Below are 71,301 nucleotides of genomic sequence, written 5' to 3'. Positions count from 1 at the left end.
ATCCTGTTTCCATTGGTACTAATAGCAAAACGCCTACTGACACCATTGACACAGAGTATAGAGGAGAGAAAAATGTAGGAGCTGCCTTTCTCATGGATTGTACCAATTTAATATAGGAGGTATGTGTATGAACCTCATTTCCTTTCATGTTTTGATCATTGCTGCAATGTTTGTATCATGATACGTGAACATTATCTCATTTTGCCAGGGATGTCCAATTATGCAGTCCTTTGAGCAGAGGCTTGTAACAGAGCTCAGTTCAAAAAGTGCTTGTTCCTTTATGGAGCAGTCTTAAATGTGATTAGGTTTGTCATGTGAGGCCTTTCCATGCCTCTGACAGGAAAAGAAGGCTGCATGGGAATCTGTACATCCTTTCTCTTTTCCCTTTGTTTTCAGGAACAATTACTTTATATTCAGCCAATGGAGGCACGGATGCAATATGAACCATGCTGCTGAAGTGCAAACCTTTCTTTCTAAAATGTATAAGCACACATATGTATGTAAGTGCACTTAGAAGTGTAGGAAGTGAATCTTTAATAATCACTCCTGGGTGTACGTTGATTAGCTAAACTCACTGACACTTAGTTTTTCTAACCAAAGTTTTACAGTTTGAAGGAACTGGGCTTGTTTAGCTTGGAGAAGAGAAGGTTGTGGGGAGACTTCATTGTGGCCTTTCAATACTTGAAGGGAGCTTATGAACAGGAGGGGAATGGCTGTTTATGAGGGTGGATAGCGATAGGACAAAGGGGGAATAGTTTTAAACTGAGACAGAGAGGTTTAGGTTAGATATTAGGAGGAAGTTTTTCACTCAGAGGGTGGTGACGCACTGGAACAGGTTTCCCAAGGAGGCTGTGGATGCCCCATCCCTGGAGGCATTCAAGGCCAGGCTGGATGTGGCTCTGGGCAGCCTGGTCTGCTGGTTGGTGACCCTGCACATAGCAGGGGGTTGAAAGTGGATGAGCATTGTGGTCTTTTTCAACCCAGGCCATTCTGTGATTCTATGACCCAACTCTTAAAGCCTGGAATACTTTCATTTTGAACTGGAGAGTTCTCTCAAAATACACTCTGAAAAGGCAGAAATCGGCTGATTAAAAATTATTTGTGGATTTGATATGAGGTCATTGTTATCTCAGCCTTTTTTCTGAGCTATAATCACAAATGTGACTATTGTGTTGTACTTCCTATGCTGGCAATGTCCATTTTATCCTGATTCTCAGTGCTTCAGAACCCAAATAAAATATAAGAAACTCACATTTCAGGACCTCCTCTGCCAGGAAGGTTTGAACTCTCATCCTCTTCTCCCAAGGAAGCTGCAGGTATGCATGCTCAGGGGATATAACATCCATGCCTGTCAGCAATGTTCACCTTTATTTATAAGGAAATACTTAAGTACTTTTTGGAGTTCATGTGCCTGTGTCATACCTCCCAGGTAGCTGTCCTGGCCAGCAGGCTTGAGAGTCATTTCTCTGCGTGGTTTAGAATTAAAGTCTTAAGTATTAAAAAACAAACAGCTTCAGGAGAGAATGAAGAACCTTCTGTTTCAGAGTACCCCATTGCCTGCTGGTTAGCACACACTCAGGAGAGGTAGACCTGAGACAAGCCAACTTGTTTCTGTGCTCCTGTATCCCTTGATTCATGTGTGCAGAATGATCCCAGACACTTCAAGGCAGGATTTGCTATTTAAGCAAAAAGTTTGCAGAAGGCTACCTGCTGTGTGAAAGTTCTCTTATTCCAGTGACTGCTTTTGCAATAAACAGAACGTTTGCAAATAAATGCAGCACCAGTGCACAGGATAAACTTCTTGTTGGTATTGTGGTTATTTAATGACTCGCTACGTAGGTAGAATTCTTTTCAAATGTTGTTTAAATGTAACTGTATTTGTCTATGAGAAACAGCTGTTCTTTCAGCCAGACTCCGCTGTTGCGTGTGTGGCATAATTCCCCCTGGTCTCACTTAGAATCCAATGGAGAGTTTGAGGTGTGTCCTCAGATTGCAAAGATGTTCTGGTTTGACCCACCCCTTCCATGAGAACAGCAGCACTCCCACTGACTTCAAACCCAGCCTTTGCTGTAATTCTCAGATGCTGGCTAGTTAGCAGCTCTGAAAAGCGGTGCATGAGGAATGGCTGCACTCTGACAGGAGGAAGGAAGAGCTCACACGATGTTGTGGAATCAGACTGCAATGTGTTTTGGTCTCTTCGGTAGAAATACTGCTGCAAAATGACTACTTTTGATCTTTGTGCATTTCCATTGTTTTTGCTACAGCAAGAGGGTCCAAGATAAGGAGGATTTTTTTCTCCACTGAGACTCTATTTATAGGCCACAAGGCCAGCAGAGAATGTGGCCATCCAGCATGACCTCTTGGGTGACAGATGCTGTAGGATTTCCCTTAGTTAATTGGTGTTTGAACTAGAGCTCCTCTTTTAGGAACAACAAGAGATCTTGATTTCTGGGAAATTCCACCACAACTCTTGGAACATTTTCCCAGTGACTGTTACCTGTTGTAAAAAATGTTTTCAGTATACACAAGCAGAGTTTGTTTAGCTTTGTCTTCCAGCCACCGTACCTTATATGTAATAAATCTTCTATTATGGGTGTGTTCCCTTCATGCCAGGAGTCTTGGAATGAAAGTCTTAAATCATTTGGAGCCCTTCTACCTGCTGCATTTTCCTTTTTTTTCTGCTTTTCCCGAATTTTTCCGTGATTATCTGATAGCCACCTTCAGTTGTGAACATCAGAACTCAATGAAGAGAAAGCTATTTGCAAAAGTACCAATTGCAGATGCAATCCGTGTCTTTCTCCATAGTTGCCCATTTTTCATACTCCCAGCCCCTGCACATCTGTGCTATCCCATGTGCTTGAGCCCATGTTCCTGCTCAGTTCTCTCCCCACCCATACAAATGTGAACATTACTCAGCCTGCAGGCTTCTGCTGGGCTCTCATTCCCATGGGGATCTTAAGGAGAAGGAAGAGTGGGATTTGAGATGGGATACGGAATTTTAAGGGAGCTACACCGAAACATGCACTGCTTGCTAAAGCTCAGCATACTCAGGGATCCCGAAGGCTCAGCGGCAGGTCACTCACTACCTAACTTAGAGAAGGCTCCAGGGAGACCTCATTGTGGCCTTCCAATACCAGATGGGAGCTTATGAACAGGAGGAAGAATGACTGTTTACAAAGGTGAACAGGACAGGACATGGGAGAATGGTCTTAAACTGAGACAGGGGAGGTTTAGGTTAGATATTAGGAGGAAGTTTTTCACACAGAGGGTGGTGATGCACTGGAACAGGTTGCCCAAGGAGGCTGTGGATGCCCCATCCCTGGAGGCATTCAAGGCCAGGCTGGATGTGGCTCTGGGCAGCCTGGTCTGCTGGTTCGTGACCCTGCACATAGCAGGGGGTTGAAACTGGATGAGCATTGTGGTCCTTTTCAACCCAGGCCATTCTGTGATTCTATGATACCTGTCATCAGTATTACTCTCCCAATGCACGTTATCTGAAAACTTGAGTAAAGATGATGTCTTTTTCCTGAGACTCTTGTAGGTTTCTGGAAAAAGTTTGAAATTGCCAAAGCCTGGTCCATGCTTAGATTTTTAGGTAAATACATCTTGTATGAAGATGATCCATTAAAATGACATTTTGAGACAAGTTAGTCAATATTTAATCCTTTTAATGCATGCTGAGCTAATTCTGCAGAAATTTCCTCTGTAGAAATGTCAAGCCAAACCTTCAATGAAAATGCAAGCATAATTATATCCCAATACTCCAATACTGCTACCTTTGTTCACCAAACGCGTAATTTTATATAAGATGCCACCAATCTTTGTCAATTGGCATTGGCAGTGGTACTCCCCTTTTTTTACTTATCAGTTTTCCCATCGCTATGCCTGGACTCCACATAAGGCTGGCAGGTTTGGATCAACCTGCTGGGCTGCTGTAATGCCTAAAACACAAATCAATACAACCCTGCATGTGAGAATTCTTCCAGTGATCTGAAACTCCCCAACCGATTGATTGGAAAACCCTGGTTACCATTCGCTGGCTGCAAGTTTCTCCAGACCCGATTTTAAATTGATGTAACTTGAGCTGCTCTTCTGTTATGTTCTTGAGCCTGCATTGGAACAGAAAGTATTTGGCTGCAGTGCTGCAATATGGCTCTATCATCTGTTCTCCCCTCACAACGGAACAGTAGTATTTACTAAACATCTGTATTCCTTCTGCATTCCAATCCACAAGTCAAATGTTCACATAGTGGGATAGTTACCATTCTTTCCTTTGACTTATATATTAACATGAGAAAAATCTCTCTCAACATTGCTGACCGGGGTTCTCCTGTCCTTTTAAGTTCTTTATCAGTTTATCAGAGTTATCATTTCCAAAGGGATACACTTCAGTTTCTCACTGCTTCCTGCCTTCTGATGCTTCCCCCTAACCCATCAAATATTTACATTGCAGCTTCAGACCTCCTTTGCTCACGTCAGATTACTTGCTTGTACCTAAGCCAGCACTATTTGGGGTTTTACAGTTAGCTCTTCTCTGTCGGCGCGGATCTGGGCAGATCTGTCTTGCTTGTGTGGTTCACTTCCTCAGTTAGGATATTATTAGAGCTTGAGGTCGTTTTAACATCCACAACAGGAACCTTTCAGTCCATTTGCTGAGACAGAAGTCACACACACCATGTTGCATCACTGCCCTGCACATAGTGAGAGGTAAAGTGGTAGCCAGCCATGCTGCTCACCACTCAGCCGGTCTGCAGTCCATATGCGCTAACACACGATGTTGCTTTTATGCCAAGAAAAGAAGTACGTTTTCTTCTCAGCTGAACTGAGGGAAAGCCACAAGCAGCTCAGCAGCCTGTGTCTGCGGAAACCACCAGCACAGCCAAGCTGGTGCTGCCTATCATCTGACACCTATAATTCAGTTCAGGCAGAACCAGGTTGATCTGTTCCAGCCGACATGCCTGATCTGGCCTAACCCCTGTGCCACTCCATGCCTGCGGCCAGTGCCTCCTGCATGGGCAGCAGTGCTCAGCCCACGACTGGAATCTGCCTTGGCACACAGCAGGACAGCTGCCTGCAGCCTCCACCACTGCCTGCAGTTACACATGCATGCAAACATTTGTTTTACAACTGGGAAACAGGTAATTCTGTTTATACAGACCAGGATCCTGTGCCAGGATCCATTCCCCTGCCTGACCTTCCTGTGAGGACCGTCCCAAACACTGGCACCAGGCAGACCCCACCAGCTCACAGCTCAGCTGCCATCACTTTGCCTTCCCCAGTTGCTTATTATGCTGGCTGCCAGCACTACAGACAAGCAATTAAGGGTCATTTTCTGTTTGTACTCTTCAGTGTCTACGATAATTTTGTTCCCAACATCGCAGTTCTGGGCTGAATGAGTGCTCATTTGTTCCCTCTTCCTCCTGTCCCTTCTGTTATTAGTTTCTCGCTCTCCAAGGAAACCAAGTTGAGTGGCAAGGAAAGACGCATTTCTACCTGCTGTTAACCAGACGTGTTGTAATGAAAAATGTGATCTTGATGAAATTTGGACGGCACATAAACAAAGACAGATCTCAGTCCCTGGCATCACAGCAGGTGTGCTAAGTGCAAACATAATCCTGTATGCTTCAAAAGGTTTAATAATGCAGCCGGTGTATTTATCCTGTGCTCATCCTTCTGCTCTCTGGCTTCGTTACAATTTCTATCATGTAATCAAACTGACACTCTGTGTTTTTTAATCATTATTTTTTGGACTGCACTCCCTTTTGGAAATGCTGATGCAAAGGGGAGATGGGTCTGAAGCAGCCATGAAGAGTCTTAGAGTCCAAAGGGGACTCTAAGAAGTAAGGGGACACTCTTTAACAGCATCTGTTGTGATGGGACAAGGGGAAATGGTACCTATCACACTAAAAGAAGGGAAATATACATCAGATGTAAGGAAGAAGTTTTTTACAATAAGGCTGGTGAAGCAGTGGCACAGGTTGCCCATAAAGTGGTGGACGCCCCATCCCTGCAGACACCCAAGGTCAGTGGATGGTCTGGATGGGGCTCTGAGCACCTGATGGAGCTGTAGGTGTCCCTGCTCCCTGCAGGGCAGTTGGACCAGATGGCCTTCAGGGGTCCCTTCCAACCCAAACGATTCTGTGATTCTATGAACACAGCCACCTGAGCTGCAGTCTTCATTTTGTTTCTGGCTTTACAATCTGAATATAACCTCAGTTTACTCCGGCATAAAGATGAAGACAAAGCTTTTTTCATCAGGAGTGAGAAACAAAAAGACCAAAGATCACAAATAACTTGTAAAATACTTGAAAGCTGTTGGATCAAAGGCAGTATAGTAAGTGCAAAATACTCAGGTATGAGGAAAGCATATCACCACGTTTCAGGCTCTTTCCTGTTTAGTGAATTTATTTACTCCTCTGCATTACATTACAACATTACAAGAGGAAATACATTTTTTCTCAGTGATTAAATTTTTTAAAATTGTGTTTCTAAAGGAAAAAAGCATGGCAGACCACTCACCAATGTAAGTTTGTCAGATGTTAAACATAGGCAGTAAGTGAGACTTGAGTTTCAGTCCTGGGCACTCGGTAGAACTTTCAGTGCATTGCAAACACTCTTCCCCATCACCAACAATCTCTTTGTAGTATTATTTTATTAACAAACATGATTTATTAACAATTTCCTTCACCAAATCCACATCTATGACACATCCACTCGTTAGCCGGCACCCAAAATGGTCAGCACACAATGAGCTTCTGGCACGTCCACATATCTGTGCACAAGTTCCTCCATAGTGGTGCTGCTTGGAGCTGAACTCCTGTGGCCAGGCTGCTTGCATACACTGGGAGCTGCTCAGCATTCAAAGCAAGGGCTGAGTGACGTCACAGAATCACAGAACCATTAAGGTTGGAAAGATCACTGAGTTCATGCAGTCCAACTGCCAACCCATCCCCACCATGCCCACTAACCATGTGCCTCAGTGCCAAACCTACACGGTTCTTGAACACCTCCAGGAACGGTGATTCCACCACCTCCCTGGGCAGCCTGTGCCAATGCCTCACTGCTCTTTGTGAGAATGTTTTTTTTCCCAATATCCAACCTAAACTTCTTCAGATGCAACTTAAGACCATTGCCTCTTGCCCCATGTCATCACAGGAACCCATCAGGGTGAGGCCCTGGCACAGCTGCCCAGAGAAGCTGTAGGTTCCCCATCCCTGAAGGCAGTCGAAGCCAGGTTGGATGGGGCCTTGGGCAGTCTGAACTACTGGCTAGCACTGCCCATGGCAGGGGAAGCCATGGATTTTAAGGTCCCTCCAAACTCAAGCCATTCTGTGATCCTATCATTCTATGATTCCATGACACAGCACAGATTGCACAGCCACATCTTCCATGGTGTCCTAATGGTGACAAGCTGTGATCATTCTTAGACACACGCACATGCATACTTCTTCTCTGTATGTTGTGTTACAAGCTCCTCAGCAGGCATCTACCTTACTTCCCTGAACCTTCCCAGCAGCACTCCAGGTGGCACTCTGCCTTTGGAGCTTTCACACCATGCACCATAGCCGGTGTATGGGAGAGTAACCCGGCACGTGTGGATTCAAACAGGGCCACAGTGGGAATGGCAGTGGCATGGGGCTGCAGCCTGCTCCTTGGCCTTGGTCTGTGCTGCATGGAAGGCTTATTTTCATGGTCACACAGATGGTAACTAGGAACAGTGCTTTGAATTTTGGACTTAAAAAAAAAATAACTGAGAATTGCTTCCTCTTGGTCTTCTGTAGGCCATGCCTATGGAAAGCAGGGAGATTCTCTGCGTGGCAGCAGTTAGCACAAAGGCCTCTTCAGATCCTTCTGTTGTTTTCACAGAATCACAGAATGGCCAGGGTTGGAAGGGACCTCAAGGATCGTGAAGCTCCAACCCCCTGCCACATGCAGGGCCACCAACCTCCCCATTTAATACCAGACCAGGCTGCTCAGAGCCCCATCCAACCTGGCCTTGAACACCTCCAGGGACAGGCATCATTTTGTGGGAGAGAGGGTGCATATTTAAAGCACAGACTGCACGTCTGGGAAATACAGGTAACAGTGGTTTGAGATAAATCAGTCGCTCTTGTGTAAAAATACATGGATTTCTCTTTTAAGAAGCCCCTCTAGAAGACATTTCCATTCCTTATCAGCATGTCCTGCCGCAGCAGTCCCCGAATTCACTCATGACAGGAACACCCATGCACACGCCAAGTTGGGCAGCGGACGGGCACTGGAGAGCGGAGGGCTGAGATCACCGAAGCCTCCGCCGCCGCGGCCCCAGTGGAGCTGTCACGGGGCCTCAGGTGCCTCCGTCCCAGCGGCCGGGCCGTGTCACCGAAGCGCTCGGCCGAGTCGGCCGTGGGCGCGGGGCGGGGGCGCCGCCACACCCTGGCGGCGGGCGGGCGAGGGCGGTGCGCCCCCGGCGGGAGCGGGGCGGGCGGCGCGGCGCTTCGCCTCGCCTCGCGTCTCTTCGCTTCGCCTCGCCGCCAGGGGCGCGGGTTCCCCTCGCGCGGCGCCCGCTGACAGCCGCCCCGCCATTTACCCCGGCCGCTGCCTGAGGTGAGCGAGCGCCGCGGCCCCGCGGCAGGCGGCTCTCCGGAGCTCGGGGGTCCCGCGGTCGCGGTAGGGAGTGAACGCGGGGCCGGGGGGAGGCGGAGCGGGGCGCGCTGTGCTGGGGGCGCAGGACCGCGCTGCGTGTGAGGAGGCGCGGAGTAACTTCGGGCTCCGGGCTGCAGCCCGCTGCCCCGAAGCGCGGACGGGAGAGACCGCGCTGCGTCCTGCCGTGCGCGGCGTTGCTGCTGCTGGCCGTCGTGCGCCGGGCACAGTGCGCGGTGCAGGCGCCGGGGAGGCTTTCTCCTGCTCGTATCGGCGGTTGGTGGCATTTCGGAGCTGATTCCTAATTGTTTCAGCTGTGTGATGCGTGTCACGATCCTTACGATAAACTTCCGTAAGTGGGGGATCCCAGAAACGATGGGCGATACAGAGAATGCCAGCAAAATCTGGAGGAGTGCGGAGGAGCGGATGGCTGCGTCCACCTTACGCCACGAGGGTCGATCCGATGCATTTAATTCTGCACGGAGGTGATTCATTATTGCTTGGGTGTTTTCCTGACCCTCCTTATGCTTAATAAACTTATTGTCACTGTACGTTTTCCACAGCAAACCTCATCCATCTATTCACTCTGCTGTAGGATGGGGAGTGCTGGCAGCTCTCATATTGCTGAGCCAATACCAATAAGAGCTGACAAATCCCAGCATTTCTGAGCATCAGCCCCAAATACTGATAGCTTTATGCTTTACCAGCTAATTATTATTATTATTATTTTTTAACCTCGCAAAAGCTGTGTCATTTTCAGCCCGGTGAATTTAGATGCCTAATTTCAATACAGCCATTATCTGATAACGACGTCAAATTGTCTGATGTGTAAATAAGAAAGAGCGATGCCTTTGAGGCTGGCAGCCCCGGCCCCCTGCTGCGGCACACAGCCGTATGTGCGTTTCCCCGAGCCCAGCTCCAGTCTCAGAGCGCAGCTCCCGGCCAGGGCCGTGCCGCGTGTATGGCCAGCAGCAGTGGGATGTCAGCGAGGTGATGTGCACCTGAGGTGCTCCCGCATTTGTGACGGGGAGGAGGATTTGGTGAGAAGTTTTGAAATTCCCAGCAGGTGGTGACACTTCAATGGCTGCCTAATGCCACGGCACAATAGCGAAGATAATTAATCTCTTTCCCTACAGACAGATGAAGTATCTCACGTTTGCAGAAACGTGGCAGATGGACGCTTCTTTTTTGTGCTGCTAGCGAGCTTCCTCAAGTGAAAAGCAGGAAGGGCTCGCTGACTTAGGCTGGAGCAACTCTGAGCACCTGATCGAGCTGTAGGTGTCCCTGTTTGTTGCAAGGGAGTTGGAGCAGATGGCCTTTAAGGGTCTCTTCCAACTCAGATGGTTCTGTAATTCTGATTCTATGACTTCCAGGATCTGTTTCGCTGGGCTACTTCACTATCAGCCACTCTCATGCATAATACAACTGTGCAAATAGGACTGCAATACTTTTACTAATAGACAGCAGTTAAGGAGACTTGTTTTTCATCTGGGACTTTGTTTTCCCTCTTACATTCTGGCAAGGTTGACCTCATTACAACCTTTCAGTACCTAAAGGGAGCCTACAAACAGGAGGGGAATCAACTCTTTGAAAGGGTTGATAACTGCAGGACGAGGGGAAATGGTTTTAAGTTGAGGGAGGGGAGATTTAGGTTGGATGTCAGGGGGAAGTTCTTTACTATGAGAGTGGTGAGGTGCTGGAACAGGCTGCCCAGACAGGTTGTGGATGCCCCGTCCCTGGAGGTGTTCAAGGCCGGGTTGGATGGGGCCCTGGGCAGCCTGGTTTAGCATTAAACATGAAGGTTGGTGGCCCTGCATGTGGCAGGAGGGTTGGAGATTCATGATCCTTGAGGTCCTTTCCAACCCTGGCCATTCTGTGATTTCTGTGATATTGTAATGTTTTGCTCATTTTGAGTTTCAGATGGTAACTTTATTTACCTGACAGCTCCTGGCTGGGTTCCTCGAGGTGACTGGGAGAAGGCATCTGAGCTATGATGGGATGAGGTGGGCGAGAACAGGCCTACTGCAGGAGGGTGGAGTGAGGGCAGGGGCTGCTCTGCCAGGGATCTGCAGAGTACACATAGTTAGGGAGAATACAGGCTTTGTCTGATGCACATGTCATCTCAAAGCCTGGGGCTTGTTTGTGGGGTGGGTGATTGATTCCTCGTTAACTACAGCCCCCTTCTTCACTACAGCACTGATTTGTCTTTTGTCTGCCCTATGAAGAGGATATAGTTGCTGGGGGATATGTTGGTGAAGCTGCACGCTTGTTAGCTGTGCACACTAGCAGTGATAGCACCATCCAGCCTGCTCAACAACCAGTCTGCTCTCTGGCCTTTGGTACTCGTGGAAAATGCACTGGAAGTCATAAATCCAGTAGGTTTTGTTGTTGTTGTTGTAAAAGCTATCTGCCATCCAAAGCGAACATAAAATAGTGTGACTTTGGTTCTTGCACAGTTCCTGATATTGCAGTGCCCACGTGCAGTGGATTTGTTCTCCTAAAACCTGTCAGGCAGCAGAGTGCAGCTTCCGGCAAGAGCCTGTGCCAGAGGAAAGCTAAGTGATGAGACTAAGACCACATGAATAGAATAGAATAGAATAGAATAGAATAGAATAGAATAGAATAGAATAACATAGAATAACATAGAATAACATAGAATAACATAGAATAACATAGAATAACATAGAATAGGCTAGGCTAGGGTAGAACAGAGTAGAGTAGAGTAGAATCAGGGAATCATTTGAATTGGAGGGGACCCTTAAAGGTCGTCTAGTACAGCTTCCCAGCAAGGAACAGGGACATCTAAAAGGTATTTGTGGCAGAGGAAGGACTCAGTGTTTTCCTGGCATTTGTGCTACACGCAGACCTCTTGCTCTTCATCTCCAAGGCTTTTATGGCTTATGCTCTCCTTATCTGCCATTTCCAATTCCTTTTGGAGAGGAAGTCTTCTATTTCCAGTTGGCCCCTTTCACCGTCTCTTGGAGCAGAAAGCATCTTTTTGTGCTGCTGTCCCTCTGCTGCGTCTCACACAATGGAGGCTCAGTCCCTGCTGGTCCACCAGAGTAATAAATTAAAAAAGCCAATTATTCAAAGTCTGATAGTCTTCTCTGTTCCATCATTTTTCATCTCATCAAGCTAATGAACTCGAGGTAAAAAGATCTGCATAGAGAAGAAACTATTTAAGATACGCTGTCTGTCTTGAAAAGTAAGATTTTATGTGAGTACTAGAAAGGGAGCAATAGTGGAGCAGGGGGCAGGAGGCAAGGATGGGGAATTTTTAAGCGAAGGAGAAAAGAGTGCAAGGGAGAAGATGGCTGAGGGAAGGCTGAAAGGGAGAAACGTGAATCGGGTGCAGAGGTCAGTGCCATGTGTGCACAAAACTGAGATGGGGAGGGAGAGAAAGTCTGAGAGGAGCAAACATAGGGGAAAAAAGAGTGAAGGGAGAGGGGGAATGCAGTGCTAGGGATGGGTGGGCAGCCAGCTTTGTGCTGGATCAGAGCTCCAGGGCCTTGCAGGGGCTGCAGGGCTACACAGGGCTCAGCCCCAGCATAGGCTTTCCCAGGCACCTGGATGAAGTCCCTGGAAGTCAGTCTTGGTGCTGGTTCAAACACTCATCTGAGCTTGGGTGTTGCCTGTGCACCCTGCCAGAGCCTTTTCCTAAGCAAACTCAGATAACACAGATGAAAGAGTAAAAGGGAAGAGGGCTTATGGTCTGGTGAATGGAACGCCCAGAGGTGCTGGGCTGCGTCCACAGACGTCAGAAAAAGCTTCCACCCTGCACAGTTTCTGGTATAAATACAGCACAGGGGAATGGGAAGAGAAGAGCGGATTAAAGCTGCAGTTTGCTAGCATGGTGCATCTGACCGAGGCAGGAAGAGGAGCAGAAGTCAGGTCTCCTGTGTCTCCCTCCAGTGCCCCATCTCATGAACCACGCTGCTCTTCCATCTGTCAGCCTGACACGTGTGAATTAAAATGTGTGGCCGCTGTCTCAGGAGAATTCTCCCGCTCAGCCTTCTTTCTTTCTTCCCTAGGATGTGTTCTTTCTTCTGTCGCTTTGTTTCTTCCCGCAGCGTGTCACTTGTGAGGCTGCAATTAGGATTATGTGGATTTTACCTGCCGGTATGCGATGGTCTAAAAACGGTATTTGTAAAACACATTTGAAAAATACATAGCTGGGAAAGCTGGAGATGGAAAGGACCCGTTGAAGCTTTCAGCACGGCTGTGATTGTTGCCCACAAAGCATCTTTCTTCCCTCTTTAGTGCAGTGAAATTTCAAGCAGAGCTGCTTAATTTCTTCTGTTTTCCTTAAGTGATTGTGCCGTGGCTCTGCCAGCAGCCTGCCCCTGTGTGGAGGCAGGAGGTTTGTCTTCTGGTAATTTACAGTGTATCAGATGTGGGTGTTTGGGGTATCGCTGCTGCTATCTAATTCTGGAGCCTTGTCAGGCCTGTGGGCAGGCGATGATATTCCTCGTCAGATGGGTACAGCTATTGCTACAATGGGTCTGTGCTGAGCAAGCCACAGAAATTATTCTCTCCAGCCACGTGAATTATGTGCATGAGAGAAATCAGAGAGCAAATTGGCGTAGAGAAGACAGGAGAAGAAGCTAAAACAATTTTACAAGCTTTCAAAGAACACATCGGCTGTGTCGTAGGTCAGCAGTGCTAACAGTGTTACTGTTGAAATACCTCATTATTTTTGTGATTCCTGAAGATGCACCTCATCTTTGCCATAGCCCTGTGTTTCATGTTTACGTTCCACCATGCCTGCTGCCGTGCCAGTTTTCTCTCATAAAATTAGGTTGTAAACTCCACTGAACAAGAACTTTCCTGCTAGTTTGAGTGATGGTGAGTGCAGTGAGTCTGACTTTCTGACACTCCTTTGCAATGCAAAAGAGAGCAATTCTCATATTTTGAGAGTGGCTGCTTTGAGCTAGATTTTCTCTTTGTAGATACTCTGTGACTTCTGTTTCTGTAGCACGCTGTTGGTTTTGCTGCAGTCCTTCTCTTCCAACCTGTTTTATGTGATTGTTATGAGACTCGTGATGACTGCTTTAGAGCACATTGAAGTAAGATCCTGAAACTTTCCAAAAGGATCTCTATTTTTGTTTGCATAGACAATGCTACAGGAATTGTGAACTTAAAAAATTGTGGAGAAAATAGCTAAAAATATACAGACTGGCACGTGGGATCACACAGCTGAGTGATCTGAAAGACATAGAAAGCAGTTATGGGTCTTTTATAGAGCCAGGCAGATAACGTAATGTGTTATATAGAGCCAGTGAGATAACAATAGATTACTGAAAACAGTTTGAATTATGTAGCAGCAATAAACCTCTAGTGTCTACACGTGCTGAGGTGAGTTACATTTTGTACAGAATACTTGTTATTTTGCTGTCATGAATCACAGAATGGCCTGGGTTGAAAAGGATCACAATGATCATCCAGTTTCAACCCCCTGCTATGTGCAGGGTCACCAACCAGCAGCCCAGGCTGCCCAGAGCCACATCCAGCCTGGCCTTGAATGCCTCCAGGGATGGAGCATCCACAGCCTCCTTGGGCAACCTGTTCCAGTGCGTCACCACCCTCTGTGTGAAAAACTTCCTCCTAATATTGACCCTAAACCTCCCCTGTCTCAGTTTAAAACCATTCCCCCTTGTCCTATCACTATCAACCCATGTAAACAGTCGTTCCCCCTTTTGTTTATACTCTCCCTTCAAGTATTGGAAGGAGTCTTGATCTTAATATAAGACATGCACAAGAGCAGTTTCTGCAGTACAAAGGTAAATTCTTGTGGCCTATCTTTATTGTTGTGACTCAAGGGCTGACATATCCTGAGGGAAAATTTATTCTGTGATGAAATATAGTTGCACTTTTCCATTGATCCAATATTAATAGTGGTTGGATAAATGGGAGAAAAAAGTTAATTAATGCTTCTTTCTTTCTTTCTTTCTTTCTTTCTTTCTTTCTTTCTTTCTTTCTTTCTTTCTTTCTTTCTTTCTTTCTTTCTTTCTTTCTTTCTTTCTTTCTTTCTTTCTTTCTTTCTTTCTTTCTTTCTTTCTTTCTTTCTTTCTTTCTTTCTTTCTCTTTCTCTCTTTCTCTCTTTCTCTCTCTCTCTCTCTCTCTCTCTCTCTTTCTCTCTTTCTCCCTTTCTCCCTTTCTCTCTTTCTCTCTTTCTCTCTTCTCTCTTTCTCTCTTTCTCTCTTTCTCCCTTTCTTCCTTTCTTCCTTTCTTCCTTTCCAGATGTAGTCTTCCTCCTTGTATTTTATGAAACAAAGTAATGCGGCTGTAATTTTTTATCTTTCAGGTGTTCTTGAAAAAAGTGCCTGCACTTTAGAACTTTGGAGCTGAAGAAGGACATGAGGAGTAAAAGGACCTGGGATCTCACTGGTCAGAATGAAACAGATGTTGAAAGATTTTTCAAATCTATTGTTAGTAGTGCTCTGTGACTACGGTGAGTATTGGAGCTTACAAGGGAGAACTGTGAGTTGCATATTCATAAAGTGGTTTTGGATAGTGCTGTTTTCATTTTGTCTGCTGAAATAAAATCACAAAAAATCACTGCTCGCACAAGCCACCAGTGATATGCCCAGGATGTAGTCAAGGCCTTATGTAATATGTAGGTGGAAGAGACAGCTTTCATGAGCTGCTCCTCTGTGTCAAAGTGGCAGGAACATTTCCTGCTGTGAATTTGCTCTGTGAAGGAAGCAAGATAAGTGAGCAGATTTCTGTGGGCCTCATCGAGGGACTAACTGTGTTACAAGCAATAGCAGGAGCTCTGCTCTCTTCTGAGATTTGTATTTGGTAACATTTAATGCATGGTAGGTGATAGATCAGAGATCAGTTAAGTGTCTGTACCAAGGTGGGAGGAACCACAGCGTACAACTGCCCATTTCTATGAAAGTAGCTTACAGTGGTTGGATGAAATGTGACCATCTATAGTGCAGGTCACTTCCTATGGTTGAATGAGACCCCATGTGATGGACTTCACCCACCAATTCAGAGAAAACTTTTGAGGACAGGAGGGGTATTGCCTCCTCTGACTGTGAAGGAATCCAAAGGATGGGATTCATATTCATTCCATTTTGGTCATGTAGAATTAGTCTGAGTGTTGTTTGAGTAGTTCACACATAGATCAGCACATCTGAAGGGCAGTTACAACCTAACCACAGCCTGAGATTCAAAGGATGAGAAAGCACCTCCTTCTCACCTTCAGCTGCCAATGGAAGCTGGACATCTAGTTTGGGTTAGCTATAAAGTGGTTGCAAGCTGAGGGGCATACTATGCATGGCATCTATCTTTTCTAAGAATGCACTGCATAGAAGGTAGATTTGTAAAGTGAGTCAACATGCAGTTTAGAAATTTTGAAAGTAAGATCCTTAATTTATAAATAATATATAGATTTTCAAAAATTACATTCATAACTTAAAAGTTGTCAACCTCCCAGTTGAAGTACATTGTCAAACCGTGATAAAGAATGAAGTCATGCATTGCTGAAATATTTATAGCATGGGAAACTGGAAAAAGGACTGTTTTAGTTCCCAGTTATGACATGAGCTGTGGTAGTAGGTACGTCATGCATCAAAAGGCTGAAGATGTCTTACAACGGAGAGAAATGGACCAAGAAAGTGTGCAGTTTGCTCTTCCTGTATATGTGAGAAAACAGACACCTTCGTGTCTGTTCCATCTCCACTCTAGAACAAGGGATCATGAGAAGACAAAGAATTTAGGACTGCCCTCTTTTAGATGAACTCAAGTATAACAGAAGACACTTGCTTTTAGTACTATGTGTTATTTTAACAAGACAGAGTTGACTAGCAAAGTTAAGAATGGTGCACTGAATGGGAAATACAGTGAAGATAAAGGCTGTTGACGTAGTATACCTAGACTTCAGAAGAGCCTTCAACACTGTCTCCAGTGGTATTCTAGAGAAGCTGGCAGGCTGTGGCTTGGACAGGTGCACCCTTTGCTGGGTTAAGAACTGGCTGGATGGCTGGGCACAGAAAGTGGTGGTGAATGGAGTTAAATCCGGGTGGCAGCCAATCATGAATGGTGTTTCCCAGGGGTCAGTATTGCAGCCCGTCCTGATTAATATCTTTATTGATGACCTGGATGAGGGGATTCAGTGCACCCTCAGTAAGGCTGCAGATTACACCAAGGTTGGAGGAAGTGTCAATATGCCTGAGGGTAGCAAGGTGCTACAGGGGAATCTGGACAAGCTAGATCGCTGGGCTGAGGCCAATGGGATGAAATTTAGCAAGACCAAGCGCTGGGTCCTGCACTTGGGCCACAACAACCCCAGGTAAAGGTTGGGGCAGAGTGGCTGAAAGATTGTCTAGAAGAAATGGACCTCAAAATGGTGGTCGACACTCATCTAAACATGAACCAGCGAGTGTGCCCAGGTGTCAAAGAAGGCCAATGGCATCCTGGCTTGTATCAGAAACAGTGCAGCCAGCAGGAGCTGGAGGTGATCATACCTCTGAATTCTGCACTGGTGTGGCCACACCTCAAGTACTTTGTTCAGTTTTAGGTCCTTCTCTTCAGGAAAGACAGTCAGGCCTTGGAGCGTGACCAGAGAAGAGCAGCAAGGCTATGGAGGTGTCTGGAGCACAAGTGTTGTGAGAAGTGGCTAAGGGAACAGGGGTTGTTCAGCCTGAAGAAGAGGCTCAGGGGAGACCTTATAGTTCTCTACAACTGCCTGAAGGGAGGTTACAGCAAGGTGGAGGTTGGCTTCTTCTCCCAGCGATAGAACTAGAGGGAATGGCCACAAGTTGCACCAGGGGAGATTCAGGTTGGAAGTTAAGAAAAATTTCTTCTCTGAAAGAGTGATCAGGCACTGGAATGGGCTGCCCAAAGGAGGTGATTGAATTAACATCCCTGGAAGTGTTGAAGAAATGTCTAGATGTTGCACTAAGGGACACGGCTTAATGGGGAAATTTTGGTGATAGGTGAACGGTTGGACTGGATGGTCTTGGAGGCCTTTCCAACCTTGGTGATTCTATAGTTCTATAACATTAAATTCACTTAACCCAAGAAGGGAGGTGAATGATTGTGATATCCACTGCTTCTTGATGTGCCAGTCTTGTAGGCATTCACAACTAGTTGACTCAGAGGTAAAAGCTATTATTCCAGAACTTTATAGAGGGTGTGTAGTTAAAAGGTGAGTGAGTAGCTAAAAGGTGCAGTTGAACAGCTAAATCTCCGTTGCAAACTTTAGCTGTATTATATTTTCCCTTGTTTCTAAAGAAGAGTAGTCCATACTTCAGAAAATAACTTCTAGTTTTGTGTATACAAATCACTTCTTAGATAACTGTTTCCTTCATATGCTTATCTGTATTACACCAAGACTGTTTCAAATGTGTTTTAAATGATTAAATATAAATGACTGCAATGCTATAAAATAAAAACAACAAACAAACCGAACCAAAACAGGTATACAACAAAACTGTTTTCTCATTTCTTACTGGTTTTTCTGGTGCTTCTGGTGCTTTTTCTTCATAGCCCTGTGCTACTGGTTGCTGACAAGCCAACATCACAACCCAAGTTGGCTTAAATATAATTAAAAATAAATACCAGAACAGCATGCCACTCACTCTTCAACAAAACAGGGTTTTCCTTTTGATCTTTCTAAGAGGGAGCTCCTGCAAAGACCACTGTGGCATTTGGTTGGTGCCACAGCCAGGCTCCATTCAATGGGAGAAAATTGTAGTGACAACTAAAAATACACAAATTGAAAACTGCCCCTGGGGCCGAGGTTTGGCTTATGACAGAGATGTTCACATGCAGTAGGCTGGAGGGCAGTTGAAGGAGTACGCAGTGGAAGCTCACTTTTGCTGACTGTGAGTGGCCTTTTGCAGAAAACTGTTACATGGGGCACCTAGAAGTGCAAATTTTGCTATTAAATGAAGATGGGAGAATGATTCTGTGACCTGCAGTGCACCAGGCAGAACTCTGCAGTGCTGTAAAGGCGTCCTCCAGTAATACTTGCTTTCCTCACTTTTCAACAATCCAAATGAGGGTTGATGAGAGCTACATGGCAGACCCCTGGTCTCTCTCTCAGTGCTTTTCATTACTATCACACAAATGTTTTTCTTGAAAATTTGAAGCTTGATGTTGGAAATTTTCGTGTTGAGGTTTTGTCATGGTCTGATTTGTTTTTCTCTTAAAACACTTCAGCCAAGTTGAATCTGATCAAGTCCTTTATAGAGAAATATGTAAGTTTGCTCATGTTCAAATCAAGAAAAACCCAGCAACTTGTAAGCATTTCACTGGGAAACTGTAACACAGCTGTCAAAACTTCATGGTGCTCTGGGACATACTTTTTGTTCCCCATATGGAGGTTTGCTTGGACTTGGTCCATATCTGAGTCCTTGCAGATGAGTTTGCAATGAAGTTCTCCAAAGGGTCAAACATGTTCCATGTCCTTTCAGTTCCTCTTGCCAGCCCCACACGATACTGTGCATGCTTCAGCCCAGGCCAGCAGATTTCCCCATGCTTATAGTAACAGGCCCTCGAGTTGCATATACTGGGCTCTCCACTCATACATTCTTGTGTTAAAAGATGGTTGTTTAGTCAATGTTTGACAGTTTTCACCTTTATGTCTTTGCCTTGGTTCCTAACACTCTAAACAAGAATAGTGACATTTACTCATCTTTCTAGAACATTGCAGGGATAAACTCATTAATATTTCTAATACACTAATATACTATGATAAGAGCACAATAGCAGGATCCGTGGGGAAAATGAATAATTCTGTGTTATCAAGGTGAATTTTGAACGGTGCACAGTCAATAATACATGGGACCACCCAAGGAAGAACGAGAATAAAAGACCCTCTGGTAACAAGCATTATCCATCTGCCAAATGAGGCAGAATCTTGTGCAAAAAAGTAGTATTGAGTCACTCAGATGAAAGACTGACTTACAATACATGTATGTAAGAGTATATACGTGATTTATGTATGTAGGCTGTGCATACAGTCTTCATTCAGACATTATGGATGTGGTTAGAGCTGGTTATTTTAACCACATTATAGCTGGTGGGTCTTACTAGTGTACGCTGTGCCTCACCCTGACGTAAATGGCCTTAGCTGGTCAGATGAATTTCTTCCTGAAACTCACTTTCTGTTGACAGGAAAGTGAATCCAAGGTGACAAACTCAAACTGAAGCTTACAGTAGGAGCTGTCTAGTATTCTGTAAGATGAGTCCTGCTACTCCTAAATGCCGAGTGCTTGCTTTGGCACTTGCAGTGTTTTTCCAGCAAAGCTTTCTTTGAGGTAATCTTAAGACATATGTAACAGATTTAACAAGTTGAAGTACTGTTAGTTGATACTGCTTATGAAAGGATTGCTTTAACTGAGGTTTTATGCTCCCAGAGCACCTTCCATCCAAGACTCAGAAGCACTTTTCCAGACACTTTATTATATAGAGATGTCTCACAGCACATTCTGTATCTGGGATAGGTGTATGTAGTTCCCATGTTTCAGGTAACCTGTCAATGTCTGAAATCCTTAAGTTTCAGGCAACACAGAAAAACTAGCTGAGCTGAGAGCAGGAATGTGATCTTCCCAATCCAATGCTTCAGATATCATCTATCCCCACTAGTTACAGCATGTCTCGGGATAATTTGGCAACTTGCACAAACATGGTCATGCAAGAAGTGCATCTAAAAAGACTGTGCCATTTATTATGAAATGATGTCATTTAGACATGTTGCACCACATCTGAGACAAGAAAAGTGCTGCAGTCACCATCACTGTTATTTTCAGCCCTTTCACTCATGTGTCTGTGATGCAAATGAGCAAAATGAAAGATTCATAAGACAGAGCAAGAGAAGAGGCTTCAAAAAGCATCATGCAGATTTACTATCTTATTTAATTTGAGGGATATTTTTCATGTTTCTGTATTAAGAAACGACTATATTTTTTTACTGCATTACCACTGAAGAAGTTAGAACAGCTGACCATGGTGAAATGGACTATAAGAGTCTACAAGTGAAGGGAAGTTGAGGATTTTCGTGGTCTGTCCTTAGAAATGAAGTTTTCTGTACATCTTTTGTTTTTATTTGAGAAACCTTCTTTTAACCTTCCTTCCTAAACATGTTGCTACAGTGGACTTTGAGCTTTTGCAGATCACGTCCCTGCACAAAGGAAAGGTGAGCTATAACTGCTCTAGCTAGGACCTTTCTTTTAGTGAACTGATTCATTCACATTTAAGAGTTTAGCAGCCATTTCTTAAATATCCACTTCATAAATACATATTTTCTTCTTTATGTTTCATAAGCAGTTGGCTGCTGCTTTGATTCTTAATGCTGTTGTTAACCTGTTTTCATTTCAGTTCTTGGTGAAGTGGAGGACCTCCTGTTGAAGCATCCAGGTCATGTAGCCTTCAGCAACGACACAGTTTCTGTGGAATACCACTACTACAGTGGTAATGAGACAGCAGAGAACCTGTCCATCCTCCTGCTGGATGCCAACACCAACAAGATCATTGCAAGAAAACAGCTTCCAGCAAATCAGTCCCGGGGGATGGTAGAGTTTGAATGTTCCTATTTCACAAGTGCTGGAGACTTTTTGTTCAGAATGATCTCTCCCAGTGATAATAGCAGTGCTGCTGCAACCAGAGGAAGAACATCCACCCTCCATGTGGAATGGCCTGTATTTCACATTGATTTGAACAAGACTTCAGAGGTGCTTGGGAGCTCCCTTCAGGTTGGAGTTTTTACAAATGAGCAGCTGTGTGCCATGAACAAGACATTGGTTTCACTAGATGTGATATTCACCAGCACACTTTATGAACTAGGAAGAGTAAGCTCTGATGAGATGCTGGGCATTAGAACTAGCAAAGGAATCCCACTCTCTAGATCCCAGTGGGTAGAGTTTGACTGCCCACATGTTGGTCAAGAAATGTACATCACTGTGTTACTGAAATCGTTAGAAACACGTTCTGTTATTGCCTCTATGGGACCCATAGATCTCCACAAATTTGGATACAGACTGGTTGTGGCACCAGAAGCAGTGTGCAGAACTTTGGTTCAGGTCTTTGTAGTCTCACCGCCATGCACTTCTATCAGTGGAAAAGTTGTTGTCTATAAAGAGGCTCTCAGGCATCCTAGTTTGAGAACAGCTTGGCTGTATGAGAACACCATTCACCCAGGAGACAACAGGACAGAATTTAACTGCACTTTGTTCGATGTGGGAAAGAACAAATACTGCTTTGACCTCTATAATTTCTCAAACCGAAGCCTTTTCCCAACAAGAGTTAAGCAGTGTATGATGATCGAAAGGAATCTGGGTTTGTACCAATGTTTGTCTTCTTTTATCAAATATCAGCATTCTTTACAGCCAACGTGGATAATGATAAATGGGTTTGACTGTATTGTCTCTATTGCATAACTATTTTTTGGGTCTGCTGCATGAGAAAAAAAGAGTTGGAGAGGTAGATGGAAACAAATTGGATTAGACCTGTGTAGGGGCATACATTTAGTAACAAAAGCCACAGTGGTAGCTTGAAACTACTTAAACCAAAACAGTTTGGGATATTTAAAATGATGTATCTATCTAGTTTCAGTAAAACTGAAACTTGGCCTTCACAGTGATTTAAGAAGGCACAACAGTAGATCAGACCCATTGGAAACATTAAATCTAATCTCTGTACATACAGAGATACTACATTTATGTGTCTAGAAGTCAAGTGTCCAACATTGAGAACCCATCTACCTATTTAGTCAAGAGAGACAGACATCTCACAAGGGTGATTCATCCCATATAAAAATAGGTATAGAAGATAAATGGGCTGAGTCCATGTCTGGCTATCTTTTTCTCTACCATTTGCTGTGGGAGATTAAAAACCTACCTACTAGATACATAAATTTTGGTCACATGAATCAACGTCTAGCAACAGACACTTGTGGGTGTTTCTATCACCCTTCCAACCATGTCTCAGCTGCTGCTTAAAAGCGATCATGGCACATTTTATGATCAGTAAGGCCACCTGACAATCATGAGTCACATCTGCACATCTAAGTTCTTTTCTTCCAAGCAAACACTAGATGCATACAACTAGCTGGGGACAGTCTGTAGTCTGTGTAGTCCTTTGGCCATGACTGGGCATTCTCCAGGAGAGTGCTGGTTGGCAGAAGCCAAAACCATGGAGTGTAAGTGATCACAGTTAAGGAGTGATCGTAAATAGGGATGAACTTGGGCCGTTCCTCAGTCCTGTCTAAGGAAGATCCATGCATCTGTTTATATCTCTACAACGCACATAGATGGACCCTCATAGTCATTCAGGGGTAGGAGCCCAAGGTTTGGCATTGTCCACAAATCCCAGTAGCAAAGCAGGGTAAGACAAATGCATTTTTTTCCCTAATTTGTAGACGGCAGCCATAGCGAGGGATGGGCTGCATGTACATGAGGGGATAGGAGTTGGGTTAGGCTGTGTTTCCCACATCCTGGAACAGAAAAGTAAATGTTCCGAAGGCTTGGTGCAGGCTTGCGTCCATAGGTAATGAATTAATCTTTCCCATGAGCATACTTCAAAGAGCTTGGCTTGAAAGGCTGGAGATATATTCTATACCTCCCCACCCTTGGTCTTCCTGAGAAGGAAGTGCAGGTCTGAAGCCAAAAAAGGGTCACTGCACTTCCTGGGCAGGTCTCTGAGGAGATCAGTGGGGCCAGGGGCACGGAACATGTTCTATAGCATGCGGTCCAGGCACAACCTACTTTAACAAGGCTTCTAGCGTTGTGTGGTTTTACTTCAGGCTATCTCACAAATTTTAGAACTGTTAGCCCTTTAATTAACAATCTGTACTAAGAATGACCTCTATTGTCACCACATGCCAAACGTGGTACGTAGTTCTCTTTTGCTTAACTTTCCAACTATATTCTCTGTTGGCACTCTCTCTCTTTGGCACAAGAAAGTCCGCCTAAAAATGAAAGCGTTTCTCCTTAATCAAGGTAATTCTCAAGGAAAAAGGAAGAGAGAATTCTAATTCTTCTTCTGTGCATGGGTGGTATTTTTATGTCACGCTGATACTATCTAGCTAATTACCCAGAGAGATGAATATGCAGGATATGACATAGCTGTGTTTCTGTGTCCAATATTTGACCGTTTTAATTGGTGAAATCCACCCTAGGCAACAACTCCCTGCAATTTGCTGTGTTTCCTGGGCTGCGCGGTAGCACCATCCTTGTGACTGCATTCGAAAGAATCAGGCTACCTGCGTGCTGAACGGCTTGAAGTCAATAGCTGGCAAGTTAGAGGTGTCACATCCACAAAGCCGATGAAAGCGTAACCACATCGCGTAGCCGTAAATAAAACGTCAAACTGAAATTAATTAGGCGGCAGCACATCTGTCTTTGTGTCTGTGCAACTTCAAAGCCTCCAGGCAGCGTTGAGAGGAGCGGGCTGCGCTTGGAGGAGCGCGTCAGCCTGAAGCCACGGCACGCAGAGCGAGCCTGTGGTGCCAGAGGTGGCTGCCGGCCTCTGACTGCCTCACAAGGCCCTGTCCTGAGCCTCTGGCCCTGAGGGAGGTGCAATGAGCCTCCGCTCCCGTTGATGGCAGCCAGCTGCTTCACGAGGCCTTCTCCAGAGCCCCTGACCGTGCCTCACTGCACTGTAGGTAGACCTGCACCCCTGATGGCTCTCCATGTAAAAAGTGCTTCTCTGCTCAGATCGCTGATATTCTTCTGCCTTGTGCTTCTGAGCTTGCTCAGGTTAAGGGCAGTTAAATCGTTGACTGTGGTCTCCTGTGTGGCGTGGGCCATTGCAGTCGTCCAGTTACGCTGGTAAGGAGCCCACAGCCGGTCTTTGCATGCAACTGCTGCTCATCCTCCGCAGCCATCCAGTGTTTTGCTGAAGGCACCACCAAACAGAGACCCTTCTAGTAATTTCTCTCAACACTGTGCTCTGATGTAAAAGAAGAAAGGATGTGGCATGCAGTTCGTAAGGAAGCTCATCTAGCTTCATCCTCTAGTGATTGGCTCTTCTGCTAGTCTCTCTGCTAGACTAGACAGCTGTTTCCTATCCATTGTGTTCCCCTTCAGAAGCATTTGCACGTCCAAATTGTGTCAGTCCTTCCAGATAATCTCAGTGTTCTTTTTAATAAGCTGAAAAGATTGAGTCTTTAATTGGAAAGCATTTTCTTCAGGATTTAATTAATTTTCTGGCTCTATCTGCCTCTATTTCCTTTTTTTTTTTCTTTTTTTTAACAGTACTTTTAATTTCACTACACAGACACCAACTTTGGTGCCTTCTAACATCCTCCTCACCGATGCCGTTTGAGCAGCAACACTCTCCTTACCCTGACTTATTGCTCCACAGTTTTTAATTCCGCAGATGGCATTGGCTTTGACCCTACAAACGCCTCCCGAGCTGCTCTTGCATGTGACCTCTTAGTTACGATCTACCATTCTACAATCTCTGTGCTTTCTGCCTACGTTTTGCATTTTGCTGATTTTACAACTTAGCTGGCAACCTCCATTGCCCCATGCACTATGTACTTATGTCATCACAGTAGTGACATATTTTCTCATTAACGATTTTATATTTACTTTCCTGTCACTGAGGCAAGCGTTGTACAGAACAAAGCATTATACTAATTCCTTTGAAATCTCTCCAAATGCATTCCCACTCGGTGATGATTTTCTGTTGACAACTGCATATCAAATCTGTCACTCAGCCAGTTCTTACTCCATTTAGAATACAGTCTATTATTATGAAACAAAGGTATTGTCTTGTAAAAGATGAAGTATCTGAAATCATTAAAGCTATCTTCATCCAAACCGCAAAAGATGAGATATAGTTTATTTTGCAACTACCCATTTTCCATAGGTCAGGCATCAGTTGTGTTCCTGACCCTTCTTCCATCCATCTCATTACTCCTCATCCTTGGCAGGGCTTGGGCAGCCCGTGGAGCAGGAGTCTGTCTGCTTTGTGCCTGCAGTAGGGAAAAGGTTCCTGATGACCCATAGAGAGCAACAGCTCTCCCATCAGGAGCCGTCAGCTTCAGAGCAAGTGTCACAAAAATGCCCCTGCTTTCCAAGACTCTGAATCTTACCTATTAGATGTGGGGAGAATGTCTATCAGGTGTGAGCCAGTGCTTGTGAAACTTTCTGTAGACACTAACTGGAGAACCTGTGAAAAAATAGGAGAGATGTGAGTCACTTAATTCATCTCAGTGGGGTGCTAACTGTTTCCCACAGATGACTTAGAGAGAGCCATGCAGAGTTCCCTGCATCTGACGGAATCGTCTGAATGTCTGAGAAAGAAAAGTGCTAGATGATTTTACCCAGCAGCAGAAGTGCTGTAGGCTCATTCATTTCAGTGTGTTATCCTGTGCTTTACGTGCTTAGACTCTGAGCCCCCAGCAGTGAGACTTCTGCTCTCCTTAGGAAGACATCCTATATCTAGCCATTGTCAAGCTGGAGTCGTTTGGGATGCCTGATAAAATTAATCAGTAGTGCTGCAGCATAGAAAGGGACACACTTTTTGTGTATTTCCAGTGTTAATTAATTTTTTTTACAGTTCTTAGCTACACTTCTGAGGCCAGTTTCAACTCTGATCTAAGTCCTAGTGGAGCTTATTGCCTTTATTGGGATGAGTTTTGTTACCTTCTCTGACATCTGACTTCTTCCAACTATCCAAAGAAGCTGCTGGGGGGCCCCCAGGGCACTAGAAGTACAGATGTTGCTCTCAAAGGGAAAGCAGAAGGTGGGAAAAGACCTTGTGAAGGGAGCAGTAGTTGGTAAACAGGGAGTAAGTGGAGTATCCAGGAGTCAGGCAAGGATACAAGACTACCATCAACTTCTTGCTCCCTGAGTAAAGTAGTATGAATCAGACCTGCCAGTTATCTGTAGGAAGATCTGGGAACCAATTAGCTCTGTTGCCTGAATTGCTCTTTGGTTTGCATTTATTTAGAAACAGACTAATTTGGGGAAGCACATTTTGTGCCCCAGTCGAATTCTCTTACGCCATTGAGTTCTACATCTCCATATCCCCAGCATTTTAAGAATACATCAGGTGTTGTGGAGTCACAGGGATAGCTCTGAGCTTCTGAGAAAAGATTTTAGGCAATGTTCCTACAGTTCTTAAAGGTGCTGGTTTGTGGGGAAAAGTCTGTAATTAGCCCAGGCACAGTCTAGGTTTTCTTCTTTTACAGGGATCATCGTCCTTTCATTGTCCAAATTAGAAGCTTGTTGGAGCATGCCACCATGTCAGCTAACCTGGGTTTTATTCCCATAGAGAAGCACAGGATGGGTGAGAGGAATGTTTTCCCAGGTCTCATCCAAACATCACTGCACCTGGTCTCAAGACCTGGAAACTGATCTCAGCTTTCACAAGTAGCCTGCACTCCCCCACGCTAGCAGAGGCATTTGCGTGAACCTGTAAATAGTGATTTTATCCCATATTGCTGGTCTTGCTGGAGAGCTTAGGACAGTCATACATGGGAGGCTGGGAAGGTGATGCAGAGCATTCCTTGCTGGCTCTGCTGTTGGGTAGCATCACAGACACAGTCTCACAGAATGAGGACGAAATACAGAAGTTGGAGGGGAAATACTTCAGCAGAGCAACAATTAACACAGTTAATTGAGTTTATCTTTCATGTCGACAGATCTGCCAACTGTCAGCTATTTGAAACTAACTCATCAATGAGATGTCTTCATGTTGATAATTGATTCCTCAAATGCGTGTAGAAAGAATTCACACTTATTAGTGCTAGTTTGCACCGCATACCTTCTGGTTTTTCCCCTGGCGCTTTGGATCTGTTTGTCTTAAATGGAGGTTAATTATTTTGTTTCCTTGGGGGAGAATAAACTCTGCTTCATTTTCTTTTGCATTCTGGTAATTGCAGGAGGTTGCAGAGCAAGTTGCAGGGTTTAACTCTCTGTCTCTCACAGGGGCTGGAGCGCTTCCTGCTCTCCTGCTGCTGCAGGCACACATTCGTAGCCCCAGAGCTATGGATGCCAAGTGTTCCAGCTAAGGAACTCCATGCCCTCAGCTGAAGCTGAGCTCTGTGAAAAGAGCCTGAAAGCAATGGGCATGTCATGGGTTTGACATTAGAATTAGAAAATTACCCATCCTAAATGTTATGTACATTGAAGCTCACAGGCTCAAATGTAGAGGCCCCTCCAGTTGAGGGGGGCCTCAAATGTTGAGCACCCTACAGTATAACAAGTGGCAGCACTGGAGGCAGCCAGAACCTTCATGGATCTGGCCCTCTATCTGACTGTTATTAGTGGAAGCTAAAACGAGCAGGGAGTGTGGAGATAGGGAAACAAGCGAGCTCATGCACTGGAAATGATGGGACTAATTTATCAAGCTGCTTACATAAATTGATCTGCAAGGAACTTTGTGCTTCTCCTGCTCGTCCCCCTTCTTCTGCCAGTGGTGGGACACTGCTGGGGTCCTTCGTGACACTGACATCAAGAAAAACGTCCTGAGACCCCAAGGAACTATGCCACCATGAAGGGCATTGGAGGAGGGACTGTTTGACTACTGATGATGGCCATGCTTTCCTGCTTCCTTCATTGATACCAGCTCATAGCTGGTGGGGCCAGGGTGTGTTTGTTCAAGCTTCGGACCGTGAATATCTCATTGCTGCTGTAGGGTTGGAGGTAAATGCAGAGATCCTTTGACTTCACATGGACCTGGAGCACAGTGCCACCAGGCCCCTCAGTGTTCCCCCCCGTGCTCCACAAGGCCATGCAGATGTACTGCAGCATGCATGGATATAGCATGAAATCACAAAGCCATTTCCAGTCACAAAGCATGACAGTTGTGCAGCACTGGATGTTGTTCACTGATGAGGAGCACTGAGGCATTCCAGCAGCAGAGCAACTGTGTAAGAAAATTAAATATCATGACCTGGGTTGGCACTAGCAACCATAAATTATTTAAAAGAGCAAGCTTTAACAAATCCAATTTGCTTTTTGTAATTTATCTGATTTTCTGTTTTATCTCTGAGCAGGGAGATGGAGTAATTGCTCTGTTGTTTTTCTTCCTAATGCATTTTAAAGACAGGTATTGAGTCAACTGACCAATCAGACAGTCCCCAGAATACTTATCCTTAAAGACTGCACTTGGACTCATCTGTTATTTTGGAACTGGAAGTCAGAAATGGTCCCCTTCTGTCTCGGGGTCCTCACTGCTATAAAGTTTGGGTGTTGAGCACTGGATGAGGATGTTACCTTAGCAAGAAAGGGATTGCATTTAAGTATTGAGTTAGCATTAGAACCTGAGCCTGCCTCCACTTAAACAAAATAAATAAACCTGCAAAATCTCATCTTGCGTTAATGGCTGAAGCACGAGAAATAAAACAACAGGGATCTGTAAAGCTGTCAGATGAGTGATTCAGTAACGTGTTTGTGTGCTAAGAGGATCATAAAGAGGAAAAACAATATTGCCTTTTCATTAGGCCTCATAGGCTTCTTGTCCTTTCACAATTATATAAATCAGGAGTAACTACACTTAAGTCAATGAAGTTATCCTGCTGTAAAAGCAGTATTTGCCAGGTAGGAATTGGACTCACGAATATATAAATTACTAAGCCATTAAAAAGATTTGTGGATTAATTTCTATTTGCTGTTGTTCCAGACAGCTCTTGCCAGCCTCAGTTAGCTGAGTGCTGCATAGCATGGGGCAAAGAAAGGAAAGCGAAAATGGGAGTTTTGCCCCAAGCTGGTGGTAACGGGAGCAAGTCCCTGGATGCTGCCTGCTCTTTTGGTGTTGCAGTTTGCACTGTTTGGTTATTTATTGCTCTTCTTAAATAACAGAGGATAGTTAAATGCCTTTCTCCATACGGACAAGGAGGTAGGTGTGTTTCTCATTGCTGTGAGCTTGTGTGTTTGCAGAAACATGGAGCCCATGGCAGCCCTGGAGCCCCTGCAGCGTCACCTGTGGAGACGGCATCCGGGAGCGCTTCCGAGAGTGCCTCACCTCCTCACCTGTGAAACCAGGCTGTGCTGGCTCCCCAAAGGAGACCTCCTTGTGCTCGCTAGAGGAGTGTCTGAGTACGTAGCTCTGCTCTCCTCTTCCCGTGGCCTCATGTTGCAAAATCCAGCGACGTATAGTTAGGAGGGCTTTGTAAAATGGAAGTGTCCAAACTCTCCTTCAGTCCTACTGATTTATGGAGGGATGTCACATTTCTGTGGTTGACAGGAGCATACCTGTGTTTGTGGGACAGCTGGAGATAGGGCTCCAAGACTTCTGCGTGCTGGGCATGCTACGGAAGTGGTTTAAAACGTGAGTTTTAGGGACATGTTTAGTGGGCATGGTGGTGATGGGTTGATGGTTGGACTGGATGACCTCAGTGGTCTTTTCCAGCCGTAAAGACACTGTGATTCTATGAAAATCTCCACATGGCTGAGGATTTAGGGAAGGACTGCAGGAAAGATCTCAGGGCCAGGGGAACAGGGAAGCAAGAGTGGGGTTGGTCTCTTCTCGCTGGTGACAGATGACAGGACGAGGGGAGATGGCCTCAAGTTGTGCAAGGGGAGCAGCAGCCAGGGGAGATTAGTTTCTAGGTTGGATATCAGGAAACATTTCTTTAGAGAAAGGGTTAAGCACTGGAATAGGCTCCCCAGGGAGGTGGTTGAGTCACCATCCCTGGATGGTTTAAAAAACATTTGGATGTGGTGCTCAGGGACATGATTTAGTGGAGGGTTGGTAGTTAGGGTAGTATGGTTTTGGTTGGACTTGATGATCATTAAGGTCTTTTCCAACTTGAGCAATTCTATGATTCTATATCTGGTACAATATCTCAAAGACTGTAGGCAATGGAAATGTATTATAAAGGTAATTTTCTGGCTTGCAACTGGAGGAATTATTTATTTTTTAAGTCCTTTGGAAAGGTGTGGAAAAATCTACTGCCACAACGAAGATACCTGTAAAAGAGCTGGTGATGTATGTAATACATAAAATGTGCAGTATGCTGGGATTCATGAACCTGCAGTAGTGGGTGTTGGGAAGTTCTCCAGTGCCACCTGCATGGGACCTCGTGGTTTTAACAGAGTATGGAACTCTGCCATATTTCTGTTTCTTATGCTGCTTCATAATCAACTTTCAAATTGTCTCTGCTTTGATGGGAGAGATTGGAGGTCTGTCTGCTCAGAACCTGGCTGATGTAGGAGATGCAATGTCCTCATGTCCCTTAGGTGCCACTGCCCAGCAGGGATGGGTAAAGGGGGGCTCACAGGGCCATGCAAGCTCCTGGGCTCTTAGGCTATAATTTAACAGATTACAGCTATAAACTATCTATCTCTGTGCTATTATAAAGCGAGCAGTGCCTTACTGCTTGCCTTGGCTGCTTCCGTGCCACTTAATCCCTTCTGCTGGCAGAAATGTAGTGTGGAGAACTGGAGTGGATCCAGCTAAAAAGTGGGTAGTCTGGGGCTTTTGTAAGTTGCATAGCACATGGACATTGCAGTGCTTGTGCCACTGAAGATGGAAGAACAGCAGAGGGGGAAAACATGTAGCCACAGCAGGAAAATGCAGGACTGCTCTTTCGATGAGAGCATTGGCTTGAACCAGCTTCAGAAGGTTTGTTGAACATTACTACATTGTTTCTAGAAGGTAGGAAAGAAATGCATTGTGGAGCATTGTAAGAAATGGTGCTGAGCAAAAGGTCAGGTGAAAGGAAAAGGAAAATATTAAAATATAAATATCATTACAAATGATATTCCATATAGCCAGGTTTTGCATTTTGTCAGTCTTCATTTTAGGAGTTTGTTGTTAAGGTTTCTAATGTTTTTAATCACCAGATAAGGCTGTCTCTGTGGACTTTCTTATATTGTAAAGCTGCAAGTGTAAGAAGAGGGGAACAACTCAGAGGGCCACAGTTTGAAGCTAATGGCCTGCTCTAGGGGCGGTCACCTTCTCTGTGCCGATCTCCTTCAGACTGCTGAGGGCAGGAGTGATACCAGGGGCTAGCTTGTCTTCTAAAGCTGTCTTATCTCAGCCTGGGATCGTCTCTCCCTCGGCTGCCCACACTTGCCCAGAGCAATTCCAGCCCGACCGTGTCTGCAGTCAGCAGTCCAGCAGATGGAGCAAATGGCTGAATAAGTGGAGAGAGAAGCAAACCCTGGTAACTTAACCCTGTTTCAAACGTCACTGTTTGCTACCTGTTAGTTGCATAATCCAAATGTTATAGCACAATGCACATTACAGATAGAAAACGGAGTATTTAGAAACTGAGCAAAATGAAACTGAGAAAAGGATGAGCAGTAGATGAATTACTCTGCACCAGTGCTAATGACCAGGTCAAATGCAGGTCCTGCTTTCTCTGCTGGGATCAGAACAGCAGTGCTCTATGCCCTGGGTGTGGTGGTGCTGGGCTGAATGTAGGTTTTAGGGATCCTCAAAAACATTCAACAGGCAGTGCTGCTGTTCCTCGTGCTGATATTAAGCTCTCAGTGTGGTATGAAGATCAAAGTTTAGTTCACAGCAGGATTTTTCAAAGGTTTTCGGGCTGCCATTGCAGCTCTGAGTCAAAGAAATGGGCCTCCAGCACCCTGCACATCCATTATTGTAGCAGCCTGAGACCTTCTAGGCTATGTTTGCTTGTGCATTTGTACATCTTGCACACTTAATAGCTTGCTGCTGAATGAGCGTTTTTCTGGGTTTTAGGCAGTACATTCAGACTGGTGTCTGCCTCTCATTATTCTACACACGTTTTGCATGGTGGACAGTCACTGCGAGGCAGGCATGGCCAGATTTACAACAGACTGTCCATGGCTTTGATGCAAGGCTCTGGGTCCTGGATCAAACTAGAAACTGGGGCAAAGCTTTAAGTGGTTCAGTCTGTGTTCACAGCTTCATGGCCAGCTCTTGACCACCACAACTGAGCAGCTTTGTCCTCCAGCAGCATTTTCATGGCCTTATGAAGATGTTTAGCTGTAACGAATTAGGAAATGAGTGCTGTCTGCTGGAACACCTTACATGCTTTCAGTTATGCTGTTTTCTGCTTGGGGATGCCACTGAAATGCTGGAGACCTTGTCCAAAACAAGAGTTACTTCTCTCTCAGTGGTTCAGTGTTGCGATGTAACCTTCAGGAAGGAGGTTTAAATGCTATGGAAATCTTTGAGATGTTCGTATTTCAGTTAGTATTTTTCACTTTTTGAAGGTCCATCTCCAGTTCACAACAGAAGTTTTAATGCCAGTATAGCCATGGCAGCAGAGCAATGGAACCTCATTTAGGAACCTGCCGTGTAGGGGGAAGGCTTTGTCTTGTGTGGTCGACAACACTGGGAAGTGGAAGAAGCACCTGCAAAGGACTGCTCTGTTAGTGCTGTTTCTCTTCAATCTGCAGGGCTCACAAGTTGATAATTTTCACACCCCTTAAGTCACCCTAAAAATAATGTTAAAGTGATACCTGTACTACTCTCCTGTTATTTTTACTCCTTTGCATTACTTTTCAGCAGGGGATCTTGATGTACTTTATAAAAGAGGGCAAGTATTATCATCCTGTTTTACACTTATTTAGGAGTGTCTTTTGGAGAGAGCAGAACAGGCAAAGGTGACAATTACATTTGAATGATCTGTGGGTCCCTTGATTGAAAGTAAGTAGATCTGGTCCTGCCACTTTGAAGTGAGCCATCTGCAGTCAGTCTTCTGCAGTGAGCAAATCGTATAGACAGACCACTTACTGTACTGTATTAATTAGTTACTCTATTGAAGTATCCATTCTAAAATACCAACTTCTGTTGACAAATGTAACTCTGGTGACAGACTGTGCTCTTTGTTACAGCTGTCAAGCCTCCCACCCCACCTTCTGTCCATCCAGGAGAGGACCAGAAAGCAAACAACATAGTCACCATCACAGGTATCTCCTTGTGCCTGTTCATCATCTTTGCCACTGTTCTCATCACCCTGTGGAGAAAGCTCTGCAGAGCTCAGAAGTGCAGCACGGCTGTGCATCGGAACTCCGTCCATTCCCCTGGCTTCCGAAAAAACTCTGACGAGGAGAACATCTGCCAGGGCAACAAGCAGCGGGACAGCTTCACCGAAGTAGGGGATGCCCCCGTTCACATTCCTCTGACCTACAGGCGAAGCCTTCAGTTTGCCCAAGAAGACGATGCCTCTGGAAGCGAGAGCTTTCAGCCAAACGCCCAAAAAATAATCCCTCCGATATTCAGCTACCGCCTCGCACAGCAGCAGCTGAAAGAGATGAAGAAGAAGGGCCTGACTGAGACCACCAAGGTGTACCACGTCTCTCAGAACCCCCTCACGGACACGGTTGTTGGTGCCACCACGATGCTTCCCCTGACTGCAGAAACCCAAGAGGAGGGAGTGGCCAACAAATTCAGGATCAAATCTCCGTTTCTGGACCAGCCGGCCGGTCAGCCCAAATTCCTAGGAGAAGGCTGTAACCCGAGGCTGGATTTTCCGTTCTCCCAGGCTGGTGCTGCATTGAGCCCCACGCAGACCTTGACAAGAAGAGCTCATTTCAAACACCCGGATAACAGAGGTGAGTTGTCCGAGAGGGGCTGCCACAGAAACCCTCAGTTTAGAAGAACAGCCAGCTTTCACGAAACAAAGAAGGCCAGGCCTTTCAGAGAGAGAAGCATGTCCACCCTCACCCCCCGGCAGACTCCTCTGTATACCTCCAGGACCAGGATGTGGGACCAGTGCTTGGAAGACAGGACGCGGCCAAAACCGAGGAACCCAAACCCAGCCTCTGAAAAGCTGGATCAACCCCACGGCGCCGCGCCGATGTGTGAACATGGCACAAAAGGCCACCACAGGCCATGTCCGCCTGTGAAGAAGCTGGATCTGATCGCCGATCGCCAACATGCCAGTCAGGACAGGGCCCCTGAAAAGCCTGAGCCCAGCAGGAGTAAGCGGGGTTCTTCACCTAACCCCAAAGGTGCCTGGCGGAAGGAAACGAGCTCCGCTGGCAAAGAGAGTTACCAGAGAGGCCTCGCTGTAAGCCCTGCCCAGTACCGAAAGGACAAGTGCCAGAGCTTCCCGGTGGACCCTGAATTTGCCTTCTACGATAATACCACCTTTGGCTTAACGGAGGCGGAGCAGCAAATGATCGATCTCCCTGGGTATTTTGGCTCAAACGAAGAGGACGAAAGGAGTACTTTAAGTATTGAGAAGCTTGTGATCTGAGGGACTCAGTGCAACCGCATAGGAGGGGAGTGTGTAGGAGCAGGTCTGCAACATCTGCTGGATTCTGCTGAGAGGAGCAGTGGGAATTATGTTCTTCCGCTTGGAGAAGGAGGGAAATCCCAAAGTCTGACTTGCGGGAACGCATTCCTATATAATGACTAGAAAGTGCTTTCATATAATTATTTTTTGTATGTGTGTGTCTAAAAATACACACATGATACCCTGGGAAAGCTCGTGTTAGTGAAGGCGTGACACAGGAGCGATCCACTGGGTTTTGTTGCATAAAGCAGTCACCTTTCATGCTTCAGACATCATGAACCCCATTGATCTAGACATTTTCGTCTCATGAAAACCTTCTACTAGTAGATGATGATGTCCTAAGAGATCCGTTTTCCAAACATCTGTCCTAATTAGTGAATCATTTCCCATTTAGGAAGCACAAACCCCAAGCTGCGAGCGATTTCCATCATTTTTTGTGGTCATTATTGAGCTGTGTTGATTGGTTGTAATTGCTGAAATATGTCATGTGTTGGTGCTTCTCTTTGCTGGTTGGGTGAAAGTGCAAGCAGTGCATACTGCACATTTGGAGAGAAAATGGAGGGGGTATTTTTCATCCTTCGGTGCTTTGATGTTCTCTTTCTGCCAGTATTTGTAGCAAAAAAATACGGTGATGTGCAGATATTTGCAGGAGATAGTAAAAAAGAGCATGCTGATGGGAGGGGCAAAGAAAAGTATTAAGTTGTAGCCCTCAGAAACCTTAGTGGAGTGCTTGAATAGCCATAGTGGGCAATGGAAGCCGTCTGACCACCCGCCCATTCTGTGATCATCATTGCCTTTATTGAGCAGTTTATTTTCTGTGTCAATTAAACAACAGTAATACTACTGCAGCAAGTTCAAAATAAATTATGGACAAACCCTGCGAAGAACACATTTATTTGGTAAATACCTGGTTTGCAAATCGAAAGGAAAAAGGCTTGTCAACATCTGTCGATTCCCAGAGAATTTGGAGGTGAAATGCAAAAGTTACATTGGTGTTTTCTTTTTCATGCTTTAAAATCAGGAATTATAAATTGTGATTACACAGTGCTGCAGGAATTCAGAGCTGGGTCGAAACCCTGACTGACAGCAGAGACAGAGCTCGGGCCAGCGAGAATGACTCAGGGTGTTTGCTTGGCGTTCGTTGGAGCAGCCGCCTCTTCAGAGTCTGCAGGGACAAGGGGAGCGCTGCTGGGCGCAAGCAAGGAAAGAAAAGATACTGGCAGCAGAGGATGGGATGAGAGAAGGTGGGTTCAGGCAGAGAACTGTCAGTCTTCAAACACCCCCATAAGCAGCCTGATCTGTATGGCAGGGCTCGCTGTGCTGGGAGGAGGCAGGATGTCAGCATTTGGCCGCCGGAGTTGGGCTCTACAGCCGATGGAACATTTTGCAGCTGCTGCTGGAGCTCGGGGCCTGAGTGTCAGCGTGCTGAGTGCAGCCTCTTCCAGAGCTGCTCCAGCACGGCGACGTGTTCCCATCAACTGTCAGCTCAGTGTGCTGCTTACAGCAGCTCAGAACATGTCCGCACTTGAGGACCAATCCAAAGCTAATCAAACGTAACTGGTCTTTAAATTGACTTAAATGAGCTGGAAACCAGATCTCTAGAGCAATTACCTCTTAGCTCACTTACCACCCCTGTGCTAAGGTAAACTTGGCTGTGCGAAGCGCATTTGCCCTGAAGCAGTGATCCATCAGCTTCAGAGCTACAGTGCTGCGAGATATATTTACAGTCTCGTAAGGCAGGAGACCCTGGAGAAATGGATGATCAAATGTACTGCACAAAAACATTCAGGAAGCCTTAATAAAACCTTCAGTGGGAGGTATTTGAGCTTGACAGTAGTCCTCAGATCAAACTAGTACTTGTCTAGTGTCATTTTACGGTATTTATTAAGATTAAAAGGGTTCTGAAACACTCAGTAGGGTTTGCTTTAGGTGCTGTGGGGTCCTGCCCAAAGCCTTGTGACTCTTATGTCTCCAAGGGGCTCCCAGCACAAGAAAGAGGCAGCTCTGCTCTAAGCCAGTTGCTGCTTTCATAGAATCACAGAATGGCTTGGGTTAGAAGGGAACTCAAGGATCAGTAAGTTCCAACAGGCCTGCCACAGGCAGGGCTGCCAGCCACTAGACCAAGTAGCAGATCAGGTTGCCCAGGGCCCCAACCAACTTGGCCTTAAGGCTTTCTGCAGCCTCTTCTCAACGTCAGGCTCCCTCCGGTGACTGCAGTGCATGAGGTGGACATCACAAATCTAAAGCACCAGTGAATGAATCAGACTCCCTTCCATCCCAAGCTGACAGATCTTGACCCCATTTTCTGCCTGAGAAAAGCAGCAAAATACCGGTGCAGACTGAAGGCAGTCCAACTGTAATGGCTTTGGATAATGGACTCCTGAGGCTTTATGGCTATTGGAGGATTGGACTGGGTAACAGCTGTCAGAGTAAGCCCTGTTGACTGCTTCTGCTTGGTTGTTTGGCATCAGATGGGGGTTATTGGCTGCTCAGCAATCTGTCAAACCACTAATGCTGGCCCTTTGGTAGCATTGCTGATTTCCAGCATGCAGAGTTGAGTTTCACCAGTTGAGTCTTTACTCTGCTTCCCTAGACCTGAAGAATGAAGGCTGAGCATCATATGCCTGCTAGAAGGCCTTAACAAAACCTGAAGTTGTTCACATTTCTCTCTGTCTTCTGCCTAAACAAAAATTGTCCTTCCTGCTCTTGGTACCACATCACTTGCTGCCTCATTATATGACATGCAAAGGGATTTCTTATGTTCTCAACATACAGTTAAAACTTTGCACTGATTTTACTACTGTAAAGTGCAGAAGGAATCAGTTGAGGAGTTGGAATAGATGATCTTTAAGGATCAAACCATTCTATGATTCCATAAAATGATATACTGAGTGCTGGTTGTTAGCAGGTCTTTCTTCACTAGGGCAAGCTCACTGCAGACATACAGGTGCAGGTTTTTCCACGTGGACCTACACCAGTTATTGGGAAGAGGACAGTGATGTGGTCTCATCAAGGCATGGACTTCAGGAGAACGTCTCCCTGGAGCACCAGCCCACTGCACATAGGTATTCACTTTTGCAATCATTGGGGTGTCTAGAACAAGTGAGAACAGGATTTACCTCCTGAAAAAGCAGGGGAATCAAACCAAATTATACACTGACTATTCATACGTCTCTGCATTGTCTCCAGGACAGCCTGAGACATAAAAATTAGATTTACTTTGCAGACCCCTTTGAACTACCCAGGACAGGAGGTATTTAAGTGCCAGAGATAACAAAATAATGAAATTCCTGCATTATGTGCTTTCTCATCCAAACTTCTGTTCAAGTTCCTACTGTTTAAAAACAGATACAAAGTGTTAAGTGCTACTCAGATGGTTTTATTTCACACTTATGGCTATATAATACAAATTATAACATGTATTGTTCTAAAAGCAAATAAATGAAAAATAACCTGTTTAAAAAAATTGTAATTCAGAAAAAAAAGAAAAAAGGCTCATCCTACAACACAGTAGTTAAATGATTTGCATCAAGTTGATAATACTGTTCATTTTGACTTGTTGTTCCCAACAACTTGTGGAAAATAAATTTTCAGTATTCTGTTTCAGTCATTTATGCTCTTTTATTTCAGTCAGATGAGATAATGAATGCACTGTGCCTTATGTTTCAATCCCTTTCTGCATTCTAATTCCCCTTTGCTAAAGAAAAAGTCTTACAATAGGTTTAGTGAGGCAGTGGCACGGGTTGCCCAGAGAGGTGGTGGATGCCCCATCCCTGGAGACACCCAAGGTGAGGCTGGATGGAGATCTGAGCACCTGATGGAGCTGTAGGTGTCCCTGTTCATTGCAGGGGAGTTGGCCCAGATGGCCATTGGGGGTCCCTTCCAACTCTAACAGTTCTATGATTCAGTAATTCTAAAGTGGTCTGGTAAATTGAATGAGACCATAGAGATGGATCACAATTGCATTTTGTGAACTCCCAAGGGTATCTGTTCTAATATTAAATTTAATAAAATCTGCCTCATTTAAATCTAGATTTAACTATAGTTACCAGCATTGTCTATGATTGCATTAGCACGCCCCATATGCTGTAGAAGTGGCTCTGCAGAGCAAAGCTGGGGCAATGAAATGCAGCATCAACACTGCCCATGCTGTGGGGGCTTACTTTGAAGTAGTCTTACTTGAAAGTAGTCAGGTTGCTGATTAGCTGTTGGAGCACATCCATCTGCTGGCTTGGTTTCACGTTCTAGGTGTGTTCTGAAACTGAAGTGTAGCAATTGGTGACCATAGAGAGTTGCTTAAAAACATGCTGCTAATCCAAATCCAAGCTCTAATGAGGGCACACCCGATGAAGTCCAATTCCTTATCGCTTCATTGTTTCTGTTACCATGTTCTCAGGCACTGACCATCACAATCAAGATGAGAAAGACTTACCCTTGAGGAGTACAGCTAGCTAAAAGAACGTGCTTGATCATTCAGGATCCAGAGAGCTTTTCAGAAACACTCTGCAGTGAAGTCCCAAAAACTGCTGAAAAAGGAAGCTGTGTTCTTCTCTACATTTTTCATTTGATTGTTGGCTGGCTGTGCTCAAACAACTCAACTCAGCTAGTAGAAACAGCTGCAACTACGGTTACTGCAGTGCAGTTTTGACAATTGGCAGCAGCAGCAAGTTGGCTATTACTGTACAAAACTCATCCCATACTTTTTCACTTTTCAAAGCAGCAGATTTCAGCTGCCCTGACCATCCTCACCATCTCCGCTCTCGCTGTCAACAAAGAACGGAGACCTGATTTTCATGGCCGAGAATTTGAGCGAGTACCACATCCCGTGCCACGTAGCCCAAACAATGCCATCGTCATGGGATCCGTTGTACCTCCCTGTTGTGTAGAAACGTCCATTGAGATTTACAGCGTGGCACCTTGGAACAATAATGTAGGGGAGGGAAAAAGGAGATCATGTTGAGCCTGGGAAGATGTTGCGTTGTTATAACAAGGTACAACTTTCACACAACAGAGGTTTGGAAATACCATGGGTGGGATTCACTGACAGGTTCAGACACTGGACACACCTGTGATAAACTAGATGTCTGATATCCTACTACTACCTATGGAGAACTGGTTAATGCAGTCAGTGGAGCCAAGAGAAGTATGCGGGTCATCCTAAAGTAAACAACTACTCTGGTCAGATAACACAACCTGCTGGCTGCTTTGAATGTATTGACCAGGGACGTGATTCATTTCCCTGAACACAGAGAGGTCTGTGGTATGCTTCAGCTCAAGTGTGGGTAACTATGTGTTAACACCTAAAAATGCAGATGTCTTTGAATCTAGGTATTGATGTACACTTTTGTAGCTCCACTGACTTCAAACTGTATGCAATGGGGGCTTAGACTAAACAAAAAAGAGGTTTGTCCTGTGCCAAAGTGTAGAAAAAGTCCTGATGGTGGGATGTCTGTGCTCCTGAGGCTGGTGAACTCTATCTGCTTTTTGTGGGCATACCCAAATGGAAAACATATCACCAGGAAGAGTAAGGAGCAGCATGTCCCCCTTTACAAGTGCCATAAAAACACTTTTGCATTCTTCCTCTTGCAGTGTCTATGACTATTTTCTTTCTTAGGATATAACCCAAAGCACTTCCAAGGAATTTTCAGTCAGGCTCTTCTTCCAAGTCATTCCCCTTGTACTTTTATTCTGGCCTATTTTCTTAAACTGAATGCAACTGACCTGCTTGGCTTCATAACAAAAGTAGCAGATTGTTTTCCTGTTGGTATGAACATGTCAGATTTAGCTGTGAGAGGTGGCGTGTGCCAACAGCAACCTCCATCTGCTGCAAGGCAGGCAGGTACTCTTGGCAGAACTGCCACCCACACCCTGTTCGTACTTCCAAAGGCTGAGTAGAATCAACTGTTTTCCATACCTGTTAAACCACCAACCACCACTGCTTTCCAATGCACAGTTGCCTGCCAGGAATCGATCGTGATCCTTGTCAGATGTGGTGAACTGCATTCCTCTGTGAGAGGCTGACCACTGATCTTCAAAACTGCTTCCACCAGACAGAGCGTCACCGGCATTACCAGAGTAGGTGCCAAACCACAACCTGTAGTTGTCCTGCAACGGGATGTGAAATGTGTCTTTGATATCAGCTCTTATTTTTGAGATATCAAATTTTCTCCATTGTATCCCCTGTCAAATAAGTGGCTGTTGAAGCCACAGGTGACTTTTGGCCTTATGATTTACAGAATATCAGAATGGTTGAGGTAGAAAGAGGCATCTGGAGACCATCTGGTCCCTGCTCAAGCTGGCTCCCTATGGCATGTTATGTGTATCCACACAGCTTCTGAATATCTTTAGGTAAGGAGACCCCGCATACATTCTGGGCAACTTGTACCAGTGCTCTGTCAGCCATGCAGTAAGAAGTTTTTCCTTGTGTACTGATGGAGCTTCCCATGTTTCAGTTTCTGTCCACTGCCTCTCGTTCTATCGCTAGGAACAACTGACAAGAGTTCACCCCATCCTCCTGGCACCCTCCCTCCAGGTATTTACACATATGGATTAGTTCCCTCCCGAGCCCTCTCCTCTCTAAGCCAAGCAGGCCCAGCTCCCCCAGCCTTGCCTCATATGAGCAGTGTTCCAGTCTCTTCATCATTTTAGTAGCCCTTCTATTATACTAGCATTGACACAAAGGGCTTCAGGTTTTATTGATTTCTATGAATCATTTGACACACTATGCAACAAGCTGGAAAGCTCTGCCTGGCTCATTGGTCACAACACCTGTTGCAGGAAACTGCCAAGCAGATGTTTTCATAAACTGGTCATGGTTCAACTAGAACAAGTCCTGTAGCATTTTCTCTCCTCTAAGACCTACAAGTCATCTGATTTTTAGTTTAACAGACCTGCCCTCTTAAGAATTCTTGATAGAACTGTCTGTATACAGCTAACATTTCTGAGAAACATTTGATATGAGATGGATGATTACTTCTGTGATGTGGAATTTTCCTCATATCACATTCCAATTCTATTTATGGGGAAAAAAAAAAGAAAAAAAAAAAAAAAGGAGAATGGTTATTTTCAAAACTTTTCATAAGAAAGCTGTAATTGCAAATGGAACACAGTGCATGCATTTCTGGAGCAACGATGGAGGTGGGACTAGAACTGGTCCACGCATGGTGTTTGGGGAACTTACACATGGGGTTCAGTGGTGCAGCCCCTGCACTGAGTAGTTTGCTGTCTACAGATAGAATGCAAACATGAAAGTACATGAAAGATCTGCCTGTCTCTTTCTCTGCCTGTGGCACTTAGTAGAGGATTGATGCTGAAGGCTGATGCTGTGTGGATAAAACAAGAAGTCATTGCTCTCTCCATTTCTTACCTGTTCACTGGTGAGCTGGAAGTTTTCATACACTGCGTAACGTCGTTCCCCATGCCAGTCCATCAGGTCAATCTTTAATGAGCTCTCTCCTAAGCACAAAGTGGACTCCTGTTAGATGAACTATCTCAGGTGAATTGGAAAAATCAGCGGAGGGAGAATACTTGCACCTCTAGCAAGCAGGTCATAGATGTGGTCGTTGCCCAGCCAGTATTCATCATTCTTGCCCTGGAACTTCCCAAATCCCAGTTTGTAATCATTCCACTTCCTGCAGTAGATACAAATATGAATTTCAGCATATGGGGGCAACAAGTGTCACTTGGTGATACTTGCAGTCTCACAGATATAATAGTCTTGGATGAATAAAGTGATATAGTGAAGAATCTGAAAATGAGCAAAAGCTGTGTACAAAAGCTTCTGGATGAAGCTGGAAGGAAGATATCTGGATCTGTTTTGTGTTGCTGTTCCACTTAAACCTATTTTTAATTCACTGACCACTCTCACTTCTGTTTCTTTGCGAAGTCACTGCTTGTGGCAACTTGTCCTTTAAGGATACATACTTATTTTTCCCCAGAATCCTGTAGCTTTGTTGTTCTTAAGATAAATCTTATGTTATTACATTCTTCTAATCATTTCAGTAACTTAAAACCTCCTGTTATTTCTGTGCTGTCTTTGATATTCACATATACTTCCTGTGTACTGATATTTCTAATTTAATTAACCCTGCCTTTATTCCCTCTCTCGGGTTGTTTGTGGGGATTTCAAATCTGCCTGACCTACTTACTAATCAGTGCTACTCCTCAAAATGTTTTTCACTCTTTGCTAAAAGTTGAATCACCATGGCTAGATAGCTACCCTCCTCTGGGTAGGCTAGCTTAGAGCCAGTTGATGTAGCTTTACAATGGGTTGCACTTGATTTAAGAGACACTAGATATGCCCTAAAACTCTGTGAGCTATAATTAATCTTCATGGGGACATTTTTTTCCAGGTAAAAAGCTTTTTCCATAAGGGTCATCAAACACGGGAACAGGTTAAGGGGCATTTGGATAGTCCTGCTCCTAATGCACTTTGACTCTTGGTTAGCCCTGAGGTGGCCAGGCAGCTGGATGATCTTTATAGGCCCCTTCCAACTGAACTGCTTCATACAGACATGCATGCACATACACTCTCAAATGCAGACGACCATGGAAAAGGTACTATAAATCCATCTTCAAAGTGGCCTCCTGTTACCAGTATATACCCACACATTGCCCTAATGCAAAGAGTTACCATCATTATCATCTTGCATATCCTGCTTCCCAATCCTTGGGTTCTGCCACCCGTTGGGCACTGGGGGTCTCACTAAGGTTCTGTTGATGGCACCTCAAGGCACCTACCTGTTGAAATTCTCTCTGCCATTACTCCGCCGCTGAATGACAGTCCACCCACCACCATCAGACATGTCACAGTACACCAGGAAAGGCTCTTGGTCTGCCCTGGGCCTGACTCGATAGTAGCCACTTTGGGTCTTCTTCCTGTTATACACTGCAGAACAATCTGGGCAGAAGGGAATCAGTTTGTTACATGAGGGAACGCAAGGGGGTGTGTGCAGCTGAGAGAGGGCATCGCTGAGAGAAATAGGACATGGAACCTTGGCTGGCTCTGCAAGGCCTGCAGAGACAAAGCAGACAGGTCAGAAAGGTGTTAGCAATGCTGACTTTCAGAGCAGGGCTTTGGAGCCTTGGGAGTCATTCCCAAATATGCAGTGAGAAGGGGACAGGTGCAGCTCAGGTGGGGCTACAGCACGTGGAATGTGGGAGCAGGGCTGGCTCTGTCAGCAGGTGCCGTGCAGAGACCAGGGAATGGCATGGGCAGCTGGCTGGGCCCAGCTGTTGTGCGTACTTCAGACTTCCAGAACAATACAGATCTAGCATCACTGCAAGTGGTATTAAATTTCCATGTGGAAATTTAACCTCAGCTGTACTTTGAACTGGATAAAGGCCTAAAATTTCTAAAGCTAGAGGGTGAGTTCGTGTGACCGCCTCCAGCAGGGATTCATACTTTTAGAGTAATGCCCATCAGGGATGAAATCACGGCCACAGTCTATGGTTCAAGTTATGACAGCATTATCAAAGTGACAGCAAGAGGCAGAGCATGCCTGTGCATTACCATGCAACAGAACAGGAATGCTGGTTTCTTTCAGACAGGTTGCAGTGCCTGCATCCCATCTTCTCCTGCAGCGCATGCCTAAAGCAGGTCTGATGGAAAAGAGCTGCACCATGCTTTTTCCTTTGCACCAGAGTCTCTGGGTGAAAACCTAGCTGCAGATAGCTGGGTGGTAGCTGGGTGCTGGCTGCCTAAAGCTGGGCCAGGTGAATCCTGCCCCAGGGAAGCCTCCTGGCACCAAAGCCACAGCTTGCCCTTCTCCTTCCACGTACCTGACTGCCTGTTAAAACACATTCCACTTGAACATTTTAAAAGCTCAGTAAATTTTTAGCAGGAATAAAATGTGATACAAGGGACACTGCAGGAAGAACTAAACTTTTTTGCAAGCTGACATTTCCACATAGACTAATGCAAAATGTACCTTGGTCATAGACAATCAAATTTCCACTGGTTGTGGGTAAAGGAGCCTCAACCTGTATGCTCCCGTTGCCTGAGAAGAGCCCACTTTTTGTCCTATGATAACTGTTCTCCAGGATGTCCTTCAGCTGCAGTTCATATAAGTAAAGCAGATCTTGAAGATGTTTTAACCTTTGCCTCAATTTACTGTTGTCTAGGAAACAAATATCATTTTCCTGTGAGGGGGAAAAATAAATGAAAAGAAAGAACAAGAAACACACTTCAATCAGTGATAGGAACAGAGGGGCAGAGAGGGAATGAGTGCGTGTCTCCTCTTGACCTTAGCACATTGCTCTGCCTCTATGGATCAAGATGATCCATAGACTGATAGCAGTCCCTCTCTAAGAAGTGTGAGTCCTGCAGCATGGGCTGTTGAGTTGAACCCAATGAAAAGTGATTTCTTGCAATGGTCTTTCCACTATCTGAGCATTGCAGAATATCATCAGATATGTGGAAAATTACTTTGGACAAAAGTCATTCAGCTCATTTAAGGAAATCAAAGGGAATTTTGCAGACTATGAAACTGCTCAGGGTAATAAGAGCAGAAAATCCTTGCTCTTGCACTGCAGCCAGACTAAACCAGTGAGGTACAAAAACATCTTGTAAAACTGGAAGATAAAAGAGCTGAAAAGCAGTGGGCCTACTGGGATAAGTGGAGTAACTTCAGAGCTGCATTACTATAATCAAGACCAGATTCAGCCCACTCTGGCTGGGACTTTCAGCGACAACCTAGTCTGTGGCTGATGTTACTCCATTAGTTACATCAACAGAACAGAGCAAATTATCTTCCAAGAAAAGGTGTGCATAAGAACCGGCTGCTGGTTTTGCTCTGAGCAAGCTGGTTGGAGCAACACCAGAGCAGGCCCAATTCGAGGTATGAGAGAAACAAGCAGGACAGCAGATTGCCTTGTGTGCCAACACATGGTTGCCCAGCCGCCTGCTTCTTTTCCTCCACTTGTTTGTTTTCCCCTGCAGAGGAGTGTTGCCAGTTGGAGACACACAGGAACTTGCTGCAGACAGCTCTGGGCTCACCTCTGCCAAACTCTGTACCTCTTTGAGCTGGCCCAAGAGTAATTTGCTCATCAGATGAAAACGGATTGCTTCAGACTATGTCTAGCTCCTCTTTCCCTGCTTCTTAAATTGCAATGAATAAAAAGAAGACAGTTTTCCCTGAGGAAATGGAATGGAGTATTTCTTTGCTGGCCGTAAAATCTTTTTTTTTTTCCCGTCTTTTTTTTTTCTTTTTTCCCTTGAAAGGGCTTTTTTGTTGTTGCTTGCAATTCTTAGCAATGTCAGTCCAGCCATGTGGAGGGTTGCACAGCCCCTAATGCTGTGAAACTCTTGTTATCAGCAGCAAGAGTAACCTTCACTTAGTCGTAAGCTCCTGCAGTCCCACATTGTCTGCAGGGGACACCCATCCCTATGTGACTGGAAATGATAACCACTGGCATATCACAGAGAGGCTGTACAGACACTGGTTGAGGCATACGCACTGAAAACCTGGGTGCAGATGAGCCAAAGTTGACCAGAAGGAGCAGCAGCCACCAGGACATCAACACACTCATCTCTTATCACCTGAAAAGAAGCATTGACAGACTGCACTGTTTCTTAAGTTTCTCTCTCAGCTTACCCCTTCTCCCCTACATCACAATCACATTTAACTCCCCAGTAAATGCTGCAGGACTGGATATGTTTTCACAAAGAGTGGTGAGCACTGGCACAGGCTGCCCAGGCAAAGTGGAGTCACTGTCCTTGAAGGTGTTCAAGAACCGTGTAGATGTGGCACTGAGGGACAGGACCAGTGGGCATGATGGGATGGGTTGGTGGTTGGACTAGGTGGTCTTAGTGGTCTTTTTCAACCTTAACAATTCTGTAATTCTATTCTATTTGTTAAGGAGGTAACTTGAAGCCACAGACAGGAAAGAATGGGAGAAAAGGTGCATGCAAGGGAGTAGCTGAAACATCAGTGCAGTGTGCTGACATGGAGGCCGAGGGTTTGATCCAAGCTTCTGCTGCACTGGAGTGATGCTCCAGCAGCTCTGCCCCCTCTCTCTGGTGCTCACACACATGGGAAGTTACTCAGCATCTCACCAGAGTGCTCCTTGTCAGAATAAGATTGTCAAAATACATCGTCCCCGTGCAGTCCTTTCTCCCCGGAGATAACAGGAATTTTGCCTCCTGGTTCAGTGAGCATATGGATTTGCCCTTCTGAGGTCCAAAGAGCTGTCTATTAGTAGGGGAGCTGCAGAGTGAGCACAGATAAGGCACAGGATGGTTTTCAGTGGAGTTTTCAGTTTTTCAGTGGGGTTTTCAGTTTTTCAGTGGGGAAGTGCGAAAAAAAAACCTCTGCTGCTGTTCTTTGCCCCAGCACACAGACAGGGCTTTGGGCTGAGGCTCAGCTATAAAAAAAACACATAAACAACCACCATTGGGAACATGCAGCTGAGTGCAAGCAAACAGTACAGATTGTTCATAGTGTGCCTGCGTGGTGCACTTAAAAAAAAACAAAAAACAAAAAACAAAACAATCGTAAAAGAATAAAACAAAATCTGAGAAATGGGATAAAGCAACTCCCCCTCTTCATATCTGGAAGTGCTGCAAAAAAGTTGGCTCCCCAGATCTGCACTCCCAAGACTTGCTTTGCTTTAGCTGCAACTCTAGCAGCATCGCTGCAGCAGCTGCATATAGAGCTGGCAAAGCTGCTGTGACAGGGGAGCTGCCTGGAAGCAGGGCCAAGGCAAACCAAGAGAACTGCCCTGTGGAAGTCCCTGATAAGAGACATGCAGGTGTGAGCTCTGGCACATGGCATTTTTTCAGATGACAGAGAAAAGAGTTCAGAGTTATAGAATGGTTCCCCCTGAGCCCAGGATTGCTGGTACTTCTCCTTCCCGTTGCCCTGCAGCATGCTGACATTCTGGCACTGAGGTCAGGATCAGGCCCAGTGCAGAGAATGTGGGTGGAAGCAAAAAGGTAACAGGAAGGATGGATTGGAGCGATGACTCCTGAAAAATAGGTAGTGAAGTCTGGAGTGGAAAAAAAAAGTGATTTTGGCTATGCCTTTATCAACATATATTAAATCCACATACCTGCAACTCGCCTTTCCTTCAGACCTCCTCCTGATACGAATATCTCTCTTGAAAGTCAACTGCAAAATAAAGTGATCATAATCCTGGCTTTCTTTCTAAAGGCTGAGTAGATTTTCCTTTCCAGATGGCCCACATCAAGGGCTCAGGAAAATGCTTCACTGCAACAGGCAGCTGCACACAAAACACGTGCAGTTTTACACTAACCCTGATGTATCTGTTGTTACCCAATACTGCTCTTACCCTGCTGCCTCACAGTTAGAATAAGGAACAGTTATGTGGTGCTCTCCAAATGAGAGTGACTCTGCTGGTTGTGCACCATTACCCACCTTATCTGACCATGGAGCTCAAACAAGACTGACTTGCTGAAGTGTGTATATGAATCACTCAGACTAATGCTCCCCGTGGGAGTTTTATCTCATATTTAATACGGCCAGGCTCATTTCAGTAAGCCCCGCAAGGTGGAATGAATGCAGCTTTTGTGGTCGGGTGTTTCTTTAGCTGTTTGATCTGGTTTATATGTAAAAATCACAGCGCAGCCGTAACGCCGAAAGAGCCGAAAATTTGAACCAAGAAGTGAATGCAGGGGTGTTGAGCAAGATTTGATACTCAGCTGAAATCTCAGAGGGTTTACAGTTGTGTAACTCCTCGGAGCTGGATGATGGGATTTGCTAGTTAACACAAACAAGGACATTTGTGGAAAAGAGAAAAAAGCAAACAGATGAGTGCATCCAGTTGCATTATGGCCAAGGAATTATAGATTATTTTAAATACAATCGCAGGAATGCTCCATTTTACAGGGCTGAGGTCAGAGGAGGGGCTGTGGGGCCAAAAGACAAGGTATATAAGTGAGCCCTTCATAAACTTTTCTATTACTCTTCACTAAACAGGACTTTACAGCTCTTACAAAGCACAGCAGTGATGTTTATTTCTTAAAAATTCAATTTGTCTTCTTCATCAGGAACTGCTGACCCATCTCATCACAAAAGGGTTATGTAAGCAGTGCTCTTCTCACCACTTATTCACTACCCTTGTTTTGAGGCAGGCTTTTGAGACTGTTTTGGATGCCCCTGAGCACATGGAGTCTGCCTGCTGTTCCCTGGGGCCGTGTCCCGTGTCATTCAGCTCTTCTCTTGCTTTTATCCACGTTGTCCCTTTCTCAGCTTGAGCAAGTCAGACAGTGCTTGAGATGACACACACCAAACTATGCTCTTGCCTACCTGGCCAGCATGCATGTCCCCTCAACTCATGGACCTATCTTGATTCTGGATAGAGAAGCACAATGGATTCCAGCCAGCAGCAGCAGCAGCATTAGAGCAATATGGTCAGCCATGGGTGTTTGCAGCATCCCATGGAGGCCATCAGACCCCACATCTCCAACTCCAGCTGGTCCCTGGTAGAATGGGGCAGTGGGGCTGCAAACCTGGTTGGGGAACAACCCCTGCATGTATGTTAAGTGACTGCCACTTTGTAGGGGCAGAACTCAAAGTCCAACCCTTCCTCAGGGACCTCCAAATGCCTCTCAGAGCCCAGAGGCCCGGAACGCCCATGTTCTGTTCAGGGCTGCAGTGGTGATAGCCTCGACAGTGTCTGCATGGGGAAAATCCCAGTCAGCTGGAACATGTTCCTTGCATATCTATTTCATGATGAATTTATTTGCCCAGGCTAGAAGAAGAGTCAGGAATACCTGAAGTACTGGAGAGAGGTTGCCACGAGGTTGAGTTCCCATGAGGCAGCTCCAGCAGGGAGACATGTTCCTGCACCGCTTCACTGGCCCTGAGGTGAAACGACCAAGTCATCGTTCAGAACGCGGACAGTGTGAGCAATAAAGCGTCCTCACAGATGTTGAAGTCTCTAGGCAATGGGGCTGTACTTTTTTTTTGGGTCTGAAATACACGTGCTTCACACACGTACTGCAGTGCAAATTCCTGTTTGGTTACTTGGAAGGAGACCAAGTTCCCTCTTCACAAGACACTCAGTGATCTTGTCAGCAAACAATAACCATTTCATTAAATAAAAACTTCCCCACCCTGCTTTCTTCTTCCCTGCTTCCAGCAAAAGTACGTAGGTGCTGAATAACAGTCGTAAAAAAACTACTATTCATACATTAAATGCACAGCCAGCACAGCAAGAATGGAAAGCAGTGGACAAAAGTGAACAGAGGGGCTCTGGGACAGCTCTGGATATTCCTGCAGCTGAGGTTTGCTGGGCTTCCCCAGAGCTGCTCAGCATGAAGACATGAAGATGACACCCAAAGGACACTCACCTCCCCCTAGGCATTAATAGGCATTGCTAGGCAATGCTAGGCATTGCTGCTGGAAGACAGAGGTGGCATCCCCAGACTCTCAGGACAAGTTTTTCTCCCAAACAAGTTCCTGGCTGTTTGTTCTTAAAGCAGTAAGGAAGAAATGAGCCAGCTGCTCCAAGGCTTCAAAGCAGTTACAGACTTGAGGTTTTCACAGCAAGAGTCTGGCTACCTACCCGCTCCCTAGGAAAATTCAGAGCAGTCCAGAGCCAGCTCCAAGCAAAACAGCTCATTTGCACTGAACCCAGGTGCTCTATGCATTTGCCATTATTTCTGTGCCTCTCCACCACTTCCCACCTTCCATGAACATCTTGCTCACTGGAAGAGACAACAAACCAGTGTTCTTTGCAGGCACTGCAGGTGTGGAGGCAGCAGCAGCCTGCAGGCTCTCAATGAGCCAGCTGCTATGCATTTTCTGGAGGAATGTGGGCTGCTAGGGTTTTTGGTTTTGTTTTTTAACAAAGTTAATTTATGAGGTTTGAAGCAGTTTTGTTTTGTTTTGTTTTTTAAATCTAACAATAAAGGACTTCAACGAAAGTATGATAAATTTAAAACATCGTGATGACGTCAGCCACTGTAGTTTCAATCTATGAAATAACCGAAACCGGGACATACGTATCAAAAGTTTGTGGTTTGTTAGCAAGGGATAACCACAGAAATCTGTGCACAAAGGAATAATGGTGGCAGGCCTTGAAACATGCCAGATCTGAATGTTTTGATAACGTTCAAAGAGCAAAGACATAATTCAGTCTAAGAAGCCTATATGCAGCCTATGAGTATCTAATGGGTTGATACAACAAACATAATTAGTTCCTAAGCCCCTGAGGGCAAGCACAGGTCTGAGCCCATCTCATTTACATCAGGAATAGCTGTACAAAAGCGAATTAGTCACAAGGCCAGAGGGAACATGTGGATAATCTGTGTGATCTCCTACCTACCTCGGGTCAGAGAACTCCCCTGACCTAACTCATTCCCATTGGAACGGAAGCATCTCTTTGAGAAAAAGATATTTTGTTGTTAAATATTCCGTGTTGAACAACAAACCACAGACCTTTGCATGATCTTTCAGTGCTTAATTACTCTCATTGTTTATTATTATTATTATTATTATTATTATTATTACTATTATTATTGTTATTTGCCCTGAGTCAGAATCTGCCGAGGCCCATCCTCCAGCCTTTTATTCTCATGATGCCTTACTTTGTGAGCCCTCTTCTGCCAAATTTGTTTTTCTCTGCTTAAAGCCAAGCAACTATGAGCTCTGTGCCTGCCTCCAATTGGGAAAAGCAAGAGCAAGTTCTACTCCTGGGCTGATTCAGAGTTGCTTAATGCAGAACTTGTACAGAAAGCTTCAAAGAGCTTCAGCTGGTCTATGGTGGACTCAGGGGCTTTACTGAGCGGGCGCAGCACTTCTCTGCCTACATTTGGGAACCTGATCTGATCTGCCCCATTAGGAGCAGACACAGAAGGCCAGAACAGCCCAAGGCATGCCAGAAGCAGGACAGCAAGTTCTGAGGACCTCTGCAGTCCAACAGCAAAGTGCCCAAAAAAGCTTCATATCCTGCAGGATTAAGCAGGTGGATCTTTTTACATCTGCTTTCATCCCCTTTTGGTTCCCTAGATGTTTTTCTGGAACTAGCCTGACGAACAGTGCTAAGTCATTCCTTACCTTGGATAAGTTGCATAGCTTTGAGTTCTTAGACTCAGATGTGATGAGCTACACTTTGGTTGTTTGTTCTCATCGTGGTTCTTTTTCTTTTTAGAGTTATGGCTATCAGGACTAGAGAACTGAGAGAACACACGAGCCAAGTAGCTCCAGCAATGCCCTCAGCCTCACATCTTTCCTGTTTGTGGATCTAAGAATCTTGTTATGCATTTTGCCACAGAGACATATGGAAAGACCACCTGCAGCTGATTACTCCCTACTGCTAAGCCAGACTTTTTCAGTTACTTGTTTTCACAACACGATCACTGATGCTCTAAGTCTGACCTGCCTTGGTCTTAATCACTGAAGTCAGGATGGCTGCGATTTGCAACACATGAGAAGTTAATCTAGAAATGCTCATGAGCTTTATGACAGATTCACACATTCCCCATTCAGGTGGCTAATGTCTCTCAGTAACAGTGAGACTATAAGATGACCAGGACTTTTGTTTTCTGAAAGATGTTGCATTGTTCCTTCAGGTCTGCAGGCTGCACCACCCTGAGGTCCTTCGTTGAGAGACTGACAGTGGATGTATGGAATGCAAGCTCTTCATTCGTCTTCTCTTACCAAATGTTACAATTAATCAGTGCTTGGCAGCAGTTCTTGTAACTGACCGCTTCTCCAAGCTCTGTGTCAGCTGAGAACTCAGTGGAGGTTTTATGTGGGGGCACGGTTCAAAACAAAACAGCCCAACACAGTGCTAAACAGTAGACAACACCCAGTCCCTGCAGAATCTCTTTGGGAATGAACTGCTTAAGGATCGTTCTCCTTTTACATTTATTTTAAGATTAGTGTGCAAGGTTTTCATTAAAGTCGTGTGAACCACATTGATTTCATGACCTTCAAGCTCTGTAATCAAATACAGTATTCTAGCCAGACAGTTGTTTACAGAAGCAACAAAATACCTGTGTTTTATCAGTAAAACTTGCAATCTTGTTTTTGAAATACCAATTTATTTGACAGGAATTATTTTTCATAATCCCACGTTGACTGGCATTAATTATTATTACTATCGCTGAGCTTCTTCAATATTCTATCAATTGAAGCCTCTGTCTACCCTTCTCTGATTTTCTGAGAGCCAAACCGACAGAGCTAGCACCATTAGGCCATCCCATCTGTCTGCTTTGGATACTGGCACAGAGTTGATCCCCCTTCCCCTCTCCTTATCTCCATACTTCTGTTATCCCAAAACAGAATAAAAAGCTCGTTATTTTGCTTGGCTCTCTCTCTTACAGGTATCAGATATAAATGATCTGTACCTACTTATCTTGACGTCTGTCAAGTTCAGAGATTCTGTTTATCATGCTTCTCTGTTATTTTTGGAATTTAAAATATGTCATCACCTCTCTGAGATACACACACTTCGTCTTGCTCCTACCCAGTATAACTGGATTATTTACTGAACATTTCAATCTTTTTTTGTATTTTATTGTCAATTCTGCTGTTTTACACCTATGAATAATCATCCAGGGATCAGAACTGGATTCTGAAGGGTTTTTAAATGTCATTATCATGAGTTAAACAACGTAGTACAACAAAACTGATTTACAAGACTTGAATTTAAGAAACAGAATACTATAAACGCTTCTTTTTTATTTTCTGTTTCATGAAGATGAATACATCTTTCTCCACCAGCTGAGAGCTTGAAAATCAATTTTATTAGAAGCTAAATGTGGTGTTCTTACTTTAGCCCTCTGACTTCAGAAGTCGTAGTTTTAAGAAAACAGATTGACCATCAGGAAACTCATGAAGATACATCAGAGCTGGCAAACCTGCTAGAGCCATTGGATTAGCTGTACTGAAAGCAACAGTTATGGTACAATCACTGGCAATAAATGAGAAAAACTGTTTGTTTGTTTGATTGATTTTTATTCTAAGTGCATCTGCATCCTCTAGGAAGTTGTTGTATTTTTGGCCCTCGCATTCAGCCTGAGTGCCAAACTGGAAGCCTGCCAGCTTCCAGCCCCTGCTTGGATTGATCGTTGTAGGTTGTTAGTGTAAAATCCACTTCAACAGCCTTCACAGTTTGGTGCTTACAAGGCCCAGGAGAGAGGATACCAAATTCCCAGATCTGCACACTCTTCAGTGATACAGTCCTCCCCACAAAGGTGTCCCACAGCCACAAGATCCTGTTGAAAGGAATGTACAAAATCCCACTGTGTCTGCAGGATCAAACCTGTACCAAATGACCTGCTGTATGTAAGGTTATTTTCAGAGTTAAGAAGTTAATCTAATGCTTCTTCTCATCATCCAGCTTAGCTTTGATCCATGTTTAGCTGTTTCTCTAATTATTTGAATAGCCAAAATGTATTTAGCTCATCGCTGACTAGCATTGTCTGTAATAACTACTTTTTCAGATATTAATAGACCTGAAGGGGAAACTACTTATTCTGATATGAAATGTCCAGAAATGTTCCACTTTCATAGACTTATTTTCGTTAAGGTTGGAAAATATCACCAAGATCATCTATTCCAACCACCAACCCATCCCACCATGCTCACTGATTTGTGTCCCTCAGTGCCACATTGGCACAGTTCTTGAGCATTTCCAGGGACGGTGACTCTACCACCTCCCTGGGCAGTCTGTGCCACTGCCTCATTTCTCACAGAATCACAGAATGGTCCAGGTTGGAAGGGACCTCAAGGACCATGAATCCCCAATCTCCCTGCCACAGGCAGGGCCTCCAACCTGCACATTTAATACCAGACCAGGCTGCCCAGGGCTCCATCCAACCTGGCCTTGAACGCTTCCAGGGATGGGGCATCCACAACCTCTCTGGGCAGCCTGTGCCAGCACCTCACCACTCTCATAGCAAAGAACTTCCCTCTGACATCCAACCTAAATCTTCCCTCCCTCAACTTAAGACCATTTCTCCTTGTTCTGCTGTGATCTACCCTTTCAAAGAGTTGCTCTTTCTGAGAAGTTTTTTATCTGTAAGTGTTACAGGAGAGTGACATAATTCAGGCAAAATACTGAAAACGAAAATACTGAAGCCTTCAAGAAAAGCTTGTCCAGCAGTCCCTTACTCAGCGCTCGCCTTGAAAATGTTATTTCCTTCGGCAAAGGCTGCTGCTCCCTGCCCCACCTGCCTGCCCAACCTTGCAGCTGTGGAAGCAGGCCCCAAGCGCTCTCCTGGAGCTCCCTCTGCTGCTGAGCGTGCTGCAAGAGCTGGCCCCAGCGTCAGTGAGAAGCAGGTTTCTGCCACAGAGTGCTCATGCTAACGGGCAGCTTGTAGATTACTTGATATATGGTAACGGAGCAGCCGTGTACCACGTGCTGCTTCGCAGGCTTCTCAGGGGAGGACTGATTCAGCCCAACTGCACGGGCTGAATGTCACAGAATAACAGAATTGTTGGTGTTGGAAGAGATCTCTGCAGATCATGGAATCCAACACCCTTCTAAAGCAGGTTCCTTACAGCAGGCCACAGAGGTAGAAGTTCAGACAGGTCTTGAATATCTCCTTTGAAGCTCAGAAAGCAAATGGTATCCTGGGCTCCACCAAAAGAGGGGTGGCCAGCAGGGACAGGGAGGTGATTGTCCGTCTCTGCTCTTGTGAGGCCCCATCTGGAGAACTGTGTCCAGGTCTGGAGCCCCCAGTACAAGAAAGACAGAGAGCTGTTGGAGAGGGTCCAGAAGAGAGCCACAAGGATGATCGGGGGCTGGAGCACCTCCCCTATGAAGACAGGCTGAAGGAGCTGGGCTTGTTCAGCCTGGAGAAAAGAAGGCTGCGGGGTGACCTCATTGCAGCCTTTCAGTATCCAAAGGGAGCCTATAGAGGGGAGGGGAATCAACTCTTTGAAAAGGTTGATAACTGCAGGACAAGGGGAAATGGTTTTAAGTTGAGGGAGGGAAGATTTAGGTTGGATGTCAGGGGGAAGTTCTTTACTAGGAGAGTGGTGAGATGCTGGAACAGGCTGCGCAGAGAGGCTGTGGATGCTCCATCCCTGGAGGTGTTCAAGGCCAGGTTGGATGGGGCCGTGGGCAGCCTGGTCTAGTATTAAATAGGGAGGTTGGAGGCCCTGCCTGTGGCAGGGGGTTGGAGATCCATGATCCTTAAGGTCCCTTCCAACCCGGGCCATTCTGTGATTCTGTGATTCTGTGAATGTGACTCCACAACCTCTCTGGGCAGCCTGTTCAGTGCTCTGCCAGTCTGTAAAGTTCTTCACATTCATATGGAAATTCCTGTGTCCCAGCCTGTGCCCATTGCCCCTTGTTCTGTCACTGAGCACTCCTGAAAAGAGCTAGGTCTCATCCACTTGACTCCCACCCAGTGCATAAGCATTGGTAAGATCACAGAATCACAGAAAGGCCTGGGTTGAGAAGTACCTTAATGATCGTCTAGTTTCAGCCCCCCTGCCACAGTCAGGGTTGCCAACCACCAGAGCGGACTGCCCAGAGCCACATCCAGCTGGACAGCATACCCGCTCAGCCTTCTCTTCCCCAGGCTGAACAGCCCTAGGGCTCGCCGCCTTTCTCGTACAGGAGGTGCTCCCGGCTGTAGCGGAGGGCAGAGGCGGGCGGCGGAGCAAGGCCGTCGCCATGGCAGCGGTCGGGCCCGGCCCGGCCCAGGTGCGGCCCCGCGGCCCTTTTAACCGCGTCCCGGGCTGCGGGCCGCAGCGCTTTCTCGCCTCGCGGTTCCGCTTCGGCTCGGCGGGTGAGCGGGGCTTCGCTCGGGAGGTGGGCAGGCTGTCCTCAGGAAGTTTAACGCAATTTTCCGCTGAGTTCGCGGGGCGCCGGGGGCGGGTGTCCGGGCTCGACTTTGAGCTCGGAGGCGGGTGGCCGTGCCGAGGTGAGGGCGCTCGGGGAAGTTCCCGGGTCGGCACCGCCGGAGGTGGCCGGGGCCGTAGCTGGCGACGACCGGGGTTCGGCCCGCGGGGCTCTGCTGGGCGGGGAGTGCCGGGGGCTGAGCGGGGCCGGCCCGCAGCCCGCCTCGGAGCCGCCTCTCTCCTCAGCCCGACGGGTGAGGCTGTGCCGGGCGGGGCTTCGGAGCCCGGGATCGGACGAGCTGGGTGCAGCAGCCGGGGGTGAGGTGTGGGCGTCACGCTGCGCTGCTATCCGGGATCCTGGCTTTGCCAGCCTGAGCAGGGGACGGGCTGGAAGCGGGGAAAGGATGGTGCCGAGATAACAAAGCTGTCGTCTCTTGTGCGTGCTGGATGTGCTGGGTTGTGGTGCTGAGCGGTGGCTCCTCTGTCCTCTCCTGTGAGGGAAGGGGCTTGAGAAGGGAGCACAGGCCTGCCCTCTCATAGCGCATAGAGCTACTATAGGCAAAAATGTGAATGCTCCTTGCTGCTTGTACTGCTATCTAACTGCATGTGCTTCTCTTAACGCCAGCAGAGCAAGAAAAACCACAATGACGACTGTGAGGTATGAACAGGGGTCAGAGCTCACTGAAGCTTCGAGGTGAGTGGAACGAACTGCACTGGTGCACGAGTTCAGAGCTGAAGTGTGCTGCATGCAGCCTTCTGCCTAGCATTCCTTACTTAGTTGAACATAACAAAGAGGAGATATGTTGTATAAACTTCAAGCACTTCATACACGGTCTCTCTTTTTTCTTTTTTCTTCCACCCTGAGAACAGTGCTTCTTGAGCAGTGATATCTCTGATAGGAATGTGCTTCTGTGCTGGGCTTCTTACAAGTGGTTGAGAACTGTAATGAGGAGGTACAACTAACCTGCCCTGGTGTGCTAAGTTGAGGGCAGTAAGTCTGCTTTCTTCTAGCTTTTGGGAGCCACTGTCAAGTTGTTCTGTAGTTAGTGCATTGCTCTGCTCTCCTTACAGTCTTCCAGTCTGATGTTCGCTCTAACTGTGAGCAGTTGAAGTTGTCATTCCCCTGTGAAGACAGGCTGAGGGAGCTGGGCTTGTTCAGCCTGGAGAAAAGAAGGCTGCGGGGTGACCTCATTGCAGCATTTCAGTACCTAAAGGGAGCCTATAGAGGGGAGGGGAATCAACTCTTTGAAAGGGTAGATAACTGCAGGACAAGGGGAAAGGGTTTTAATTTGAGAGAGGGAGATTTAGGTTGGATGTCAGGGGGAAATTCTTTCCAGAGAGAGTGGTGAGGTGCTGGAACAGGCTGCCCGGAGAGGTTGTTGGTGCCACATCCCTGGAGGTGTTCAAGGCCAGGTTGGGTGGAGTCCTGGGCAGCTGGGTCTAGCGTTGAATGGGGAGGTTTGTGGCCCTGCATGTGGCAGGAAGGTTGGAGCTTGATGATCCTTGAGGTCCCTTCCAACCCGGGCCATTCTGTGATTCAGTTAGAAAAAACTTGTGTACTCTTTAGACAGTACATAGGCAGGAAATAGGTTGTAGTATGTCTTCATTTTCTTGTCTTCTTCCTTGTGTTTGAAGGCTAGATGTAGGATCTTGTAGCAGAAAGCTTTTTCTAGTTTGGGCAACAGTTAGATGTAAAGTAAAACTATCTGCTAGGGGAGCATTATTCAGATCTGAATTACTGTGTGAGAGCACAGTGTAAATAGTGTCCTTGGAGTTGGCTTCTATTTTCTTCTTATGTTAGCCCAACACACTGTTGTAGCTCGTTCTTATCTTATTTCTCTCAGAGTGGAGGATAAAAAGCTGGCTTTAAGTTCCCTTCACTTGTATACAAGTACAAGCAAGTGATCTGCAGCTGGAGTGCTATAGTAGCAGTAATACATCCTTATAAATGTTTCAGCCCACGCTAAGCAGATAACTCTGAAATGAATGTCCTGTGAGAACAGCTGGGAAACAGAGCTGAATGGTCACGTACCTCCAGAGCCTTCAGTTTTGGGAACAGAGCAAGCTTGCCAGTACCTGGAGATACTGGAGCTGGAAAATACTGTGCATATGGTTGCTTCTGTGTGAGTAGCAATGATGCCAGAGACAGAGCCACAGCAAACACTGTGGCTGTGCTATTATGCAATACACTATTTCTGCACAGTAGGTTAAAAATGCAAATCGTTGGATTTGACTATTACATTTGACTTTCTATGAAGTCATCTTGTGGTATTCAAAGCATTTAGGTGGCTAAACAAAATCCTGATTTAAGGAGACTCTTCTGAGGAAGTTATGGTTAGCAGCAACTGCACAAGTTTTCAGCAGCCGCTGCTGCCCTGGTCTTCCAGTTTCCGGTCTGGTATCCTGCTCAGCACAAAAACATTGCTGTGCTAAGGCTTCTCCTAGCAAGCATTCTATGAACAAGTACTTTACTGTAGTAGGGTTGAAGTTTTGGGGTTTTTTTTTCCCACTCTTTTGCATATGCGTGTTTCCAGCACTTCCAGAGTCTGGACTTGTCTCAAGTTCTTGACAGACTTTTGGATGCTTTACTTCAAAGTCCTTTGTCTTATTACTTAATAAAATATCTTCCCTTCCTTCCCCAAAAGTAAAATATCTTCCCTTCCCCAAAAGAGAACTTTGGTAGGTAGATAGTTAAGTGGAACTAGGTCAATACAAACCAAAGGCTTCTGTTGTGCCAACGTATGGAAGGTCTTTCTTCCCCTGGTACTACTACTGTGCTCTTGCCCAGGTTGCTCCTTGCTGCTCAGCTAACAGTAGTTAATGCTACTTTATCTGAAATACTGAAAGGTAGCAATATACGAAGTTGACATCTGTACTGGTATGTGATTATTTTTTTTTTTTTTGTGCTGTTCCTTTGCCAGCTCTCCAAAAGCAAATGAGCCCACGATAAAGATTGATGATGGTCGTGATGAGGATAATGAACAGGACAGCTGTTCCAAGTAAGCTAATGAGAGACTAAGTGCCTTTTTTTATCCCCCCCCCCCCCCCAGAAGTGAGAATCCCTGAGCCAAAATGAGAAGGCAGGTGGTGTGCTGAAGTTAATGATAAGCCTTAATTATTTTGATACCAGTGCACTGATCTTATCTTGATACTTTGAAGCTGTACGTCATTTGATACCAAGATTTGCTCTAATGTATAACTGCATGCAAGTTCAGGAAGCTTCTTAATACCTATGGAGATGAAAGCTCAGTTCACCAATTAACAACAAATCTGTCACAGAGTGGAAAATAGGTAGTTCATACTGCACTGCATATGTGTTCTCTCAAAAGAATTGGCTTGGGAGAGCACTGAGGAAACGCTGGTGGGAAAATCAGGTGAATGAGTATCTGGAGCAAATGGTAAGCATCATCAAGAATGAACTGTCTGAACCTGCTAGTGATCAGTAAGAACAGTAAGATTAAGCCTGTTATCTCAGTTCCTCTCCCATTGTCCTAAATTGTATGAATTAAGGTCAAGGTGCTTAGAAGTGCATTTAATAAAGGCTTAAGCTAAATATGCAAGCAACTCTTGTGCTTTTAACTGACCAAAGATGTTGGCAGGCCAGAGTAGAGTACCTTTATAGTGCATCCAATAAAGGTGCTTGTCCTTGGGCTGTGGAAGCTGAAGTCTTCCTGTACATACTATACCTATATCATAGGGTTAGCTGGACAAAGACAAAGTCACAAAATAATGTAATCATTGCATTGTTTTCCTTGCATCCTGGACATTCATCAGTGCAAGGAGAATCTTCTGTATACTACATTGCCTTGGAAATAAAGCTTGTTACTTTAGTTACAGTACTCAGTTTTCCCATCCAAGTTAAGGATGCAGCATCTTTCTGTCTCAAAGGTGTAGCTGTTTACTTGTTCATATTTTGAACTTTAAACTTAATAATGAGGAGTATGGACGAACTCAGTGCGCCCATCAAAATGCTTCCTCTTCACTTCAAAGATACTCAGCCTTGTCTTAAACTGGATAATGGAGTTAAGGTCTGTCACCAAGTGAAATATAGTGCTCAAACTGCCCTAAAGGAAATGAGTAGTTTAGATGAGATTGAGGTGCAATATAAATTACTGAGTTGATGAACGTTTCCTCTAACGGGGTGTCTCCAATGGTGTGGGTGGTGATGGGGAAGTACAGTAACCATACATAACAGGACAAATATGTGAACAATACTGACAGAATAGTACTGTTTTTTTTTTTTTTTTTTTTAAGGATGTAGCTGATAAAATACCTCTTGTTTGAGTGATGAAAGATTTTTTTTTTTTTTTTTTTCCCAAACACTGCCTTAATGTATTTGCTTCAAGAATGCAGCTGAATACTTTTATATCAATGGCACAGTTCTGAAAATAAAAAAATGAACTTCAGTAACAGTGGTACTCTGGCTTAATCAGTAGCAAATTGTCATTGTCTTGATGCTGATTCTCTTTTCTTGCAGTACCATTAGGAGAAAAATTTCCCCGTTTGTGATGTCATTTGGATTCAGGTAAAAGATTATGCTTGTAATGATGTGGGAAGGATAGAAGTAGTTCTTTTTATTGTAGGAACTCTGAGACTTGAGCCTCTGTCTGGGAAGTACTGAATCTGTCCCCTCCAGCAAAGGGGAGGTTTCTTTGGGAAGAATGTCTTACGCAGATGTCTGTGTTCTCCAAAGAGAATGGGAGGCTGGAGTTGTAAGTGTTACTGTCATTTGTTGACATAAGGGTTCTTAATGTTGTATGAAAGCCTGTGACATCTGGTCTGCTGTATACAATCTAGGTGCTATAAGAGGGTGAACCATTAAATATGCTTATTTCTGAGGGACTGCTCTTCCTTACACGTGGGAGGGAAAGTGAGTAAGCTGGAAAACAGCACTGGTGCTTCTGTGCCTTAAAGCACTCAGGTTGGCATCATACATGGATAGATGTGGGATTATTGATTAATAACTACTGTTGAGTCTAAAAACATACAGTTCCACGTGGATGGTATATTCTGTGCAGGTCACTTAAAAAATGCAATTTGAATCTTTCAGCCGTAACACAAGCAGGACTCAATCTCTGTATAAGTTTAAAATAAAAACCTAGATTTGTAATCTCCAGTTTGTGTATTCCACTAATTATTTGCTGTTTCTAAAATTAACTTGTATATACATATTTTTTTCCCCTCACAGAGTATTTGGGGTTGTGCTTATCATTGTGGACATCATAGTTGTGATTGTGGATCTGGCCATCAGTGAGAAGAAAAGAGGCATTAGAGAGATTCTTGAAGGTGTTTCCCTGGCTATAGCACTCTTCTTCCTCGTTGATGTTCTCATGAGAGTGTTTGTTGAAGGGTAAGACACAAGCAAATTGTGTGGCAAGACCTCAAGCAGTAAGAGCAATGCTTCAAGCTTGGAACGATAGGCAGGTTGACTTACGGAGAAGAGCCTCATCTTCTCTTGGCTGTGCTCACTGGCTGTTACTATTTCATAGGCTAATCTGTAGAATGCTTTGAAGTGCTTGGAAATGGCATTGGTTTTGCTGTGACTGCTCTCATAGTGGGTCTTTTGTGCTTAGCTTTCTAAGAAGAAAAGCTTTCTTTTTTTTTTTTCCAGCTTCAAGAACTATTTCCGCTCCAAACTGAATACTTTAGATGCACTCATAGTAGTGGGCACTCTGCTTATTAATATGACCTACTCCTTCTCTGACCTTGCTGCCACAGATCAGATGCCAAGGTAAGAATGGTATGACAGCTGTTAAGTGTGAGCTTTCCATGATGGGCAATAAAGAATGTTCTTGGCATATCTAGGCTAGGTGAGTGTCTGCTAGATGACAGATATAGCTGTGATAGTATTTCACAGTACAGAATTCAAAGGAAAGTTGTCTTATTCTTTAGGCTTACAGTTCTGTTGTAGCTTGACCCTGTCTCAAAGGCAGATATGATCTAAACACCTACTGGTGTAACTAAAAACGAATGGTGGGGGGCAGAGGGGTGGTTCTGTGCTGTTGTGGATTGGTGTGCAAGTACCTTGTATTCTGACTTGATGGAGCTTGTAGGACAAGCTCAGTTTTTGCACTGCCTAGTGCAACACAAAAAATCATACTGGGATATTCAGCTGGGACCTACTATCTCACCCATGCAACTCCTGAGGCCCTCCGTAAGACTTGTTCTGTTAAAAGCTCTTCAGTCCTGCTCAGATGCCGTAGATGTGGCCAAATATCAAATTTTGAGACAATTTTGAGTCTTCCCACCTAATCCTACAGTTGCAGCCACATAATCAAACTAATTCCCAGCAGCTTACCTGAGCTTTTGTTGATTTTCTTTCCTCATGGCTCTTCCTTCAGATATGAATAGTGGTCTTAAAATCTGTTCAGGCTGTTTGGAGATTTGTCGAGTGCTCTCTGTGGGTGACAACTTGTCATACAAGTTAGATTTCAGTGGCAGTCCAGAGAGGCAACATCACATCCTTTCATCAAGGGGTGTCTATTTAGAACCTGATCTAGCTAGTGTGGATTGGAGCAAGTGTCTCTTGACCAATAAAAGGATGTCTGAGTTGGGTATCTACTTGCAAACTACTGCTTAACTAGCTGCCTTTGAAAAGGGCAGAGGGCAAACTCTTCATGTAAGCTGTGGCTCAAGCAGAGGAGGGGGCTCTAGTGTCTTCAGTCTAGTATTAGTTCATGTCCTTGTCTGGCTTCTAGTTCAAGGGAATTCCTCTGAAACAATAGCAGAGTTATCTTGGAGTAGGAAGGAGCTGGGGAGAAATTGAAACTTACCAAGCTTCTGGGACAACTCTGTGTGTGGTTGACTTCCACAAGCTTTATGTTGATGGAGAACTGTGGATAACTACTGAAGTTCTTACCTTAGGTATAACAGGACCTGAAACATGTATGCACTCCTTAAAAATGTATGCTCTGTACCTCCTTAAGAAATGAGTGCTTGTTTGCCCTTGTCCCTAAGGGTGTGCTGAAGCAACTCCCCCTGTTTCTGTAGTTACTCTCATAAGCATCTTGCCTGATCCAAAGTTCAGTAGGAGTTCAAAGTTTCTCAAATTTGTCAAATTGTTGACTGATTAAAGAAAATGTTTCTTGTTGAAGCATGTTTAGCTTATTTAACTTCTTTTCAGCTTGTTTGTCAGGTGGCTGGTTCCACTTAAGTGTACACTTCAGTATCGAGGGATAATTGGCAGTGTTAAGGGAATTTGTTACTTGCTGGGTGGAGATAGCTGAGAAAGTTCCTAGAATAGACTCTGGGACTTTCTAGTTCTGTTACTACTTCAGAATATGCATCACTAGCACCATAAAACTGTGGTACTCCAGGCGTTGGGTTTTTTGCATGAAACAAAGCTTTTTTTTTTAATGTTCTCTGAAACAGCTTTTAAATAATTTTGAGCTTTACATTTAGGCTCAACACTTCTTTTCACAATTCATCTCTTTCATCTAGAATGGTTACTCTCCTTCGAGTTCTGAGAATTGTCATCTTAATAAGAATATTTCGCCTGGCTTCACAGAAGAAACAACTTGAAGTGGTAACCAGAAGAATGGTAAGCTGGCCTAGTAGTATATCTAGGCAGCTGTTACTATTCCTTTCTCTAGGCAACTGTCAAAAAAAACCAGCAAGCAACAAATCTGTCTGCAGCATATTGATCTGAAACTGATAATACAGCAGAAGCAACATGCCTGTTCTGCGTCCTTGATGGGGTATTGCAGTTCTGCCTTTGGCTGCAGTAGAACTAGCAATTCTTGCCTCTAGTTGAGCAAGAAGCTCCTTGACCTACAGAGCCAGAATATCAGTGATTGTGACACTGTGGTGTGTCTTGGTCATTGCTGGCTTGTGTGGTGCATGGACTGCAGGTTCCTCCTTGACTGAGGAGAGGATGGTGGAAAACAAAGCAGCTCATCTGTTAGCTGCATTAAAGCCCTGTCTGTTTTAGATGCCTCCTACTTTCATCAGGGTACTAAAGTGAAATCTGAAGCTTTGAGTTCAACCTTTTACACAGCAGTAAATACCTAAATATTCTGCCCTAATCATTCTCCTCCTTTCGTTCAGCTCCCAAACACTGAAGTAGCAAAGACCCATTCATATGCAGCTTGTGGAGAATCTGCAGTGTTTTTCACTTCTGTACATCAAGGCAAAAATTATTTTAGGTAATAGGAGATCATTCAAATAATACAATCAAACTCGTTCTCAGATAATGCTGTGAACTCTGCAAAAATAAAATGAGGCTCTGAAACATGACTTGGCTTCAGAGTCAGGGTTTATTTTTTTTCCTAGTAATAGACAACACTTGTTGATCTGTGTCATTCTCTTGAGAGACTGCTCCATTTTCACAGGTCTCTGAAAACAAAAGGCGTTACATGAAAGATGGCTTTGATCTGGATCTCACTTATGTTACTGGTTGGTAGAAATCCTATAACAACAGATGAAACTTCACAGCATGAAATTGGCTACTAACACTGAAGTAACTACTGCTTTCAAGGGTTAGCCTTCTGGGAGAGAGCTTATATGTGCTATAGGTAGTGATAGCAGTTCTGAGGCCTAGGGAAGCTATGTAACTACTGAACTACTGACTAACTCACTGGAGGGGTTTTGTCCATGGTGGCTGGCATTTACTGATAACTAATCCTTCAGAAATGTCTATTAGCCTGCTCTAGCTGTGCTAATTGTGGGAGTGGGGGGAAAAACTCTAGGAAATGATTAGGTGCTTTTCCTAAACAGTGTACTCATAGGGTAGGAATCAATTATTTTGTAATGATCTCAGTCAAATTGTTCTTGGACTTGGGGAGGGAGGGGGGCTGTCTCCATGTTGTTACTTCTGATTGCTGTTTTCTCCACAGATCGTGTTATTGCAATGTCTTTTCCATCTTCTGGGAAGCAGTCTTTCTATAGGAATCCTATAGAGGTAAGAATCTCTCATTACCAGGTTTAGTATTTCTAAATGCTGTTTCACTTCTAGGTGAACTGGAACTTGCATGTGAACTAACTTGTGTGTGGATTACACTATTGAATCCTAGTCCTGAGCTTGGCTGGTCAGAATGATTTAATAGTGATCTCCCCTGTGCTGCATTGCTGTGTTTTAGTTGCAGCCTAATAAGATGCATCTTGTGTGGACAGACTGATGTTCTGATGTCTCACCTCTTGAGGAATCTTTCAGTGAACCAAATAAATTCTCTCACAGGCTAGTGGTAGTGTGAATAATATGAGCTATGTAATCATGACAATGTTTAAAAGCTTATTGTCCATGTACAGCTGTGCTGTCTGATACCTTTATGTAAATATGTAGAGTAAGGAATTGAATCACAGTCATGCTGTCTCAGAATTGAGACAGGAATTTGAACTACTGGGTTGATGAAAAGGCTTCTTGGTCAAGGACAAGAGCATTAATTACTTTGAACTTGTTTCTTGTTACTTTAGGAAGTTGCAAGGTTTTTGGACACTAAGCATGCAGACCACTATAAAGTCTACAATCTCTGCAGTAAGTATGTTTTGTTGCTGACGATTGAAAGACTGCTAAAAAGAAAAGTATCACTTCAAGGTGTGGTGTTGATGCTATCAGATCTTCAGGAACTTAAAATGCATCAAAAGGACTTAAACACTATTTTATGTTCAGACCAGCAGTCTTTATCACAAGCTACTTTCACTGTTGCAAGCTCTTGTTGCTCTTCCTGGTGTAACACCAGCTCTTACTTTGTAGGTGAAAAAGGCTATGACCCTAAGTACTTCCACTACAGGGTAGAAAGGATCTTTATTGATGACCACAATGTTCCAGCATTACAGTGAGTCTTGTTAATGAGTACTTGCACCAGTGTAACTTTTCATGCTTTTGCTTTGTCTGCACTAATTTTCTTCTCATCTAGGGACATGCTGAAATTCACTGCCAGTGTCAGTGAATGGATGAGTCAAGATGAGAAGAATATCATAGCAATTCACTGTAAAGGAGGCAAGGGTAAGGCTTCTTGTATACAGCCTGTGTATGCCCCAAATTGCACATTCTTTGTTAAAACATGACTTAAGGATAGTCTGGTACTCTGAACTCATCTATTCCATGATTTAATTTGTCAGATTCTACAGGCACTGTGACTGGCAACAGTGTAATGCTGTTTAGTGTTGCACACGTGTTCTGAAGTAGTTTTAAGAAATCAGCTGCCATTTTATGGAAAGAGCTAACCTGAATTCCTCTGTAAGTTCCTGCTGTCCTGACCCTCCTGGTAGGAGGGACTGAGGACAGGGAGCTACTAATGTTGCTGCTACAACTGTGAAGCTGCTGCTTTAGCTTTGTGCCAGCCAGTGATCCATACTGAGTATTTTGCACTGCAACATACTTTGAGCTGCTGAATTTCTGTGGGGGGGGGTTGTCCAAAGTATTGCTGGATCCTTAAGGCACACAAGGCATTGAGAAGGAGTACATGGTAGATTTGTGGGGACAAGATTTTGTGTGAGCTCCTGCATAAGATGACCTGTGGGTGCTGTGTGTAATCTGTAGTAGTGCAGGAGCTGTTGAAGTGCATTAGTGGCTGTGTGAACAAGCCCTGAAAACTTCTGTCACATTTTTTAGATGTAGCATCAGGTGACTACAAATTCTGGTTCACTTGAGCCAGATGTCTACAAAAGCTTTTTCTCCACAGCTGAAAACTTAGCTTAGAGGGCTTAATGAAACTGAAAGCTGAACCTACCTGCAGGCCAAAACCAGCTTGAAGAACAAGGGTAGGGAGGAATGATGTGGCTTCAGGCATGAATTTGAGACCGAGATTGTACTGAAGACTGTGTGCTAGTAGTCCTGGTGCTGCTTTAGTAGGGTTGAGGGGGGGAAAGGTGGAGTGGAGAAGTTACCTTGTGAGACTTCAGCTGGCACTGGCTGGTGCTGTAGTGTGTAAGGACTTGGTAAGATGTGCTTGACTCTCTCCATTGCTAAATAGAGGATGCAGTTACTGACCAATTAAATATCTTAAGTAATACCATAAAGAATTACAGGGACTGCTTTCAGTAAGCAAGGTAACAAACCACAGTGTTTTGTTCTTCCTGGAAATACAGATTCTTGATTACTTGTGTGCCACTTATTTCCTGTTACCCCTATTTTAAGTTAGGAATTCATTTCCACAAAACTAATTCTCAAATCTTTGAGCTCGTATAACTCAGTTTCTCTTACTTCTAATACAGGTAGAACTGGAACTATGGTCTGTACCTGGCTTATACACAGTGACCAATTCGAGAGTGCAAAGGTAAAAACTAGCTTTTATTTCTGCTTCTTTCAGTAGTCAGAATACCCTCGTTAGAATCTGCTTACCTACTGAAATGCACTGATATTATAAACTAAGAATATTGTGAGTCTGTATTTAACAAAAAAAAAAAAGTCTTACAGCTGTGTGAACTTTTTGTTTGAGATTATTCCTGATCAGGGAGAGTGGCCTCTAAAGCATTTCTTTAGAATCTAGGATCTTAAGCAACTTCTTCAAAACTGTAGGTGGCTTCCTTGCATCCACTACTAAAGCCAGTCTCTGTTTAAGTAGCCTTGTGTAGTTGTCTTCCCTGCCCTCCTTCCAAGGTGTGCAAGGCATCAAGAACTGCTTGTGGTTTTATTTTGATTGCCACTGTTACAGCAAGAAGCCTTCCTGAACATCCTGGGGAAAAGGAGATGAGCAAGTCTGCAGTCAGAGCAGCCATGTTCTTCTGCTTTGCTGTGCCAAATCTCTGCTGCAGACTCAGAAACCTGGGTTGCAGAAGGCTCAGGTCCACTGTAGGTGATCTGTGTGGAGCATGTATCAGCTTGGCCTCTTGCTTTTCTGAATTTAGTGTAGATCTCCACAAACCAGTGTTCAGCTTTTGTCTGCCACAGGTAACTTGAGAAATGTGTATGGTTTTACAACAATTGCTTAAGCATGTTGCTTTCCTCTTTCAAAGAGTTTTACCAGCTTGCTTTCTGAATGGTGGACTTAAAGCTACTCGTTAGGAAGTTAGCTACAATACCTTCTAGATAGAAGGTAACAGAAAAACTTGTGTATCTTCTTCTGTATTCCTTTGGAATTGGTTAGTTTAACTCTGCTTTGTGTTAGCCTCAGGGAGGGGAATGGTGGTGAGGTATTTTTCACTCTTGAAATCTTCCTATATAGGAGAGTTTGGACTACTTTGGGGAAAGAAGAACTGACAGAACTACAAGTACCAAATTTCAAGGAGTTGAAACTCCATCCCAGGTAAGTTTGAGCAGGTTTTGTAATGAGCCAAGTTAACCCTAGCCTTATGAGCACTTAAACAACAAGGTGGCAGAGATGGAGCAGCTTCAGAGATGTAGGTTCCTACTACTGTACTCTTTTCTTTAGGGATTGGACTATCAACTAGTAGGGTTGCATTGCATCTTTCTTATATGCCCTTATTACAGCCCATTTCTTATGCTGCTTCTGAGTGCAGTATTAAATGTGATTATGGTATCTGGGCTCCCAGCCTTCTAAGACGAGGAGACCATCTAATCCAGCCCCACTGTTTAAGTAAGGTGAGCCAGAGCAGGCTGCACAGGACCATTCCTGATTAGATTTAGAACATCTCCACAGATCCTGATTCACTGTGTACTGTGAGATGAAGCTGTTGGCAGAGGTACTCTAGTTGCTGGTATAAAATAGAATGGAAGGGTAATTACTTATCCAGTTGGTGCTTTTTCAAAGTAAAAGCTTCCTAGAGCTTTTTAAGGGATAAAATGTTTAAGCACAAAGTTCCATGCTTTTTGCTGATCTCTAGAGATTTCTTCTTAAAACACGAAGTATAAATACTGTTTAGAGATAGATATAAAGCTTGTTTAGAGCTTTAACAACAACATGCTTCAGTTGTGGAAGGAAAAAGCAAATGGCTTAATTTCTTTTAAGCCTTGGACTTGAGAGAAGAACTCAGTGCAGACCAACTTAATCCTTCTACCTGGAATTAGTCTGTGTGGGATACAGAAACTGCATAATGTGTCTGGGTTTTTTGCATTACAGAGTAGGTATGTTGGGTATTATGAGATCCTGAAAAACAAGTATAACTTCAAACTCCCACCAGAGAGACAACTCAAAATAAAAAACCTCAAAATCCACTCTATACATGGTAAGAACTTTTGAATTTGGGCCTTTCTATCTGCTGATGGTTTCTTAGCACAGGCAGCTGATCTCTGTTCTGTCTCTTATTAAGCCTGTGGTAGGAATGCAGACATACTGTGACTTGAGAATTTCAATGGCACAGATTTGAAAACAAAATCTGAAGTGCAGTTACCTTGTTTTGTCACTTCCTGGGTATGTGGTCAAACGGTGCTTTACGTGCAAGCTGCTGTTTTGGATAAATAATCAATTATCAAGTAGGATTAGTGGATCCAACTCAACATCTGGAGCTGCAGTTTCTCAGCTTGATATACAGAAGTTTCTGTAAGTATGAACCAGTAACTAGTACTAGAAGTTTGGTGTTATTTTTTTTTTCTAGGGGGCCTGAACTGCTGTTTTTGTTCAGTGATAGAACTACACGTTCCTGCTCCACTAGTAGGATTCACTGGTGCTTCAAAATCAAGCTCAGACTCTGCAGCTCAAGCTACTTTCAGGGTTTGAGTTCTCTGAAGTCTGTGGCAAGGCAGTTTTGAATAAGATTGATGTACTTGGTTTTGATTTCTGCGTAGTTTTCAGCAGATGTTTTGCTCCAGTGTAATGCAACTTCTTTCTTCCTAGGAGTTGGGAAAGGCAATGGAACTGATATGAAGGTGCAGATAATAATGAAAAAGCAAGTTGTGTTGGAATGTGAGTGCGCCACACAAGGAAACTGCAAGGTGAGAGTATGAAACTGTCAGCTGAGTCACAGAAGCTGGATACTGGACATAAAACTATCTAAATAAACAGACAGTATGAACTTCAAAAAGATGCAACTTTGCTAAGCCTTAGGAAAAATAGTGTAAGGTATAAAAAGCTTTCCTAGAAGACACTTGAATGTACTTAATGGCTCGCTCTGACCTGGGAAGCTTAAATGGTGGGCTAATATTCTAGCACTGCTATTGTATTTATACGTGATGATTTGTAGCTTTTGTTGTCGTCAGTTGACCTTCTGTCTGTGTGGTAGGTTTTCATAAACGTCATATTTTGCTCTGTTACCTAGCTCTTCTTTGATTCTGAAAGTGACTCTGTAGTCATTGGCTTGGAAGACAGCCCTGTTATAAGTGGTGATGTGAAAGTCAGATTTGAATCTAACTCTGTAAGTACAACAGCACTAAGATCCTCATTTCAATTTGAGGCAGGGCAGCAATGCAAATGCCAGCTGGGTCTTGGCTGGCTTAGCTCTGTGGGGCAACAAAAAAAAAAAAAAAAAAAAAAAAAAAACAAAAAAAAAAAAATTGTTTTTTGTTTTTCTTCCCCCCCTGGTTACTTGTGTGGAATGGACCCTAATGAGCCAAACAAGAGCTGCTGCAGTGCAGTGAGAACATAGCAAGTGTTACTGCAGCAGCTTGTACAGATGGGGTGGCTGTTCATACAGAGCAACTGAGCATCTTAGTTGAGCACCTGCTGCTTCTGATATGGATCTTATGTTAATCTTGAGTGGCTGGGAACAAATTGAATGAAAAATGTGATCTGGGTGTGATATGTCTTGTTAAATGTACTGATTCTAGCACACCAGTTTTGTAAGTCAAACTGAGGACAAATGGGTACTCGTGTCTGCAAAAACTGTTCCTTAAATGAAGCATTTACTTTCAGGATCTTCCAAAAGGCTATGATAACTGTCCATTTTTCTTCTGGTTCAACACTTCCTTTATTGAAAATAACAGGTAAGCGATCA

General features: G+C 44.7%; 3 protein-coding genes across 3 annotated transcripts in view; 2 read left to right on the top strand and 1 right to left on the bottom strand.

The window, feature by feature from the left end:
* Positions 1-15,015: 15,015 nt before the first annotated feature.
* Positions 15,016-34,729, top strand: THSD1 (thrombospondin type 1 domain containing 1; the record flags this gene model as incomplete). Its single annotated transcript, XM_079540663.1, has 4 exons — positions 15,016-15,073; positions 20,956-21,912; positions 29,469-29,627; positions 33,363-34,729. The coding sequence occupies 4 exons, from the start codon at positions 15,016-15,018 to the stop codon at positions 34,727-34,729; spliced, it is 2,541 nt and encodes an 846-aa protein (XP_079396789.1).
* Positions 34,730-39,494: 4,765 nt separating this feature from the next.
* LOC306952378 (fibrinogen-like protein 1) lies at positions 39,495-46,297 on the bottom strand (the record flags this gene model as incomplete). The annotated part of the gene is made up of 7 exons (XM_079543085.1): positions 39,495-39,684; positions 40,683-40,873; positions 42,135-42,223; positions 42,302-42,399; positions 43,508-43,667; positions 44,698-44,908; positions 46,226-46,297. The coding sequence occupies 7 exons, from the start codon at positions 46,295-46,297 to the stop codon at positions 39,495-39,497; spliced, it is 1,011 nt and encodes a 336-aa protein (XP_079399211.1).
* Positions 46,298-56,365: 10,068 nt separating this feature from the next.
* Positions 56,366-71,301, top strand: part of LOC306948640 (phosphatidylinositol 3,4,5-trisphosphate 3-phosphatase TPTE2-like) — a gene marked incomplete at both ends in the record, with an annotated part of 16,583 nt that continues 1,647 nt past the window's right edge. The window contains 19 exon segments of the mRNA XM_079538294.1: positions 56,366-56,474; positions 56,477-56,480; positions 57,158-57,226; positions 59,454-59,531; positions 61,010-61,057; positions 61,721-61,882; positions 62,144-62,263; positions 63,973-64,072; positions 64,863-64,926; positions 65,367-65,431; positions 65,944-66,004; positions 66,224-66,305; positions 66,387-66,475; positions 67,687-67,748; positions 68,637-68,717; positions 69,492-69,597; positions 70,206-70,303; positions 70,627-70,722; positions 71,220-71,290. Coding sequence (XP_079394420.1) covers positions 56,366-56,474; positions 56,477-56,480; positions 57,158-57,226; positions 59,454-59,531; positions 61,010-61,057; positions 61,721-61,882; positions 62,144-62,263; positions 63,973-64,072; positions 64,863-64,926; positions 65,367-65,431; positions 65,944-66,004; positions 66,224-66,305; positions 66,387-66,475; positions 67,687-67,748; positions 68,637-68,717; positions 69,492-69,597; positions 70,206-70,303; positions 70,627-70,722; positions 71,220-71,290 — 1,565 coding nt within the window.

Source organism: Tetrao urogallus, assembly GCF_951394365.1.
Source record: "Tetrao urogallus genome assembly, chromosome: 1".
NCBI classification, from domain to species: Eukaryota; Metazoa; Chordata; class Aves; order Galliformes; family Phasianidae; genus Tetrao; species Tetrao urogallus.
Note: the sequence above shows the minus strand (reverse complement) of the source record. Positions and strands in the feature narration are given on the sequence as shown.